Raw genomic sequence first — 56,832 nt, 5'->3', positions numbered from 1 at the left:
AAAGAATGTGAATATCGAGAATTTTAGTTTCTTTGGAAATTTAATTAAACATTTGTAAAAGAAGATAACAATAATAATGTTTGACATGACAACATGATTGGAAAATAAAATTAATTAACATTATATGCTTTGTTGGATTTGCTCATCATAAAATTAATAATATGTTGGCAATTGAACCAACTTTAACTCTAATTTCTATAGTTTATAAATCCAATACGGAACTTGCTAAAGGCTTGATTATCAAGAAAATTTAAATTGTTGTATTATTCTTTTACTGTCCGCCAATAATGAAATAATAAACATTAAATTTGTTCACTCATATTTGTCACTCACTAATCAAAGATCTTGTTCTCCCATATTCCGGGGATATCATAATTCATTACCTGAAGACTCGCTGTCCCTTCAGAAGCGCCACTATGCACTGCCCTTCACCTACTAGCTGAACTGTGCAGCGGGCGCACAGGACGCGGGACTAGATAGAACTTCGAGAGGCAACATTACATGCTCCGCGCCAGTGGAAATGTGCCTGTACGGAACGTGCTGTGTGGTGTGTGCCTGTATGTAGTTATGGCCATGGTCCAGCATAAAGCTGCAGGGAACGTGAACGAACAGTCGGAAAACTGAAATTCGCACCCAATAATCACGTTTAAAGGCTGCTTTTAGGTTAAGATTTTTCCGGTCAATATAAAATACACATAACACGGTTACAATGCCAGTGCAGGTGTTTAAAAGTAACTAATTCAAGAATATTTTCACCATTTGAATGTACTGGCCTGTATTGTGAGTAATTAGTGCCAGGATAAAACCTCACGGCACGTGAGAAAGCAAATGGAAATTCTAAGTTCCCATGGAGGGAATTAGATATTTTTCCACCAATAGAGCATATCAAACTAACTTTTGATCTGAGTGAGAAAGCAGTCGGAACTCTGAATGAAATACTCACCCAAAAAATCATGTCTAAATTTTCTTTTTAGGATAAGAATGTTTTCATTCATTCTGTAATACACCTGTCACGGTTACACTGGCAGTACAGGTGTTCACAAACGTCACAATGTTATTTTCACCAATTAAAAGTATACTCGGACAGTTGAAGAAACATTCGTCAGTGCTCTATTCACATACACAATATGCAAGCGGAACACGAAAATAAAAACTGTGGGATGTTTAAGTTTGAAATGTCTTGTCATTGTGCCGGTTGAAGGTCCCTTTGCAGACAAAATAGAACATAAATTACATTTCACTCTGTCCGGTTTTCTTCTAGTAAAAGTCCTGAACAGGACTCTGATGCGACGTTATGCAAAGTTTACCAGCTTTCGTACGGTTTAATTACTTTCATGCTGTTTTGCTCTTTGCACTTCGAATTCCTTCCCTCTCAACTTCCACTTACCTTCTTTAATATTTTGAAAATTTCCCTCAACACTTTCTCGGGGATTGACATTAAAAATTAATTTGGACTTTAAGGAAACTTTTAAACCCAAGAAAAATATAGGTCATCACTTTGGAATTAGAAATATAACTGGATGAAAACATTGTTGTACTTTCGTGCTGTTATGCTCTCTGCACTTCGAATTCCTTCCCTCTCAACTTCCATTTACTTTCTTTAATATCTCAAAAATTTCCCTCAACACTTTCCCGGGGATTGATGTTAAAAATTAATTTGGACTTTAAGGAAATTTTTAAGCCCAAGAAAAATATAGGTCATCGCTTTGGAATTAAACATATAACTGGATGAAAAAATTTTGACACTCCAGCACAGGGCGGCACACAGCCAGTATCGACAGTCGGACACAGCCAAGGCCAACTAATCTATCTAGTGCGGCCTTGACACAGCACATTCGGTTCAGGCACATTCCAGTTGAAGCGGAGCATGTCATGTTGCCTTTCGAATTTCTCTCTAGGACACAGTTACAGTCCTGTGTCCCGGCACTTTGTACAAAAACACTCTGCCTCAAGCTCCTAATGTTGCGGAACAAGTGAATGTTCCGGTCTGCCCAACCCTACTTCACATTAGTGTCGTTTTGTATCGAAGATCTTCTAACAATGATCATCCACATAAACGGGTAAAATCCGCCTCCTTATCGTGCCATGGATTAACATTCTGACGACTGTTCACACGTTTCAATACTCATAGTCTTCGGAATATCATTTAAAATACTATCATCCAATCTTAGCGCTTGTCTACTTTGAGTACCATTCAAAACTTTGCATGATGAACATTGTATTTAACCATTCTCAACCTTAAATTCATTGAAATTCTCGAAGATTACACTACATTCCCGTAATACTTATTTTCAGCGAACCACACTATTACAACAGCTGCATTTATCACCATAACATTCTATCGATGATCCTATCATTCACGATTCTTTATCACCTTACATGCGCACCATGCCTTTCATAATTATCCGTCCAAAAATATACAAGCACATATCCAAAGAAACTATCTTATAACTAAATACATCAGAACCATCTTATGATTATGTTTGCCAGGTTAATACTATCTCATTAGATCATACATGTCACATGAAAATTATCCTATAAGAAGACCTCAACACCGACATATATTAAGCATTTCTCATCATTTCACAAGAATTATCCACGCAGAAACTAGTATGTCACCTCAATTATGCAGACAGTATCTCTTGAACACATGGACAACCTTAGAAAATCCAAAGTAATTACCATGATTGCGTTCCTATTACCAGTTGAATATTGCACAGGGATCTATAGCTTCAACATCCCAATATCAAGGAGTTAACTACTAATCACGGACATTATGAAATATTTGCGACGATCACATTTTGTTACTCAAGTTGTACCTCAACCATGTCACTTTATGACAACATTAAGAAGATCTACACTACTACAATGCATTCTACATGATAGAATAGAGGAAAGACAATATCTTGGAATACTTATCGTTGACGGATTCTCGTAGATCATCTCCATCTTCTCAGTTGCTCGAATTTCAGTTATTTTCATCCCACATGATTCCAGGCCTGTCAGGACACTAATCCTAATTAAGCCTGCATGATTGTTTTAATTGAAGTGTTACAATGACAATCTTTCACCTTCGTAGACATTCTGACTGAAACTTGTACAATTGGAATTAATACAATATTATATAACACACACAATATTCCAGTGTTAACCCATAACACTCGCCTTGTTCCCTTATGTTAAACGCTAGATTTTATATGAATACAATTCTTTCCTTATTCTCATACAATAATTCCCCAATTCTTATAATTCAGATCAGCTTCCTTCTTAACGTGTAGCAGTTTCTCTTTTATACGACCTACAATCTCTATATTTACCATCTCATTGTTCATATAAAACAAAATCCTAGTTTAATATTTCAATAATAACATTGGTTCGCGTTTTCATTATTCTTAAATTGCTGGTCTGCAATTTCTTTTCCATTTGTCTTTGACATTTGAAGAATGACTTCTGTGAGAAGATTTACTCCCTTAACCAAGAATTCACGCAAAGGAACACACTTAACCATTCACTTTATCTTCTTAACATGTACAATCGATTATTTCATAAACGCCTTCTTGATCACTGAATTTGCATCATTCAAACCATTCCATGGCCTCCGCCGTATATGCCATTGCTGGACCTGAATGTCGCACATGAAGAGTTGCTTTATTCTCCCGCTGATATGTGATCTTTTCATTTACTCGTTTCCGCTTGAATACTAGATAATACGCTTCTAGACATAATTATCCGAAAACCACGGGGTTCTGAGCTTATGAATTTACGGATTCATTTCCATCAACATTTCTGTTCAAATGAGCGAATTATCTCGGCCTACAGACATGACTGGACGTAAACTTCCGTATAATTTCCATTGATTTCCTCATTCTCATAACCTTCGACGGTTCCTCTATCTCTGATCCAGAGTCCACTGGAAGGTTATAATACGTATAGTATAATCTTGCTCTAATATTGCAAATGTCTTGTATATAATCAATACGGAATTGAAAGGTGACTAGAAATTATTCTTCTTAACTGTAGGTGTCTGGGAATAGGTCCATGTAATTTTCTATAAATAGGCCTAAGAATGAAGATAATATAAATTAATATGTTGAAAACAAATGAATCATAATACTGTATATCACAGCAGTGGGAATGTGTATTGAATGGCTATTCACCTCATGGGCCAGTGGAGTGTCGTGTAATAAAATGTGCGTGTGTGCTACTCGGCACAGACTGATTTGAAGCAGTACACACAAGGCTGGCAGAGTGTCTCAGGAGGGGAGAGAGAAGGGGCACAGTGGAGGAATCAAGGGTAGTGGAGGGAAGGGGTTACTGGAGAATGGGAGATATGTGGACAGGTTGAAGGTGTCAGAAATCACATTATATTTGGTTTGAAATTGTAATTGAAGGTTTCTTCTACAAGAATACAGTGAAACCTCGGACTGCGAGTAACTTGGTCTACGAGTGTTTTGCAAGATGAGAAAACATTTTAAATAAATTGTAACTTGATAAGCGAGTGAGATTCCGCAATACAAGCGTCACATGTGCCTACGTTTCCCCTCCCCTGTTCGTTTGTTGAATGGATGAACGAGGTCTTTCGTCCAGTAGTGAAGAAATACCTTTCAGAACATAATATGCCACTCAGTCTTGCTGGTTATGGACAATGCTCCTGCTCATCCTCCAGGCCTTGAGGAAGACTTACTGGAGGAATTCAAGTTTGATAAGGTTAAGTTCCTTCCTCCCAACACTACTCCATCCTATGGATGGGCAATTCATTTCTAACTTCAAGAAGCTATACACCAAAGCACTATTTAAGCGATGCATCGAAGTGACCGAAGAAACAAACCTTACCCTCGGAGAGTTTAGGAGAAATCATTTCCCCATCGTGAACTGCCTGAAGATCATCGATAAAGCCTGGCATGGAGTCACCAAGAGAACTCACTTTGGCTTGTGGAAAGCTATAGCCTGACTGTGTTCTTGGACATGACTTTGAGAGGAGTGTTGGTGACAATGAGCCGCCGGTTGTCGATGAAATTGTGTCCTTAGGGAAGACTATGGGGCTGGAGGTGAATGACGTGGACATTCAAGAGCTGGTGGAAGAACATAGCCAGTAACTGACCACCAAAGAACTGATGGACCTAAATCGTGAACAACAGGAGGAAGTTATGGAGATTTCGCCTAGGGAAAAGGAGGAAAAGTTAATGTAATCTCTCACTTCAACTGAGATTCGGGATAAGTGCAAAATTTTGTAGAAAAACACCACCCGAATAAGGCTGTAACAGTGCGAGCGATGAATCAGTTCAATGACAATGCAATGTCACATTTTCGTGAAATCCTCAAAAAGAGGCATTGGACAGCTTCCTCGTTAAAGTTGCATGAAAAGTAAACAATTCCAGTGAGCCATCAGATAGCAGTGATTCCGTTAATGAAATTCGTGCTACACAGTAACTCTTCTCATGTCATCTCTCGTCTCCCTCACACCAACAAGGATTCTATTGTAAGAAAAAGTATACTTTAATTTGTTTTACGTTATATTTTGTTTTAGAAATGGTATGCGAATAAATTTTTTTGTGTTGTGGATGAATCATCCACAGTTCAATTGTTTCGTATGGGAAAACTTTTTTTGATATACGAGCACTTTAGATTACAAGCATGTTGCCGGAACGAATTATGCTTGCAATCCAAGGTTCCACTGTATTAGTTATTTCACATATTTCATTAAGGTTATGATTTTCTTTTTTTTTTTTTTTTTTAAATCTATTTCAATATAGATATTTCCATAGTCCATACCTTGGTCTATTGATGTGAATGAATGTTCACAGTCATACGTTGACTCATTGCTGAAAATCTGTTATATTTTTGGGCATGGTAATGTAACTGTAAAACTTCTGCCGGTCTAGTCTACATAGCTTGCATCTGCATTTTAATTTAAATACTCCTGAATTTGAGAAAAATATGTTGGAGTTAGTTTGGTTAGTTTTAAATGCAATGTTAATGTTCTGTGTCTTGAACAGATTGGTGATTTGATACAGTTTATGATTATTGAATGTGAATGTGGCATAATTCTCCATTCTTTTTTTAATAAGTCTAGTAACTTACATGGTTTATTTTTAATGTTGTTAATAATTTTGTTAATGACATCTCTGAAAACCATAAAAAGTAGTTAGTGGGACATAATGCCAATAACACTGTTATAAATTTTGTTAACGAAGGTCTTATTGAATCCATTATCTTGGGCTGTGGTGTATTTAATTCTTTTTTTAATATAATTCCAGTTTGATAGTGGGATGTTGAGTGTTCTGTAGGCCAGGCTGTAGAAAGCCACTTTATTTCTGGGCTCCTTGATGTATGAGTATTGTTTGATGAAATTGCCAGTTTGTGTGAGTTTGTGATATATCATAAATAAGGTTGCCATCGCATCGTTTGATAAACAGAGGATTTTGTTTTTCTTTACGTCACACCGACACAGATAGGTCGTATGGCGACAATGGGACAGGAATGGGTAGGAAGTGGCCATGGCCTTAATTAAGGTACAGCCCCAGCATTTGCCTGGTGTGAAAATGAGAAACCACGGAAAACCATCTTCAGGGCTGCCAACAGTGGGGTTCGAACCCACTATCCCCAGATGCGAGCTCACAGCTGCACGCTCCTAACCGCACGGCCAACTCGCCTGGTAATTTTAAAAGTGAGATTGGATTCTGTTTCTATTGTGAATTTTACATAACGGTCTAATATGTTGAGGTAATCAAGTATAGTGGAAGTATCTGAGGTCTGTTGATCTATAACTGCAAATATGTCATATAACACACACACACACACATACAAAAAAGATTCCATTGATTTTAGTATATTCAAGGTTGTCTATGTATACCTCTGCTAATATCCCTGATGCAGATGCATCCATCGGAGACCATTCTATTGGCAAATCTTAGGCCTGTTAGGCTATTAAACATCAAGTAATTATTACTCAACATACACCGGGCGAGTTGGCCGTGCGCGTAGAGGCGCACGGCTGTGAGCTTGCATCCGGAAGATAGTAGGTTCGAATCCCACTATCGGCAGCCCTGAAGATGGTTTTCCGTGGTTTCCCATTTTCACACCAGGCAAATGCTGGGGCTGTACCTTAATTAAGGCCACGGCCGCTTCCTTCCAACTCCTAGGCCTTTCCTATCCCATCGTCGCCATAAGACCTGTCTGTGTCGGTGCGACGTAAAGCCCCTAGCAAAAAAAAAAAAACTAATGTATGATTAAGAATTTGTTAATTTCATGAATGCTAAGATGACTATATTTAAAGAAACCGTTAACTTAGTACAAAATATTCTTTCATCGATATACTTGCATACATGTTCATCATATCGAATAAGTGTAAGGTGTGGGAAGGTTGTAGTAATAAATATTTAGTAGTTTTACAGAAATCAACAAAATTCTTAATGAAGACAAAATTAAAATCCGGGAAATCGATGCTGAAACTCACACCTTCGAGTTATGATTCAACTGAAGTGTTGTCACAATTAAAAAGGGTGTCAAAATCATTCTCTTACACATGGCTGAGTTTAACCTCCACATAATTCATGGGTGAAGAATGTGACCAGAAAACAATCTTAAATAACCCACTAGTCCAAAATATAAAGCTTCATCTAACATCTGCTTTAGAAAGAGTGTGAATCTTTAATAATACATTGATACTTTAACAGGCCCCAGTGCAAATGTTTTCATATTTGTGTCTGGTGTTTTACACGCCTTTTAAAATGTTGAGTGCCAAGCGACCCCATTTGGGTACGTGAGCGTAGTCAAGTTTTTTTACTTCACATCCCCATATGGGGTCGTACGTTTGTTCGAAATCGAGAACTGTGCGAACCCATTTGGGTGCGCAGTAAGTGCATGTTTCGAAGCTGTATCAAATTTCTTCCTGCCATCTGTTGGCTGTCTATTAAAGTACGTGCATAGTCACCCTTTCATTAGTCAATTCCTGTTCTGGTGCGACCCCATATGGGTGCGTCAAGAATGCTTTGTAGGATGACAAAGTCATTGTCTATCTCGCGCACGGATTGTTTGTAATTGTGCAGTGCTGTGAGTTTCCTTTTCCTTTAAGTCACTATGAGTAAATCGAGCAGTAAAAGACTTAGTGCAGATAGTCTGGACGATATATTGAACAAGTTGGACAATGATGATGTAGGCTGGTTTCCCGTGTTGCACAATAATCACTGCTGGGTTCTCTTACCCAAATTGAAAATTACACAAACATAATTATATAAATATTCAATATTCCTTAACTACAAATTCTTCTTATAATATTATTCTATTACATCCTAATTTACCAAATTCACATAAATTTCCCAATCTAAAATTGGAAGACCGTCATTTACAAACATTTCCTACCGTAAAATCGGGGATAGTACTTTTGTATGGCTCCAGTATGAACAAGGTAACACATCTCTCATAATAATCAACGGCATATAACGCGTCTCTGCAAAGGAAAAGGTAAGTATGGCCGAGCATCGGGACAGTAACTACTGTATAAGTGCGACCCCATATGGGGGCACGTGCACAATTCGTAATGACCAATACGACCCCATACCGGGTCGCAATATTTTACTTAATACACATAATAAGTTATCCTAATATATCAACAATATATACTAATTTCAGCGATCACTTGCTTGGTTACGCCTGTGAACTTTCTGGCACCAGGGAGGAACTCTATGTTGCTAGCTCAAGGCACTAGATGGCAATCCTATTAATTTTGGTCTAGCATTCAATGTGTTAATACACTGTTGTTATTTAATAAGCCCCAGTTAAAGAGGTCTTCATTTTCTTTTTTATGCCTTTTAATACTCTCATCTTTAGAAACTGTAGATAGCCTATTTCTTTCACTGCTCCCATATATACACGTAAAATGCAAGCATGTTGCAAAAATAACGTATCAAGTGTTTACATATCCCTGTTGTATAGTTTTTATTTGTGTAATGTTTTCTCGCTTTACTCTATTCCTCTTATTCAAAATTCTCTTTTAATTTCCTATGGAATAAAAGGACAGTTTTCTCAACATTGTGGAAGAAAATCATATCAATATTTTAATTATGATTTGTCATATATGAATGGAGAATTTCAAAATAAGCCTTGGTCTTTCTGTTTTTACCAGTCCATCTGTTAAACATCTGGTGTTTTTAGGTGCATACTTCTTAAACATGCCTGGTCCTAATAGGCTTAATTAAATATCTTTATTCAGGTATTTCCTAATTTTATTTAAACTACATTAGGTTTGACAAATCCCTACCTCATTCTGGTTTAAGATGAAGCTTCATTCTACTTACATGGTTATTTTAATATGCAGAACTGCCAAGACTGGAGTTGTTATGCAGTTACTGGTTAAACAATGACAGGCCAAATTATTTTTGATTTAACAATTACTAGTGACCGATGTGTGCATATAATTTTGCAAACCTTCTTTGCAGAATTAACTGAGAGAGAAATTAGCTTCGCATTTTCCAGCAAGACTGTTTCAATACGAGCAATTGAGGAACTCTTTGACAATAGAATTATCACTACCATTTGGCTCTACCAACCTAATCCCCCCCCCGGGACATAACTCTGGGGTTCATTTTAAAGATGAAGTGTTTGTCAAGAAATGTACTCAATTTTCCCAAAAGAATAAAGTTGCAACAGATACTTTTCTATTAGTCGATACCTGAAATATTTGGAAAATGAAGAAAAGCGGGTTCAACATCATTTTGTACACATTTGTACGTCTTTGTAAACGGCTGTTGTAATATTACCAGTGACTCTAGTATTAAATTATGGGCTCGTATCACTGCCTCGTCACGAGTGTAGGCTGTGTGGCATGTGCAGCCCCACAATATGCACAGGAATTCATAATGTGCTCACCTGGTAGTTCTTAATATTAAATATTCATCATCCTTTAACCATCTCCAGTCGCCCGGGTGAAGTATAGAGCACTCTCCATCTTTGTCTATCCAGGAACATTTCTTCCTTCTCAACTTGGTGCCATTCCACTCCTCCTCCTTCCAGATCCTGCTTCACTTGACTGATCCACTGTTCCCTTGGTCTGCATCTAGGTCTTCTGCCTTCCAGTTCCTTTTCTAGCCATTTCCTTGCTGTTCTCATTTGATCCATCCTTTTTACATGCCCATACCATTTAAGTCTTGATGTTTTTACCTTTTCGCTTAGCGACTGCTTTAATTGTATTACGATGGATCTCTTCATTCTGGACCTTATCTCTTGTTTTCTGTTGCACTGACCCCAGGAACTTCATTTCTGCAGCTTGAAGTCTACTACCTATACTGTTGACTGTACAGGTTTCAAGGGCCTATGTAGTTATTGGCACAAAATATACTTGATAAAGGGTTCTCTTTGTACTTAAAGGTATTTGGTTATCCCATAGAAGAGACCTAAGCAGACCCGGCCAACAGCTGGAAACTGCAGATGATGATGATAGAAGAGACCTAACTTAGTGGTAATTGTGCTCCTTTTTGGACTCTTAATACTGATTTCAGCAGAGGACTTTGTGCCACTAGTTACAATACTACCAAGATATTGACGTTTTCTAGTTTTCTCACTGTCCAGTTGGATGTTAACCTGTAGGGCTTGCCTGCTGACTGGCATCGCTACTGTTTTTGTATGGCTAAATTTTAGGCTGAACTGCTGGTTCCAAGTGTTTCATTTCTGTTGAACAACTGTTCCTCCCCAAATCACCACATTGCCTGCAAAGATTAATGCATTGAAGTTCTCATTAGATTCATTCTTCACTCTCTTTATTAATTCATTCAACACCATAATGAACAGGAGAGGTGACAAAGTTCTGCCCTGTTGCACTCCTTTATTTGTAGTGAACTAGTCAGAATAACCATCTCCTACCTGGATACAGCTCCGACAGTGGTTGTACAACATTTTTACCTTGCTGGTAAGATATACTGGCACGTTCCTTCTTCCAAGACATTCTCATATTTTGTGTCTTGGCAAGCTGCCATACGCCTTTTCTATATCCAGGAAGACAAAAGATATCTATTTCTTCCTCCCAGTGTTTTATCATCATCATCTTAACCTAACCAAAAATTATCAACACCATACCATCACGCCAACAAGAAGAGCTCGATCATCGAATTCTAATGGAACTATTACGTGTGTGTTAAACAATTTTATCTTCATTTTAACAGAACTAAAAAGCAATTATGCTCCAGCATTTTAAGAACATTCTTCAAAATTTATCAAGCATTTTAACTTGATGTATTCAGTAACCCAAATCGTATTTTAATGTGTATTTGTCTATTTTACTTATCTTATAAGTATTTCGGCTGATGATGTCCACCAAAGATGAAGCAAGTCCCGACATTTGCTAATTGCTGATTAAAATTTTTTTAGTGTCGTAAAGGTGGAACCTTTTACTGTACCTTTAAAGAGGTATACTAACGACAATACGGGCTTTGCAATGAAATTCATTCGTATACTGCATACATTACCATTAGGCCTGCTAGAATTTAAGGGTAACGTTATACTCAAGAATATGGTTTCAAATGCAAGTAACCGTTCTCAAAAATTCTTTAATGATTTAATTTGCCCGTCGCTATTCACAAGCCACAAAATTTACTGAAAAAAAATTAAAAACTCCAAAAATGTTTGTTTATTCGCAACCTAGAGCTCAGCTGTTAAACAAATTGAGATGCTTGTTGCACAAGCCAGTAGGTGGGAAATGACTAGAGGGCTGATTCACACGCACTAAAAACGGGATTTTGGTTCCTGAATATTAACAGTTGGTAGGACTGGCCCTGCGCTTCTGCTATGCTTAGGCGGGACCATTAGGAGTGGGGAGAGCGTGCTGTTAGATATTTCCTGCCGTTTCGTCAGTAACGCTCATGATGTCGGAGCAACAGGTGCATCCCTCCACTGCGCAATGCATAATTATAAAATGTATTGCCCGTAAAGGAGTTACAGCGATGGAAATTTGCCAGAGGTTGACTGCACAGTTCGGTGATCAAACATCGTCAAGGACATGTGTTTGTTTTGCCTGGCATAAAAAATTCAAGGAAGGACGAGAATGTGTGGAAAATCAGCAAAATGATCGCCGTCCTCGCACCAGTATTGCAGACAAAAACATTTGTGCCGTTAAAGACATTATTGATGATGTTTGTTGTTTAAAGGGGCCTACGAAATGTGATGACAAATTAAAAAGTCCAAAATCCTCCACTGACTAGAATTTAAGACACGAGGACTAAGAATGAATGGATATGAATTTAAAACAATCAGTGGATCAGACCCGCAAGGCCTCACAGTCGCAGAAACAAAAGTAAAACAATTGTATTACCGACCAAGGGACTGCTTCTATAGCATAATACTGAATTGATAATGCTTGCAGTCTAATAATAATAATAATAATAATAATAATAATAATGTTATTTGCTTTCCGTCCCACTAACTACTTTTACAGGTTTGGGGGATGCCGAGGTACTGGAATTTAGTCCCGCAGGAGTTCTTTTAGGTGCCAGTAAATCTAGAGACACGATGCTGGTGTATTTGAACACCTTCAAATACCACCGGACTGAGCCAGGATCGAACCTGCCAAGTTAGGGTCAGAAGGCCAGCGCCTTAACCGTCTGAGCCACACAGCCCGGCACTTGTAGTTAAAGGGGTCCAAAATCCAAGTCATCCGCCCCTCGTAATGGTACTTATTGCTAGGAAAGTAGAACCATGGTATTTGTCATGTTGCGGTACTAATCAAAGTAGTGTAGACTCGCGGTATTTCACACATTAAGATACTACTCACAGGTAATAAAATTCGCACATGTAATAGAGACCTATGGTGCTTCGCACCTTGCGGCGCCGTTTACAGGCAACGCAAACCTATGGCGTTCATCACATAACGTACTAACTACAGGGACCCCGTACTATCCTGTGATGTTGCTCATATAGTGGGTACTAATCACAAGTACTGTAAAAGCCAGCAACACACACTGTATTTTTAACATTAAGAATTTCATATTTAGGTTCCGTATTGAAACAAGATTTACATCAAAGAAAGGACAATAAGTTCCACCTTTTCAATACTATATATTGTGTGAAAGTTTTACATTACAGTTAAAACATCACAACTTTTGTATATTCGGTACTGGTTTCGACAGATTCCCTGTCATCATCAGCCGAGAATAATTAAACAAAGACAAGTATAGATCATGATTCTTATGGTGTAATTACAATGGTGGATTAAAATATACATTATATGGTTAAAATAGTATATATGTATATATACACAAATAAAAGGTAAGTAAAATGGGAATGGTCATTATTCTATGAGGTGTACACCTTGATATTTCTAATTAAAAGGTTAATTTGTTAAAAGAAATTTTGTTCTTGTAATATATAATTAGGGCCTATAGTGAAATTTGATTGTAGGCTTAAATCTGTAATATTTTAACTTTTTGACCAGTCAATTCATTGAAGTTATGTAGCCATGTTTGACACATTAAAAAGGTAAACAAACATTTAGTCGAATGGTGTTCCACATGTGTCAAACATGGCTACATAACTTCAATGAACTGACTGGTCAAAAAGTTAAAATATTACAGATTTAAGCCTACAATCAAATTTCACTATAGGCCCTAATTATATATTACAAGAACAAAATTTCTTTTAACAAATTAACCTTTTAATTAGAAATATCAAGGTGTACACCTCATAGAATAATGACCATTCCCATTTTACTTACCTTTTATTTGTGTACATATACATATATACTATTTTAACCATATAATGTATATTTTAATCCACCATTGTAATTACACCATAAGAATCATGATCTATACTTGTCTTTGTTTAATTATTCTCAGCTGATGATGACAGGGAATCTGTCGAAACCGGTACCGAATATACAAAAGTTGTGATGTTTTTAATGTAAAACTTTCACACAATATATAGTATTGAAAAGGTGGAACTTATTGTCCTTTCTTTGATGTACACACTGTACTACTAATCACAAACCTATTTTATACATAACACAGTAGTACTACGCGCAAATAAAAACGACCCATGGTGTTCCCCGCATGGTGGTACTACTTACAAGTAGTCTCATAATTCTAATTCAATCATCCCTTGATCGCCCCGTTTAGTGTCGCCTCTTACGTCAGGCAGGGGATACCGTGGGGGTACTCTTCGTCTGTGGCCCCCACCCACAGAGGGTAAAGACATTATTGACAATGATCGAGAGTATCAGAAATTGCAGAACAAGTCTGAATAAGTTATGGGAGCTGTCAAGCAATCATCACGAACGACTTACACTTCCATAAAGTGTGTTTCAGATAGGTCCCTCACCTTTTGACCGAAAATCTTAAGTTGAGACATTTGGAGGTCTGTCAAAGGCTTACAGCAAGGTTTGCAGAAGACGGTGATGCATTTTTGAGCCTGATCGTCACCTGCAACGAAACATGGGTCCACCGCTACACTCCAGAATCCAAACAAGCCAGTAAGGAGTGGTGGAGGAAAGGGGAGACAGCACCAGTAAAAGTCAAGACTGACCATCAGCTGGCACGGTTCTTGGAACGGTTTTTTTCGATCTGCGAGACATTTTGCTAATTGATTTTTTGCATGAGCAATGTACAATCAATGCTGCTTACTACTGCGAGCTGTTGAACAAGGCGAGGGTTGCATATCGCCGCAAAAGATGAGACCATCTGATTCAACAGGTCATCGTCCTCCACGACAATGCGCGGCCCTATACTGCAGCTCTGTCTCCAAGCTACAGGAAATGCACTGGTCTACACTGGATCATCCTCCTTGCAGCCCTGCGATTTCCATTTGTTCGGACCGCTTAAAGAAGCTCTAGGAGGGCAACGATTTGAAGATGAGTGTGGAAGACTTCATGCGCAACTGGCTGGTGACACGACCCTGTTCTTTTTATGATGAGGGCATCAAAAAGCTGCCCATACGCTGGGACAAATGCATTTCCAAAGCACGAAACTATGTGGAAAGATAAATTGTAATTGCCTTGTTTTTCCATAATTTTGTTTTAAATCCCGTTTATACACTGACTGACAGAGCAAATGCAACACCAAGAAGGAGTGGTCAGAACTTTATGCCAATTGCAGGGTAGACTGACATCACTGAGGTATGCTCATGATGTGAAATGCGCCGCTGTGCTGCGCACGTAGCGAACGATAAATGGGACACGGCGTTGGCGAATGGCCCACTTCGTACCGTGATTTCTCAGCCGACAGTCATTGTAGAACGTGTTGTCGTGTGCCACAGGACACGTGTATAGCTAAGAATGCCAGGCCACCGTCAACGGAGGCATTTCCAGCAGACAGACAACTTTACGAGGGGTATGGTAATCGGGCTGAGAAGGGCAGGTTGGTCGCTTCGTCAAATCGCAGCCGATACCCATAGGGATGTGTCCACGGTGCAGCGCCTGTGGCGAAGATGGTTTGCGCAGGGACATGTGGCACGTGCGAGAGGTCCAGGCGCAGCCCGAGTGACGTCAGCACGCGAGGATCGGCGCATCCGCCGCCAAGCGGTGGCAGCCCCGCACGCCACGTCAACCGCCATTCTTCAGCATGTGCAAGACACCCTGGCTGTTCCAATATCGACCAGAACAATTTCCCGTCGATTGGTTGAAGGAGACCTGCACTCCCGGCGTTCGTTCAGAAGACTACCATTGACTCCACAGCATAGACGTGCACGCCTGGCATGGTGCCGGGCTAGAGCGACTTGGATGAGGGAATGGCGAAACGTCGTGTTCTCCGATGAGTCACGCTTCTGTTCTGTCAGTGATAGTCACCGCAGACGAGTGTGGCGTCGGCGTGGAGAAAGGTCAAATCCGGCAGTAACTGTGGAGCGCCCTACCGCTAGACAACGCGGCATCATGGTTTGGGGCGCTATTGCGTATGATTCCACGTCACCTCTAGTGCGTATTCAAGGCACGTTAAATGCCCACCGCTACATGCAGCATGTGCTGCGGCCGGTGGCACTCCCGTACCTTCAGGGGCTGCCCAATGCTCTGTTTCAGCAGGATAATGCCCGCCCACACACTGCTCGCATCTCCCAACAGGCTCTATGAGGTGTACAGATGCTTCCGTGGCCAGCGTACTCTCCGGATCTCTCACCAATCGAACACGTGTGGGATCTCATTGGACGCCGTTTGCAAACTCTGCCCCAGCCTCGTACGGACGACCAACTGTGGCAAATGGTTGACAGAGAATGGAGAACCATCCCTCAGGACACCATCCGCACTCTTATTGACTCTGTACCTCGACGTGTTTCTGCGTGCATCGCCGCTCGCGGTGGTCCTACATCCTACTGAGTCGATGCCGTGCGCATTGTGTAACCTGCATATCGGTTTGAAATAAACATCAATTATTCGTCCGTGCCGTCTCTGTTTTTTCCCCAACTTTCATCCCTTTCGAACCACTCCTCCTTGGTGTTGCATTGTCACTGTCAGTCAGTGTATTTGATCCCCCCTCATATGCACTATTGCATACACTGCAAAGCACTTTTTTCTCCCTTTATGTATAAGGTTGGTTCTCCAAATGTCAACTGCTGAAGCAGAGTACTTTTATTATTGAAACAGTTGTTCCAGACAGAAGTCAAGAACAAACTCTTCTATTTCTTGAAGATTTAAATTACCAAATTGAATGTATCCAAGTGTTCCTATAAAGGTAACTATCAATATTATTACAGTTAATTTGGTTTAAGTCTTATAAACGAAAATAAAAATGCACAGATTCAGTCAAACTGCAGTGATAATATATCAAGAAATGCAGCCAACTTTGAGTGAAGTAGAATCAGCCCTTTAAAGTATGTGCAATGAACAAGCTACTGGCTTTGATGAACTAATGCTGCTGGCCCGCAAGGAATTCAATGGTTATAGAGGGTGATAAGGGCAATATGGAAAGATAAAATAATACTAGATGACTGGAAAAAAGGAGTTATAGTTTCCCTGTTCAAGAAAAGAAGTCTAAAATAGTGCAGCAACTATAGACCTTACTGTCCCATGCTTTAAAAATATTTGAGAAGATTCTTGAGAAAAGATTAAGGAAAATTATTGCACCCCCAACTCAAAGAAGAACAATATGGATTTAGGAAAGATAAATCAATTAGAGTCCTCATATTCACACTGAAAATGATATTAGAAAAGCACTGGGAGAAAGATCGTAACTTGACATTTATGTTTCTAGACATCGAAAAAGCATTTAACAGCATCCCTAGAACAACTATATGGAAGTGTCTTAAAAAGAAGAATGTATCTATGGAACTCATTCAGAGAATAAAAATAATTTATGATGGATGCTGCAGCTGTGTTCAAGTAGGAAATGGATATTCAGATTGGTTCCATACATCTAGAAGAGTGCATGCAACAAGGCAGTGCCCTTTCACCATTACTATTCATCACCATCATGGATGAAATTATGAAAGTGAAGCAGAACACAAACATGGATCTTAAAGCATTTGCTTTTGCAGATGATATAGTTATCTGGGGAAATAGCAAGATGGATGTCCAGAAAAGGCTAAACGTCTTTAATCTGAAAAAATATGGACTGAAAGTGCTACAAAAACTGCTGCAATGTCTGTTACTAGACAGAGAAGATAATATAACACTGGAGGGTGTACAATTGAAAACAGTAAACCAGTATCAGTACCTCAGATGCATAATATCAAGTGACAACAGAATACAGCTTGAATTAAATAACCGTATTCAGAAATCAGGTCAATTCTATCAGCAAGTTCGATATCTGCTCTGGAATAAACAAGCGCCATTAAGATCAAAACATACTTTGTTCCTATATTGACTTATAGGCTAGAAACATGCACAACTACCAAAAAAGACGACAGCAGGCTTCAGAAATGAAGTTTCTAAGAAGCATGCTTCAAAAGACTAGGAAAGAGTAAGTAAAAAATTAGAAGATTAGAGAACAAGCTGGAATAAACCAATCCCTGAAGGAAATCATAACTAGGGCATGATTGCGATGGTTTGGTCACGTCAAACCCATCACAGAAAGAAGAATTGTAAAACAATGACTGCATACTGAGATTACTGGAAAAAGATCTGTTGGAAAACCTAGAAGAAGATGGCTGGACCAAGTGAAGGAAGATATACCACATCCAAAGGAATCAATTGGGATGGAGTCTTGGAGAGCGCTCATAAACTACACCCAGGAAACTGAATGGAAACTTGATGACTGAAAAAAAAAAAAAAAAAAAAGGGTAAATACAGTATTCTGACCAGTTTTAAGATTCCTTCAGTTTTTTTTGTTTGTTTTGATTATGCTCACATTTCTGCAATATTTGTGTAGTAGTGTTCTGATGATTTGTTTTAAGAAGCACAACATCAAGGTCATCGGCCTAAAGATATTCTTTACATTAAACTATGTATGAGAAAATAGTCACTAAAAAACACAAACAAAATAAAAAAAGCATGTGATATTTTATTAAAGATACCGTTATAAAACATTTTGCCAATAGTACTTTGCTGTTGCAAATGAAATGACATGTCCTGCAAACTTTTTTCATGTGCAACATTCAAGAATACTGTACAACGCATTACATTATAAGAGTAAAACTCCTCAGACATCATTTACAGGTAACATTAAGAGTACAGGAAACTTCATTAATTCTCATCATCTTCAATCTTGGGTGCCAAATAATATCGAATGTGGCCCATATCTCCAATTTTGTACTCTACAACAAGAGGGACATCTGCCGACATTGAAAGCTGAACCTAGAAAAAAGAAACATAACCAATGAATAAATACCATATATATTTTAAACTACCCATCAATGACAAGTTCAAAAGGGTCAAGATATAGCTACTTTACATTATATTACTGGATAATACAAGCATAACTTCCTCAAATGACCCCAACACTCCCTGGTAGACATTTTTATGGTACCCTATGGTGAGCAAATAAAAAACTGCAGATCTGCTGCCGACAACTCGAGAACAGAAGCAGCTCTAGCGCATGTCAAGTCCACAACCTGAAGGGTCTGGCCTTGAGATTTGTTGATAGCCATCGCGAAGCAGATGCTTACTGGAAACTGCAGTCTTGAAATGAAAAGGGTGAATACAGCTGCGCTGATCAATGGCGGACAGAGAGGGGAATAGTCGGGCGAGATTAGTTGAGCACTTTCTCTCCACTAGTCTCATGCGTCTTTGGCTACGTTCAGAACAGAACGAAATCTGTTGGCATGGCCAATGCATACCATGGAGGCCACTGCGTAGGCTAACTGGAGCCACCGGCAGTGCCAATGCAGCCTGACTTAGCACACTGCGGCGAAACGCTGGCAGCCAGGAATGAGTTAGCTGGAAATTTTATAATGTCCAATAATGGACCATTTATATTGGTATTACAGTGGTACTACTCACAAGTAAAGGCAACCCATGGTATTCCCCGCGTAATGGTTCCAATTACAAGTAGTTTCATGGTCTTAATTCGATCATCCCTTGGTCGCCCCTTTCCCCTTTCAGTCGCCTCTTATGACAGGCAGGCGTTACCGTGGGCGTATTCTTCGTCTGTGTCCCCCACCCACGGGGAGGGGCGGAGTGTGCTCCGCATTCTTTTAATAACTGCGACTGTTGAAACCCAGACCCTTATTTTTAAGTATATTTCATGCTTATTATCTACATTTATCACATCAGGATTTACCTAAACAGCTGTAAATGAGATAAAGAGAGAACACATTGTTTAGGTTAGATATGCTATCACTCAGTGCCAAAAGTTCCACGACGGAAAGAATAAAAATAAATAACAGGGAAGTTTGCCACATTTGTGGATATCTACAGGTGTTGAAAGAGATATAAACTTCATGTTGATTGGTCCATACTGAACTGTGATTACATAGAAAATTAAAAGTTTTAGTTTTAACAGTTCCACCTTTTCAATACAAAATGTTTGCAATGCCGTTTACATTAAAAATAAACACTTATTTGGTACTAGTTTTGACTTACGGTCAAGGTCATCACCAGCCAACACAAAAATTGCACAACATATCAAATGGTCCACAAACAACGTACATATGCTGTAAAAATATTGTGGTTTGATGCAATATGTACATTGTTTATGGACCATTTGATATGTTGTGCAATTTGCGTTATTGGCTGATGATGACCTTGACCTTAGGTCGAAACTAGTACCAAACGAATGTTTCATTGCAAAAATTTTGTATTGAAAAGGTGTAACTGTTAAAAACTTTTAATTTCCTATGTATCTACAGGTGTGGCGGTAATGCGTTTTTTATCATAATGTTTAATTTCGTACATTCGTTGTCTCCATTTTTTAATCAATGCATGCTGCAGAAATGAAGTTCCTGGGGTCAGTGCAACAGAAAACAAGAGATAAGGTCCAGAATGAAGAGATCCATCGTAATACAATTAAAGCAGTCGCTAAGCGAAAAGGTAAAAACATCAAGACTTAAATGGTATGGGCATATTCTAGCATGTTTTGTATGGCATCTCCAAAAATCGTTAAAAGTAAGCAGGGAGATAAAATCAATATTATTATTATTATTCTTTGTTAGGTACGTTGGCAAGTAAAACAATTTTTATAATTGGATATTTTTAATCACATTTTAAACTTATTTCTCTCCAAAAAATACCTACAGCATACTGACCTGAGTTACGAGATATTAAACGATCGCTTTGTTAAGGATCTCGCCTGCTATATTAATAGCAACAACTGTGAATATTTTGCAACTAAAGTAAACTCGTTTCTTCATCTCGAGATGGTGCAGCTCTTTTTAGACACACCCACAGTGGAGGGGAGTTATATGTACCTTTTTACCACGTACCGGGAATCGAACTCAGTTTCTCTAACTGTGCTAACCATTACACTGGTGGACATTTGTAACTACAAAACGCTGATGTACCGACACGATTTCGACACGTTTTTAATGCGTGGGTAGTATGGACAAAACTATTCACAAATTTGTGCGATTGTCAAGAGAGCTGAAATAAGACTTGTACCTCTTTCGAAGCGGAATCGTTCTTCTCTGACAAATTACGTTAGGGGATCTTGCACGAGATTTTTTTTAATGGCTCTGACTTCCTGGAGCGCGACCTTGGTTTCAAGAGGACGACAAATACACATTCTGCCGCATACCTATTTGTCTCTCAAACAGGTCATCACTTTGTCGCAAAAAAAAAAAAAAAAACCCACACACCAGCAGAAAAGCATCTAAAACAGAATCGAAATGCTTTCTGTTGATATTTTGTGTACTGGTGATGAAATCTAATTCTTGCCACAATCTTGCCACAGCGGAAGCAGTTATTACTGCTGAAGCTGTTTTTCCCTTCATCTGCGCCGTCTGCCACTTCTACAGTAACCTCCTACTGAACATAGTCACCATCTTATCACTACCGAAAACACTACTTCCCGATATATCACTTCCACTGCCGTCATCTATCAAAGGAATAATCTCTGTGCCCATAAGAGAATGCGAAAGCCCGACCTCTAACCTGCAAAGCAAAAAATATCCGTGAAGTATTTGCTTTCGGTACTTCTCCTTTATATGTGGCATTAATTTTCAAGTTAAATATAGTTCACAAAGCATTCTCAAGATGGCAGAAAAAGACATGATATCTTCTAAAGAAACTTCCTTGAAACTCAACAGAGTGTGTTTCATGTTCTATTCCTGATCGATATGAGTCAGAGGCAACATATATCAATCAATTTCGTATTAGTTCTATTATGAAACAGAGATGATAGGAAAGTACACAACTTCTCGATTCATAAGGTGAATGAATAATGATCCCAGAAAACAGCAGCGATGCATGTGTAATAGACATTCGAACTTCCGTCCGCACCCGCCATTTGTGGTACATCAAACCGGCTGAACGAGTATAATCCCACAGACGTACAATGAACGTCGAACCAGCCTGAGTGGTTAAAGGTGATATTTCAGTTTGTATTTTACAATTTTTTATAAGATAGTGTTCAAATTTGAATTCTGAAACAAATGATACCCTAAAATGTAATCCAGGTGCACCTTAGTCTGAATACCAAATTTCAATAAATTACCTCAGCAGTTCTTGCATGATGTTGGAACAGACATACTTAAAACATGAAACTTTTTTTTCGCTACTCAATTTCAGGCATGAAATGTGTAAAAATCTGAAATTGCCACAAAAATCAAAAGGACTGACAGACATTGTTTTATTTATATATATTACTAGTCAAAGAAAACCTTTAGACAGACGTAAGTTAACCTTAAAACTCCGTATGTCAACATTAGAGCTTACCAAAGCAGCTCTGATGTCGACATATTGTCGACTTCATTTTTATTGTTTCTGGAGACAACGATGTGCTGAAATTTTGTCCAGCAGCAGTTATTTTACGTGCCAGTAAATCTAACGAAACAAAGCTGACATATTTTAGTGCCTTATACAGTAATACCACTCATTGGACTGAGCCAGGACCGAACCTGCCTTGTTGGGCTCTACTGCCTGAATTACTTAGCCCAGAACTTTTCAAAATAGATGTCTTTTTGTATGCCTACAGATATGAATCACCACCACCGAGAGTGATGAATGCTGTTGGCCATAAATTCTACTTCTGATCAAGTATTAAAATAAACTTTGTTTTTTAGAATAAAAATGTATCTGCAAGCCATTCAGCAAAAAGATCCAGCTTATTCCTTGTTTTCATGTTATTAAAACAATTATTTGCATTCCAGATCATAATCCAACTTTGAGAATCACTGCATCTGCAGTAGTGAATGTCCAAATGTAGACAAATCTCTTTATAAGCAAGTCATACTTTGTAAGTACTTGGTTACAAAACTGTTTCAATGGGTCTAAGGTAATTATCTTACCACAACTGACTAAAAATTCGGAAGAACAGAACTCTTTACAGATTACGACCTGACATTTAGCTTAAATGCAGCAAATTATTTCAGTGGGTGAAGAAAGAAAAGGAGTGGAATGGGGGTATCACAAGACTACACAAATAAAACAAAAATGCATATGTCATTACTGGACAAAAGGAGTCAGAAGTCTCAGTTTACATTTAGAAATAAAATGACATGTTTTTGTAATATTATATTTTGTTATACTATTTCTTTCTTGCAGATATGTGAGCGGATTACAAATGGCTATTTATCGCACGGAAACTATGCAGGCATAGTGTGTATTCACAACAACAGATGGCTCTGCGATTGCTGGTAGTAGCACAGGGAGCGCAGTGAAATCAGCTGTGTGGCGAGCATCGTGCGAGATGGAAGTAACCCATGTTGAGCAGTGCACATACATCAAAATAGCCATTCTCAGGGGGAGGAATGCGAAGGAATGTCACAGTGAATTGGTGGAAATCCTTGGGAATAACGCCCTCCCATACCGTACAGTAGTTGCATGGTGGGTAGGAAAGTTTCAGCAAGGGCATGTGGCAACCGGTGATCAGCAATGCTAGGAACGACCTGTCAGTGTGTGGACTGACGTGGCACGTGCCGTCATCGAGCAACTCCTGAAGGAAGACAGACGATGGATGCTACTGGAGTTAGAGAGGGCAAGTGGCATCAAGAAACACACCATCCACAGGTTATTGCGGACAGAGCTGCAACTGCGCAAAATCGCATCGCAGTGGATATTGCATGCACTGTAAGAAACTGACAATACAATATATAAAATATTACATCGGTCTTGGGACTAGTTTCAGCCAACTTGGTTGCCATCTTCAGCCAAATAAACATTAAACAGATTATTTGATAATTAAAACATACAGTATGTATACCAGACAAAGACAATGTTGCAGGAATAGTTATAACATTAAAATACATATAACAAAAATTATGGTTATGATCTGCTTGTCATAATGTGATGTCTACGTTAGGACCTCAGGCAAAGAAGTAAATCTGAAAATGACAGCCAGAATTAAGAATGAATAAACATACAGAAAAGAATTTTTTTTTGCTAGTTGCTTTACATCGCACCGACACAGATAGGTCTTATGGCAACGATGGGACAGGGAAGGGCTAGGAGTGGGAAGGAGGCAGCCGTGGCCTTAAGTAAGGAACAGCCCCAGCATTTGCCTGGTGTGAAAATAGGAAACCAGTTTCAGGGCTGCCGACAGTGGGGTTTGAACCTACTATCTCCCGAATACTGGATAATGGCCGCACTTAAGTTACTGCAGCTATCGAGCTCGATGCAGAAAACAAATTAAAAAGGAGGAAAATTATTTATGAGACTCGCCTCCATAGTGAAATATACAGTATATCTAATGTCTGATGTGGAACAAGCAATGACTTGCTGGAGAAAGCAGACAGGCCATGGAAACAAAGGAGTGGATAGGGAACAAGCACTGATTTCTTGTAGGAAGCACGCAATGTAAACAAAGAAGTAGATAGGGAAAGGAGAGGAAGGGGGAAAGTAGGGGAGAGAAGGGAAGGGAAGAGAGAAGGTGTATCTAAGGTGGGACTGAATGATGTGAAGACTGCTGCTTAGAGGGAAATTTAAAGAATTCTTTTTATCTGAGGCACAATTACTTAGGTAGGAATTAAAAGGTAAAATAAAATGTTTGATTTTTCTAAAATTTCATTTAGATTGAAGTTAGGATTGATAAAAACTGTTCCAGATGGATAAAAAATTTCCATAATACTGAGCAGGGGCCTTTTTGTATAACTTATGAGAATTGTCATGTCTTGGTTGATATTAACAAACTTATGGTTAGTGTCACCCATGTGCTGTCCCATGGCCAAAAATCTGTTGTATTTCAGGGCGTTAACATGCTGTTAGTGTTTTCTATGTAAGCTCCTACCTGTTTGACAGACGTAAGATGCGTTAATATTAATACAAATTAGTCTACAAACATCTGACTTGGTGAACTTATTGCTATGAACAATAAGTAGGAGGTAGGTAGGAGCTTCCATACACGATACTTAAGAGCATGTTAACGCCCCGAGAGATTTTCGGCCATGGGACAGCACACGGGTGATACTAACCATGAGTTCACTAATATCAACCAAGACATTAAAATTCTCAGTTATAGAAAGAGCCCCCCTCCTCAATGTTATGGAAAATTGTTTAATCCATCTGGAATAGTTTTTCAATCCTAACATTAATCTAAATGAAATTTCAGAGAAATCAAACATTTTATTTGACCTCTTAATTCCTATCTTTACTAATCATGTCTCTTAGATAAAAATAATTTTTCTTTAATAATCTCTTTAAATTCCCCTCTCAGTGGCACACTCTCCTCCCATCCCTTCCTTACCTCCTCTATCTACTCCTTTGTTTACATTGCCTGCTTCTTACAACAAGTCAGTGCTTGTACCCTATCCACTCCTTTATAAACATAGCCTTCCCGCTTTCTCCAGCAAGTCAGTGCTTGTTCTACATCAGACATTAGATATATTGTACATTTCACTATAAAAGTGTCTCATAAATAATTTTTCTCCTTTTTAATTTCTTTTCTGTATGTTTATTCATTCCTAATTCTGGCTATCATTTCCCGATTTACTTCTCCTGAGGTCCTAAGTCAACTTAAAGACATCATATTATGACAAGAAGATCATAACCATAATTTTTGTTATGTATTTTGATGTTATAAATAATTAATCCTGCAACATTGTCTTTGTCTGGAATACATATGTTTTAGTTATCACATAACCTGTTAAATTTTTATTTCGCTTAAGATGGCCACTAAGTGGCTGAAACTAGTCCCAAGACTGAAGTAATATTTACTTGATGTATTGAAATTTCTTATACCGTATTTACTCGCGTATTAGACCCCCTTCCCTCCCCCCACCCCCACTTTTACAGTCAAAGGGGTGTCCAATATGCGATAGCGTCAAATATTGTGAAGTGAACACGACTTCTATAAATTGTACATGTAAACAATCTACACGATTCTTTAACAAACTTATGAATGTATTCTGAGTTTTACTGGCTATTTTCGTTTGAAGCCAGTATTTATAAATTTAAAGAGACAATAAATGGTGAACACATTACTTTTAGCCTACATATATTGTAAATATAATCAATCACTTTGCCGGTGTTACCATCCCACGTGATGTCATTTTCACTCCCATCGAGAGCATTTGAGATCCCCTTTTTTTTTTTTTTTTTCACAATAGTTTCGTTCTTGATAAATAGTCCATGCAGTGAGAATCCATTCACATATGGTTTCTAGAGATGGTCTCTGTATTCTCTCAGTTGGTGTGAATGTATGTGTAGCAGAAGCCATTCATTCCGAATAAAGCCTTTTCATGTGAAATGGCTTGTTAATGGACACATCTAGAGGCTGGAGGATTGATGTTAGTCTTCCAGGGATGATTGCAAGATCCATCTTTAGGGATTTCAGTTCGTCCTTAATGGCATCTAACAAATGGCCCCTAAAGCTATCTAGCACAATTAAGGATTTCTGCTGCAGTAGAGCTCTAGAACGATGACCCCACACGGTTTTCAGCCAGTCCTGAACCAGGTCTGCTGTCATCCAACCTTTCTCATGTATTCGAACATGAACACCGCTCAGAAATTTTCCTTTTGGTAGATTCTTCTGTTTAAATATTATGTATGAAGGAAGCTTCCTACCATTGGCAGTTACGCCCAGCATGACTGTACATCTCATTCTCACAGCACCACTTATAAGCATTACAAAATTAGAAGCACCTTTTTTCATGAATAGTAGTGTTTCGGGGCATGTTGAAATAGATCGGAGTTTGGCCTGTGTTGGCAATCTGAGTAAGCAAGTAGTTGCTGAATGATACAACGATGAAAAGTGATGACTTTATCCATATAATCCCGAGGTAGTCTCTGGCATATAGTTGTTCGTTTTCTCAAACTCAGACCATTTCTCTTCATGAAACGTGTAGCCCAACTCCTGCTGGCTTTGAACTGTTGTCGACTGAGATTCCATGTTCTTGCCACTTCCAGTGCTTTAAACTGTATCATATCATGAGTTACAACAAAACCATCATTTCTCAACTCTGTTATATATTCTAGCACTTTGGTACCAATCTCAGGATATTTGCCCGTTTTGGTCCCACGAAAAGTTTGCAAACTTTTATTTGCTACTTCCAGTTTCTCTTTTTGGTTGCGTCAATATCTGATCGTGTTTGGTTGCACATTAAATGTCCTGCCCGCTGACTTCACCCCTTGTTTCTCCGCTAAATTCACAGCGTTTAATTTGAAAGCTGTGGTGAAACTATGTTTCGTACTATTTACCTCCATAATTTGGAGCAAAACTCACTTAACAGCAGGCAATTGAACTAGACAAACGTCACTATCAAAGGAAGTTGTTAATGCATTGTTACAGGTAATCGATACATTATAATATGAAGTACGATTTTGCGCCGTTATTGTACCGATACCACTGCCTTCGTGATGTAAGCAAGCTGTACTGTAGGCGTGCGTGCTCTCCCAACAGCTGATCGCAATAGGGGCAGTCTAAGCGAATGTCAGGAGTACCGTACGTGTGAATGTAATACCGATGACTGGAAGCATTATTATTTAAATAATTGTGGCAGAACTTTAAATTATATTTCATGCTTATTCTCTACATTTATTCCACTAGTTTGATACATTCTCTTTGATTTGAGATAGATCGCAATATTTAGGTTAGGTATGGTATTTCTCAGTGCATGAAGGATAGTTCCAGAAGATCCATAAAAGAATAGAACATTAGGAAAGTTCACTATATTTATGGATATCTAAAGGTGTGGTGGAGGAAATGCGTTTTATTATCATAAAAAGTTAGCTTCGTTCGTTGTCTCCATATTTTCATTATTATTATTATTTGTCTGGTACGTTGCCAAGTAAAATCATAACTATTAGATTAAATTGCTTTCATCACATTTTAAACCTTGCTGTTAATGCATCATCCATGAATATATCTCAACTAAAGTAAACTCATCACAAGGTGGTGCAGCTCTTTTCAGGCACATTCCTTAGAGAGATGACTTGCATGTGCCATTTTACTGCATAACAACCTTCCTGCTATTCTTGAATCTCTGGCAATACCGGGAATCGAACTCGGGGCCCCGAGGACGGCAGCTAATAGTGCTAAAGCTACAGAGACAGACATCTCTTAACTATAAGACAGACGTATCACACAACTTTGGTGTGGGCTTGAATCGGGCGGGTTGGACAGACGAACCTTGAGATCTCTCAGTTTAGAAAGCTGCGGTGAGTGCAGGTTTGCACTTCTGCCTCTCTTCCTGCTTGTGAGGCCAACCAGCCGGCAATGGAACCAACAGTAACAATGTTCGTCATACTGACATATATAAGGTTAAGAATTCAAAGCAAATTTTCATAAACCCCCATTTGCGTCATAATTATTGATTATATCAGCTTTTACGGGACATGTTAAGTCACAATTCATTCACTGATGGCCGATTGCAAGTCTACGGAGGAATACTCGTATTTTCTGACATAATTTTCCAAGACGCAGTCATGCCTCCAAAAATCGTCTTCCCCCAGTTCTCACCCTAAATACATAAGAAAAATAATGTTAAATCTATGCCTCTAAAAATAGTAATCAAAATAATGAAATATGTTTAACAACACTTTTATAGACTCCTGTGATGGACCTGGAATAGCCTCAGTTCGTCCGAGATGTACCGGGACAGGTTGTAAAAGAAAAGGTGCATCCTCTGAACAGCAGGGATATTTGGTCAGACTAAAGTACAGTATAACTGAATATTAATTTAATGTAAGTCCTTTAAATCAGTTATTTTACTCGTCATTAAACCAATTCCTTAACATGTACCGTGATAGGCTGTAGTTGGAAAGTCGAGAATAAAAAAGTAGTAGGCCTATTTCTCCGTTTACGGTAATCCACCTACAAACTCGGACAATATTCTGAGATGCTCCTACTGCTGTAATGGCTGTCGCAGATAAAAGCTGTCAGCTCTGATTGCAAAGAGTACCAAGCTCTGCCGATCTGGCACAAGGCAGCTGAGGGATCAAGAAAATGTGCACGAACTTGTACACGTATTTGTACGACGTCATCAGAGCTGCATTACGGCTTGTAGTACCTGCTACGAAGTGGAATTGTAGTCGTTGGTCTCAGCCGAATTTCGTTACAGAGTCTAATATGTGAGATTTACTTTTTCCATTCTCTTAGTCTCAAAAAGCCAGGGGGCAAGGGGTCTAATACACGAGTAAATACGGTAATTGCACTTCAATAAACAATTAAAATGAAATTTATAGCGTATAATAAATACTGCATGCACTGACAAAAGTTTAATGGTGGATGCGATATGCAACATGCTCCGACCACCTAGCACTCTGGCAACAGGACGGTAACCAATTCCTGACAGGCTGTCTCAAGCATTGCTGATCACAGGTTGCCACACATCCTTGCTGAAACGTTCCTACACACCATGCTGCTGTACGGTATGGGAGGGCATCACGTACTCCCCAGGGCTGCCACCAATTCACTGCGACATTCTCGCACAGTTCTACCCCGGAAAATGGCTATTTTGATGTGTGTGCTGCTCAATGCGGATCACTTCCATCACACAACTGATTTCACAGTGCTCTCTGTGCTACCAGCAATCGCAGAGCCATCTGTTGTGATTACACACTATGCCTGCGTAGCTTCCATGCAACAAATAGCAGTCTGTGATCCGCTCACTAATCTGCAAGAAAAAAATTGTTGGAATTTCTTTTGCCTCAACCCTCGTAAAAACATTCCTATTGCATCCTGAGAGACCTATTTGTTACCAAGCAAAGGACTTACAACTTACCCATAAAATGGTGAAAAATATAAAACAAAAATAAATAATTGTATGAAGCAAAGATGTGAAATTACAGAAAACATACCTTCAATGAAAACAAAAATATTCTAAGGTAGTGCTTACCACTGGAGATAATGAGGTAGCCTTAGTGAAAGAGTTCAAGTATCTGCACGCAAAGGTGAGCGAAACTGGTTCCTGCATCTCAATAGTCACAGCCTCTTCCTCCTTGTCAACATTGGCTGTCTGTGCTAACTTGATGTTCGCTGGAAAAAACAAAGGAGCCATAGAATCAAATTACAGTACACTTCAGAGTTACAAGTAAAATGTATTTTAGTCAGGATAGGAAGATCAGATGAATAAATAAGGGGGATAAACGACCTTCTGGAAAATAAAAGCTACCAATGAGGACTGAATAAATGGGAGTAGACTTTGCAACCAAGAACAAGCAAAAAGGCAGACAGAACATACAAAAATAGGCACTTAAATTTAAAAAAAAAAGGCCATTTAAAATATATAATTTAATGCCTATTCAGTGATGTCTAGGCCATCCATGGCAGCTGATGGCAGAGCTGTGAGAATGAAACCAACCTTCAGGTTGAATACTCAAGATGCATGCAATTTATCATATTTGCTGATTAACAAAGTACATTTTCATACATTATACATTACTGAAAGATGATACTACAAAATCTGGTGTTCAATCATCACATCCTTTCATATGAAATACATTGCTGGAAAAAAAAAAAACATGCAACGTCCTTAAGAACATCATTTTATTCACAAGCATTGTGACAGGTAGTTCAATGAAGGAGAATATGGTTACAAATTCAGACCAAAAAAACCCGTCACAGAAAAGGGTGCCCAAACAGTGGCATCAATACACAGTGTACCCCCAACTGGCAGCAATGCAGACATGCAAACTATCATAAAGGTGCCGAATGTATGCTGACAGCTACGTGACCCAAACCACACAGCCACACCTTTAGGCATGGATGTGAGGCTGTACTATTTGGGCCCAGGTTTATTTTCTTATATTGTTTGCTTCTGTCTTCATACCACATGAACTCATCCTACTTTCCTGACTTAAGAGCATTATGCCACTCTTGGCTTTCCTATCTGAGTACAAATGTTATCAACGCAAATCTAATGAAATTCCAACTCTGACCAGAAATGAAATGAAACAAAATACAGGACACGCTAAATACCTGATCCAATGTCGCCAGCTGAGGAGAATTTAACACCTTCTTTGCTGCAGGATATCACAACACTCTCGCCAAACTGACTCAAGTCCCTGCAAATACGCGCAAACTCCGTGGATGGCATTTTCACAATGCAGGAATAATCTGTTTCCTATATAAAACAAAAATTATTCAATAAAACACTTCACATAAAAATTTACTAGAAAATAAAAGCTAGAAACTTTCACCAAATTAAACAATGAAAACAAAACTATATTTGTATTCTCTCTACTGCTTTGTTAAGGCCAATTTCCACTCCTTAACATTTTAACACCAACATGTTAAATTGAACATATTAGAATTGACATGTATGTTGTCATTGCGCCTTCCAATTGACTTTGCATGTTAACTCAGAATGTCGAGGTTAACACTTTTAACATGTTGGCGTGTTTTCCGTTCCCAAGTGGATTATTGCTCGTGAGATGCCCGCACAGCTTCGGCAACTTCCGTGCTGTTTCCATGCCAACAGATAGCTTAAATGACATGCTTCTCGTGAAAAATAGGAATTATAGCTACAAGCTACAAATACAGTCCGCACACGTGTGTCATTCTCTCTGCACTATACTGAAATTAATAGTCAGAAATGGAGTGGAGCAAAGAGATCACTCCGGATCTAATTAATGATATAATAGAAAGGCCTTCTTTGTGGAGTGTCTCATCAAAGGAATACCGACATAAAGCGAGGAAAGCCAACAGTTTCCAGGAACTCAAAATTATCTATAATTGCTCCTGCGAGTGCACTGAAGAAAAAAAAAAAGCCTCCCTCCATTCCCAGTACAGTTGAGAACTGCAAGAAGTTCAGAAACGCCTGATGTCGCGGATGGGAGTGGACAAAGTTTATACTGTGTGGAAACGCAGAGTTATCCCAAGATGCAGGTGAGGTGGAATAGCGGTTCGTAACTGTGCGTCCTTTTTTTCTTATGGTAGGAAGTATTTTTTCCAAAACTACATTCAAATCATGCTCAGATATTCTCAGGAAGTTTTTAAATCCAAACTTGTCTTCTAGTTTTAGTTCATTAAGAATGTCATCCACATTGTGCCTTTTACCGAGATATTTTTGTATCCACGATCTCCTTTCCCTCCTTCTCAAGATCTTGTAAGAAGCAACAGTGGCAATAACGAAGGCCAAATTCTCTTCGCCTGAGTCCATTGGCCTTGTTTGAAAATACAAGACACCACCTGAATGTATTCCCACGAACTGATATGATGAACTACCTGTATATAAACAAAGGACGCCAAGTTTAATAATAATGTTATTTGTTTTACGTCCCACTAACTACGATTACGGTGTTGGGGGACGCCGATGTGCTGGAATTTTGTCTCGCAGGAGTTCTTTTACGTGCCAGTAAATTACCTGCACGAGATGACGTATATGAGCACCTTCAAATACCACCGGACTGAGCCAGGATTGAACCTGCCAAGTTGGGGTCAGAAGGCCAGCGCTTCAACCATCTGAGCCACTCAGCCCAGCAGAGTCAAGTTTAACATGTTCATAAGTGTGGACAAAATGTTAAATGAAACAGTATTTAACATTTAACAGTTAACATGTTGATGGTGTCAGCAGTTAACATTTAACAGTTTTAACATTAAACATATTGTTAAATGTTAATCAGTGGGACCAGCCTTCAGGCACTGTAGTCAAAGAGGGCCTTAGCTCTGTATACCTACTCAATACTTCAAACTGTTGGTTTTACTTCTTTAAAAGAATATGAGACAGTACAGACAGTAATAATGCAATATGAGAAAAGATTTAATGAAGTGAGCCTTAGGCCACCTAGAGGGTTTCCAGAACATGACCAATGCCTCATGTTCATACCAGATGATGAAACAACAAAAATGAGCCATCGATTTGCAATAACAAATGGCTTTGTCCAAATAAGTAAAACAAAAATCTGCACAATAAAGTAAAAATTTAACAAAGTATAACTTACTGGTATACCAAGGTGCTCTTGATCCAAATTCATCAGTTTCATTTCATAGTCGGAAATCTTTTCTTGATTGGGTGATTCAAACATGAATGTAATTGTGTCTGCATTATCTTGTGCTTTCATTGTGACTATATCATCATTCCCAGCGCATTTTAAAATTTTTGTCATGCTGAAATGAGAAAATCCTAGAATTAGCTCTTCACTGGGAAAGATTGAATAGAAAATGATCACGAAATACATGTATGTAAAATAGAATATCATAAGCAATAATATTTGAGAAGGGTCATACCCTAATAGCTGTAGTGTTTCAATGAAATAATTTATTTATAATAAAAAGAAGGTAATGAATTCATACAATTCCATGGAAATATAGTAATGCTCCCACATTACTGGTATGTTGAAGGAACTTGGAATTCATTCCTTACTATCAAACACAGTAGCGTAGCCAGGATTTCAGTTTAGGGGGGCCCATTCATCCAGAATTTTATTTTGATAGGTGTCCAAACTTCCAGAGTTTAGGTAGTGTAGAATACCTAAAAAGGAAATTTAGTGGATTCGTGTGGATTCCGGAAGCTAATAGTAATCTTCTTCTTCTCTTCCCCGCTTGTCCCACATAGGTGGGTTCGCACTGTACCACACATGTGGATTTCGGCCTGTTTTACGGCCGGACGTCCTTCCCGACGCCAACCCTCTATGGAGGGATGTAATCACTAGGGAGCGGATTTTTATGTAATTACATATTTTTTTTGCGTAAGTTTTAACGCAAATTACGAAGTTCATTATTCCTATTGTGCATCCCCAAGTGTAAAAACTGAATCTTATTTCACATAAAAACACATTTTCACATTTTTTAAATGTAAATACATATTTTAAGAAAATCTATAATAAGCACATAAATCGGCAATATTTGTTGATCAATAAAATTTAAAATGCTTCTGTGTTATAAAACAATGCTCATATTTTCATTTTACGATTACGGTACTGTTTTTAACAGCGTGTTTAACATAATGTATCTGAATGTTTCGGCTATTTATGGACTTCCCTCCATAAGTTCTAAAACTTGCTGATCACTGGCTACGTCGTTACATTTAGACAGCGATTTGATTTGCTGCACAAGATGTTTCTTTGCATTATGTCATTCCAACTCTTTATGAGTCAGCCCTCTCTGGTTTTGTTTATAGAATATCAGCGAAAGGCAATCACGGAGAGATAAGGTGACGTAATTCCGTTACGACATGGGAAACTCGGAAAAATATTGCCCCACCATTAGGTAGTGGAATTTCATCACTTCTAAGAGTAAGGTTAGCTGTTCGGGTCCATATATCATTCCCGTGGTCGTGTGATTTTGTATGGATTTATAAGAAATATTTCCTTCAGTGTCTGCTGCTATTCTTTTTATTGAAACAGTGATTCTGCGTAAATGCATGTGTCGTAACCTGAAAAATAATGCCAAAAGAGAAGTCGAGTACAAGGTCGCGTCTTCAACAACATGTAGTGGAATTTAAAAGCATTTTCACTACCGATGGAAAAGTATTTATTTTGCCAACCATGTGGTAAAACAGTACGTGAAGATCAACGTTCTCAAGTAATCCAGCATTTGTCTGGAAATAAGCATACTGCGGCTGCTTCGCGTGTGCGTTCGCAACAATTACTAATAGCTGAACCAGCTACTTCAAATGCAGGCCCATCTAAATATTCCCAGTATTATTTAGATGTGTGCAGAGCATTTGTTTACGCCGACATAGCTCTTGGTAAAATAAATAATCCGGAACTGAGAAATTTCCTAACAAAGTACATTAATTCTGATCCTCCAGAATGTTACGAAGAAACTTCACAGAGAATTCGGGCAGTATGTGATAGCAAAAAACTGTGGGTGAGCATTGACGAAACCACTGATTCAAGTAGCAGAAACGTAGGAAATGTTGTAGTTGGTGTGTTGAAGAATGACAAAACTGCTTGCGAACATTCTTATTTGCTAGCGTGTAAAGAAATGCTTGCTGCAAACCATGTCACTGTAGCTAGGTTATTCAATGAAGCCATGCACTTACTTTGGCCAAAAGGTATAAAATACCACCATGTATTGCTTTTCCTTACTGACAGTGCAGCTTACATGAAAAAGGCAGCCGAAGGCCTTTCTGTGAGCTTTCCAAAAATGATGCACGTAACTTGCGTTGTTCATGCTCTACACAGGTTATGTGAAACTGTGCGGGCTCAGTATCCTCAAGTGGATAAATTAGTGTCTAATGGCAAAAAGTCTTCGTAAAAGCACCCTCAAGAATCGATCTCTTTAAAGAGAAAAACCCAGATCTTGCGCTTCCTCCTCTGCCTATTGTTACGCGGTGGGGTACCTGGCTTAGCGTTGTGGTATACTATGCAGACAATTTCGAAAGTTTTGCATCCGTTGTGAACGTGCTAGATAAAAACGACGCGTCGTCAATTGAGATTCTTCAACAGATACTAAAAGACAGCTCTTTGAAAAACGATTTGGCGTTTATATCTGCCAATCTAAGCTTCTTGTGTAAAACTATAGACATACTTGAAAAATCCACTAACCTGTTGTCCAAAACAGTGAAGGAAGTGCGCGCTGTTGAAAATACATTAGATTCACTCCCGGCTTCGCAGGTACAGGGACTGTTAAAGGTCAAATATCAAAATTTGTTCAGGATGAACAGAGGATTTCAAACAATGTGCCAAATTTCTAATGTATTAGAGGGTGCTCATGTTGGCAAAATTGATGGCGTTATTGTTGGTGACATTCCTCTCTTTAACTATGCTCGTCTGACTTCCTGTGGTGTCGAGCGATCGTTTTCGCAGTATAAGGCACTCTTTAGAGATAATCAGCATGCATTTGTGATGGACAATTTGGAGATGACCTTTGTTGTTCACTGCAATTCTGAGACTACTTCTAGCAACTAATATTCTGGCGTGTGATGGGTGAGAACGAACTGGTACTATTTTTTCAAAGATGATAGGTTGCTTTTGCCACATTTAAACAAAATATTACCTTTAAAAAAATAATATCAAAAATATCAAAAATTAATATACCATACAGCACGTTTCCATACACAGACATCATTTTGCCTTAAGGAGCATGCTTGGTAGCACCATATTCTAATAAAAAACATTATACTTATTTACTTCTTGAGCGCGACTAGTTATGTGATATTTAAAGGAAAATAATTTCATTTTTTATCACATATTTTAAAGTTTTTCAGCACATATAAAAATAAATATTTTTCACATCTTTAGCACATAAAAATCCACTCCCTAGTAATCACTGTTGTGTGTTTCTTTGGTAGTCGGTAGTGTAGTGTGCTGTCTGAATATGAAGCAGAAAGTGTTGTGACGAATGCCTAGTCCCCAAGCCAGAAGAATTAATCAGACGCGATTAAAATCCCCAACCCAGCCAGGAATCGAACCCGGACCCTCTGAACCCAAGGCCTCAACATTGATCATTCAGCCAATGAGTCGGACTCCGGAAACTAATATTAATACGTTATATATAAAATGCTTAATAAAAGTAGATTCGTAAAAACTCCTGGGGTGTCTAGACTCCTTGGACGACAACACCACCCCCCCCCCCTCCCGGGCTATCCCTGTTACTCCCATCCCAACGTAACTGCAGCATTTCATATATTCTGAATACAAGTGAAATGAATGTAAGAATAAACAGTGTGAGTAAAGATGCAATATTCTGGTTTAGAATAAATATGGTAATATTATATTAATGGTCATGTGATAAGCAATGAAGAAGTGACATCTTATACAAATAATGCGGCAAAGAAACACAGACACACACACGTCGAATACAGGTTTCTCGCCCTTCTTGTCCATGGCTAGATGATGAAGCCAAGAGAATGATGACCCACCGTGACTTGTCATTTCGACATTATAAACAAACCCTAGATGATACAGATTTCGAATCTTACCGCATCTTAAAACATCAATAAAAGATGTATATATTTCCGGAATTTAGCTAACAACTTAAATTCTAATCACGCATGGGACCAACTTAGAGCTCTGAGAATAGGAAAACATCAACAGAGACAGACGACTTCTGACATTCCACATGACAAACTGAACGATTACTTTAGTAGAATAAATATGCAACCTACCCCAATTAACTGCACCGACTCACCGCCCTCCCTTCCAGCCAATCCACCATTCATATTTCACAGTGTCACAGAAAATCAGGTTGAAAAGGCTTTTGCATTCCATTAAATCAAAGGCTACAGGTGTAGATAATATTCCTATTACTTTTTTATACATAACATTATGGGTGCTGTCCTACCTATACTACCATTTACTGAACTACCGTTTACTAAACGGAACTTTCCCTGCTGTCTGGAAAACAGCCAATATTATACCGGTACCGGGTGAGTTGGCCGTGCGGTTAGGAGCGCGCAGCTGTAAGCTCGCATCCGGGAGATAGTGGGTTCGAACCCCACTGTCTGCAGCCCTGAAGATGGTTTTCTGTGGTTTCCCATTTCCACACCAGGCAATTGCTGGGGCCGTACCTTAATTAAGGCCACGGCCGCTTCCTTCCAACTCATAGGCCTTTCCTATCCCATCGTCGCCATAAGACCTATCTGTGTCGGCGAGACGTAAAGCCCACAGCAAAAAAAAAACCTATCTGTGTCGGTGCGACATAAAGCAACTAGCAAAAAAAGATAGTTTAGACCCACAATCACTCTCTGACTATCGTCTTATGACTATACAACCTGCGCTTTCTAAAGCCTTTGAATGTTTAGTATACGAGCAAGTTCTGGAATACCTCAATCAAAATGCTCCACTGGACCCTTTGCAATCTGGATTTAAGAAGGGTCACAGTATCGCGACAGCATTTTTGCAGGTTACTGAAGACATCAGAAACGCTATGGACAAACGACTGTTCACTATACTTATCCTTCTTGACTTCAGTAGCGCCTTTGGCACTATAGTAATTCTGACTATGATAAAGAAAATGAAACTGCTATATTTTGACCTGGCTGCACTTAAGGTTTTTAGTTCTTGTTTCAGGAACCATCAACAGCGTGTAACGGTAAACGACAAGGCCTCTAAATGGAAAATGAAACTTAGTGTTGCCCCACAGGGCAATATTCCAGGACCTCTAATTTTCTGTATTTATATCAATGACATACCATCTGTGACAGGAAATAACACACACCACCTCTGTGCTGATGATCTTCAAATATATCGATACTGCAAGACAAGATATTAACAACGACCTCCGATGACTCAATATATATGCACAACGAAACTCTGTTATACTAAACCGCACAAAATCGCAGGCAATCATAATTGGATAACGAAAATTACTGAGCTGCTCAAACAATGTCGCAATCGCGCCTATCCTACTGAATGGTAACATTATTCCCTACAGTAAAATGGTTAAAAATCTCAGCGTAATGATAATGAAACAGTTGATTGGTCTGATTAGACGAAGGAAAAACGTAAAAAGATTTTTGGAGTGCTTCACCTTCTAAAGGGCAGAGGGATGTATTTCCATTTGAGCTACAGGCCAAACTCATACACACACTCATTCTCCCTATTCTTGATTATTGTGACGTTTTAGTTGACATGACAAGAGAAGAAACACAAACTTCAACGAGCACTGAATTCCTGTTTGCTATTTATTCACAATATCGGGTACGATGTTCATACCATCCCATACTATCCGGCTGTCTCATGGCTGATGTCTGATAAACGTCGGAAGCTACACACTTTAACGATGGTGTTTAGAATGGTAGCTGAAAGTCAGCCACTGTACATTTCTTCTAAATTAATCTTTTTATCATCATTTCACAACTTAAGTACACGTTCTTGATTCATTCTTTTTATTCCACTGCACCCCACAAATAAAATTAATAGATCATTTGTGGCGACTGTCACCAGATTATGGAATTCCCTGCCAGCTCAGGTCAGAGAAACTAGCTTTCTTTAAATCACGATTTAAGGTCACCTGCCGAGACTACCTACTGAGGACAGCTGACTTAACGGTTGAAGTATGAATGAGTGCGTGCCTGAGGATTAGTCATTTTTAAGAGTTTTTAATATTAATTAGTTTTAATATTAATTTAGCAATATATTTAAATTTATGTTCAATTCTATTAATTTATGTAGTTTTAACTATTTTAAGTATCTCAGTATTTTAATATTCTGATTAGTATGCGGTTAAGTATACGAGAAGGCCTGGGGCCCTAACTTCACCACTGTAGAGTAGGCACTAATAAATAAATAAATATAGAATGTAAAGCATATGGGTATAGTTATTTAGTTAGTTGGTAAAGAAAAATACACGTCACAACATATGCTAGGTAGGGTTTACCTTGTCCTATTAGTTTCCCTCGCGGTTAGGGCCGCGCAGTTGTGAGCTTGCATACGGGAGATAGTGGATTTTAACCCCACTGTCGGCAACCCTGAAAATGGCTCCCCATGGTTACCCATTTTCACACCTAGCAAATGCTGGGGTTGTACCTTAATTTAGGCCACGGCTGCTTCCTTCCTACTCCTAGGCCTTTCCTATCCCACCGTCACCATAAGACCTATCTGTGTCAGTGCGACGTAAAGCAAATTGTTATTAGTTTCCCTCAGAAGCCTGGGATACAGAATATAGTAGTATAAAGTTCCAGTTTTGCGATGCTAATATTCGTATGTATAATTTTTACAAACGCGCCAGAAACCAACCACATGGAGCTGTTGCCATTTAAACACCGTTTGAAGGGCCTCCGACCCAAGCCGGGATTTGAACCTGCGAACTCGGACTCAGAAGGACAGCGACTAAACCAACTGAGCCACATGAAAAGGAGGCATTTGTGATTGTCATAAATAGATGCAGTTAGCATTTTTACAAACGTTTTATGAGGAGCATTTATTATGCCATATGTTTGCAAACTGTCCTAAATGCATGAGGCCGGACAGAAGAACTAGCTGGAAGCTAAAGAGCCTTTCAGGGGTGTCGCTTCCTTCTCTGTTCACTTTTCCAAACCAAACTCCATGGCATAACAGCCCCGAAGGGCCATCGCCTACCAAGCGACCGCTGTTCAGCCCCGAGGCCTGCAGATTACGAGTTGTCATATGGTCAGCATGACAAAACCTCTCCTCCGTTATTCTTGGCTTTCTAGACCAGGGCCGCTATCTCACCGTCAGATAGCTCCTCAATTATAAACACATGGGCTGAGTGTACCTCGAACCAGCCCTCAGATCCAGGTAAAAATCCATGGCCTGGCTGGGAATTGAACCCGCACGTCCGGTAAGAGGCAGGCACGCTACCCCTACACCGCAGAGCCGGCTGGATACTCTTAGGTCTCCATATTTTAGAATTTGAATTAAGGCATCCTGCATTCGATTCCCGGCACTGACAGAAAGGCATGGAATGGGGGAGACTTGGCCTTGAGTCTCCCTTAATCGAAATATCTACAACCTGGAAGATAGTCATCTTCATGGGGTGTAGTACCAAAGTGGTTCCTTTTTTTTAAGAAAACAAATTATATGAAAATTCTACTTCCTCACAAACGAAGAACGGTATTATCAATTTTCCGAAGTTTCAATAACGCAGCCGGTTTATGTTAAGAGTACAGGAGCTATGATTGTACATGGTAACAATCAAAACCATTAATATATACTGAAGATCAGTCACCGCACTCGGTAGGACCGGCTTTTTTTTTTCCATATCAACTGGGCGAGTTGGCTGTGCGGTTAGGAGCGCACAGCTGTGCTTGCATCCGGGAGATAGTGGGTTCAAATCCCACTGTCGGCAGCCCTAAAGATGGTTTTCCGTGGTTTAACATTTTCACACCAGCCAAATGTTGGGGCTGTACCTTAATTAGGACCACAGCCTCTTCCTTCCTACTCCTAGCCCTTTCCTTTCCCATCGTCGCCGTAAGACCTACGGTGCGACGTAAAGCAAATTCGAAATAAAAAATCTTTTCACAACCCCTTCCGAGGAAAGTTGTATCCACGCTACTGGCCTCGACTTACTGAAATTATATTGTGGGTGCGCCACTGCATCCACTTACCATTATGGTACAAGATAAGCCCGAAGAATGGTTGGATATTCAAAATACACCACCATAAATGACGCTGTTATGGCTCAAAACTATAAAGAAAGGTAAGGTACAGGATCTTGTGTTTTAAGTAGAATCCGTATCAAAAGAATGTGACTTCCCATTTTAAAAATGTTTCATGCATCGACTGTGATTCGCGCCTGGGCCGTCCTGATGAGAATATAGCACAACTGGAACTGAGTTTTTTTTACACCCACCAATTACAAAATATTTACCGGCACTTTTGATGGTGCAATTTAAGGTTCCAATCAGTCGCCGGGCATTTAGGCCTATATATCGAACTTAGGCACACATCTGCAATTGTCTTAGAATTTTAAAAAAAACTTTTTTCATAACTTCCCGAGGATGTACATAGTTTTGGGTTCTCAGTGACGAAATGGCCCTCTTCAAAGAAAAGTAACGTATATGGCACAAAATGCGGAACTAACGTGCAACTCAAAATCCTGTCACAGTCTTCCCAACGCTCCTACTTAGACACAGCACATATCTCAACCATGGTACAACCCGAGGATCCCTAGGACATTGTTGTTTCCTAGAACAACTGTTTCTGGCCATGGCCCCAGTTATCTCGGTGATCACTTTCCTGCCTCCAACTGAGTAATCCCTTGGCAATTGCCCTTTTCCTGTTCGGCTCCATGGCTAAATGGTTGGCTATTGGCCACAGGGGTCCCAGATTCGATTCCCGACAGGGTCGGGAATTTTAACCGTAATTGGTTAATTTCTCTGGCACGGGGGCACCATCATTTCGTCCTCATTACGACGCGCAGGTTGCCTACGGGAGTCAAATCAAAAGACCTGCATCTGGCGAGCCAAACTTGTCCTCGGACCCTCTGCCACTAAAAGCCATACGCCATTTCATTTCTTTTTTTTTTTTTTTTTCCCCTCATGTCTTCATGTGTATCAACACACGGTTACATTCCCAATACTGAGGCCTCTACAGGGAAATATCCCAGCACATGACAATCCTAAGTATTTTCCTTTCATTTAAGCAGTACAAATATGGAGAACTGTGATTAGCCCTGTTGAGCCTTGCTAGTAGATTCTTTGTCGCTACGTTAATTTAACATTTTGGCATAAGTTTTTAAGTTGTTCATACCGTATGTAAAACAACGACTGATCGTTTCATGACTGTCAGCTCGCATCCGGGAGATAATGGGTTCGAATCCCACTGGTGGCAGCGCTGAAGATGGTTTTCCATGGTTTCCCATTTTCACACCAGTTAAATGCTGGGGCTGTACCTTACTTAAGGCTACGGCCGCTTCCTTCCTATTCCTAGGCCTATCCTGCCCCATCGTCGCCATAAGACCTATCTGTGTCGGTGCGAAGTAAAGAAAAAAAAAGGTGTGTATATTTCTCGGTGTCACTTGGTGCCATCTCCCAGCAAATTCTGTTTTGTACTTATTTTGTGTTATATTATTTTATCATTGTGTGTGTGTACAGTATTTGTATTGTTAGAGAGTTTTTATTTCGTTTCACGTGTGCAGTCATTATTTTTACTATGTATAATTAGCTTCCTATTAATTTGTTCATCACTTAATTTAACTGCAGTTGGTAGTGAACACCATTTGAGTTACGAACTGGTTATTTTGGTTGTTTCATAATTATGATTTGTGATACCCAGTATATAATTATTTTCTTACGTGTCAAATATTCCTGTCATGATATTGTGATTTACATCCACTTAACTTATTGAACATAAGTAGCTTTTGAAGAAAGGCAAAGCAAAATATTTGATCTTATAACTCATTTTTATTCTCGCTTTACGTTTAAAGCTTTTTTTGTACACGTTATCGTGTGCAGTCTAGGACTTTAGAAAATGAATCATTACTTTCAAAACGAGTGTCTGTGAAGAGGGTGGGGCACTGCCTATTCTTGGCAACATTGTTTTCTGTAGTTCAGCACTTTGCCACTCTGCTACCAGAATCCAACTCTGAAAACAACCACACACAAAAAGTGCATTAGGGAAGAATGAAAAGAGGTCAATTTTTTCTTCTTGAGTTATCAAGTTCCTAATAGAGTCAGAAAGTTTTGTATTCAGTTGAATATTATGCTTGCAAAATTTTATCACCTTACTTGGAATTCGGTGTAAAACATCTCAACACTTTTACCATCAACATCATTGTGTTAGGCCCTAACACTTGTTTCAGCTGAGCTGAGTTCTAGAAGATTCCTCTAAGTGCTGACATATTAGTGTTTCACCTGGTTTTCTGTGAGGTGCAGTCTTCCAATTGGAGGAAAGCTGAGAGCTTGCACAGGACATGTGATTGTGATGAGTGTTCAAAATCTTAACTTGTCTTGAATTTCATGCTTGCTTTATATATATATATATATTCTTTTTATTGTCTTGCCTTTTCTTTGATTTTGACTGATGATGGTCTCTGGTAAAACCCAAACTAGTTTCAACAAATTTACTATGTAACTTTTTTAAGGTTACAACAAATAGTATTGAATAGGTGGAAACCTTTAGCTTTTGTTTTACACTACATTGTTCTTCAATAAGGATTAATATGAAATTTATTACCTCTGATTGCTTGGAATTCCTTTTAGAGGAGAGATGTGTTCATTCTGATGTCCGGGAACCAAACAACCCACCCCCACAAGTACATTTGTTTTTATAACCTAATAAAGAGCAGCACTTGCCATTGTCCATTGCTGAAGTAGCTACTTAAATTGCTATTGACCAACATAAAGTGGGATGTGATGTCATTCCTGTCCATCATGAAAATTATATTCTGTCTTAACAGCCCGGGCAGAATAAAAGCACAAATAAATAGAACAAGTTAAGGAAAGAATGCAGAATACAGGACAGGAATAATTTTATATGAAACTTACCTCAATGTAGTGGAGGGAACAGTGCTGCAGTAGCGTTCATGAATTTGTGCACCCTCACGTCTAAGGGGACCAAAAAAAAGTACAAATATACACCATGTACCCAAAGTTGTAATTCAGCTTTCCATAACTAGCCCACATAGAATGCCTAACCAGTGCAGACCAAAGGTGTTTGCACAGGGAATCAGAGGTGTAAGGCCGCTTTGCAGCTCGAACCTGGGTGCTTACACCCCCCAGACCCCCTTTCCTTGTCCCCATATCACTGGTCTTGTCCAGGCCCTACCCTAAACAATTCAGACCAATGGGGTTTTCACAAGATACTCTCTTATATTAATATCATAAAAGTGAACTCAAATATCCGATTACTTTCATTCTTTCCTCTATTCTTGGGGGCTTACTACGACCCCCAGACTCTTTTCCTTCTTCGCAGATCACTGGTCTTCTCAACACCATACCATAACCTATCCACATATATTGTCTTATAATCAATAACATAAACATAACTTCTATGCTTTTCTCCTCATCTTAGTTCCTAAGTAAAAGGCTGCCTTGTGGAACACCCGACCATATCCTCCACGAGAAGTAAACAAAAAAAAAAAAACAGTCATTCTGCACGCAGATGTTAGTGATACAAGTGGTGACCCAAGGCACTAATGTTAGGATACAGGGGATAAAGTATTAATCTTAACACTTCCGTACCCAGCAGCCGAAGGTTAGGTTAGAGATCCAACATGGCGTGGCCAGGACATCACATAACACTCAGCAAGCTTACCAATGTTTGCATTGTTAGTGACAAGACAACTGGGCTCGATTGGTTTTAGGTCTGGGGAGTGACAAAACCATTGGTCTGAATTGACCAGGTTCAGCTACTGACAAAACCATTGGACTGGAGACAAGCAAAGGGGGTCTGAGGAGGGAGGGGGGCAAGCCGCCAGGTTAGGTCCAGCCAGTGACAAAAACCACTAGTGTCGATAGGTTAGGTCTGGCTGATGACTAAACGATTGGGCAACTTTCAAGCTGGTGGTTCTCTTACTTCTACCGAGTATGGCAGCCCTGAACTTGTACACAATGCGAGTTCTATTAGAAACAATACGAAACTTGGCCAGCCAATAGAAACACAGCACGAACCTTGGCCGACCAATCGGAACACAGCAAATGGTCACATTCTCTTGATTTACATAGTCTTGGTGGGTCCGGTACAGAAGCCGACTATCTCCAATTCAGGTTTCAGAAAGGGCGAATTCTACCATGTCCAAAAAAGGAACTTAGATGCAAAAATTATGATTTTTTTGTAATATGAAAGTAATTATAAAATGCAAATATTTGCCAAGCGCTACAACTCTCTTTCCAGGGTAGCCATGTTTATGATGTCATAGTTCATCCCTTCAACCTGTGGAAGGTCATCCATGATGAAACTATGTCGTCACAAGCTAACATCTGACATTTAAATGTACCATAAAAACACAAACTAAGCACCCCATGGGTTACAGCAGAAAATGAGCACTTCACATCACACAATGCATACTGATGATATAAATTCACCATATAAATCACAATGAACCATTAAAATTCTGGAATTTAGTAACAAAGGAAGAAAACATCAGAGATCGCTTCTATACCGCTTATGCGCCCGATCAGTACGGAGCAATTTACAGTTCCCAATTTACGAGCGCAGATGCATGTTTAGGAATCAGAAACGCATGTATTATTACCCGCACAGAAAACGGAGGCTTCATTACATTGCAAGTTCACACAGTAGCACAGAAGGTTATTTAGGTATCCATTGCACATACTGCCGGCATCATCTACGAAGCCAGCTAGCATTAATTTGAAAGCACTCGAGGTTAGTTTAATCTCACTTTTGATATGCAATTAAACACCAAAAACGCACATAAATCCACCTTGAATGTACGAATTATTCTGTAATTAGTTAACTACATACGAGCCATTAATTAAATAAATATGATAACTTGAATTGACAGTAATGGCACAACTATCACGACCACTTGGAAATTGCTGCAGGTAACCGCTCCGCCATCGTCGATCTACACATGAGCATGAGAAGTACCAACCTAACGAACGTAACCACCTGGTGATTGCCTTCAACCCCTAACACCAATACTTACCTGTTTATTAATGAAGAAAGTAAATCATATGATTACATTTGTATTTAAAAATTTCACAATGTTTATTCGCCATGGTTATGCATTTCTTTTCAATAATCCAGTACGAGCCACGCACCTGTGTACATTTAGATGAACCTAAGATCATAAGGGTTATGGTACACAAGCCGACTGTCTCCAGTTCACTTGCAGACGCCGTCAAATGTTATTAGATATGTTCATTAGGGTACAAGGAAGGAGTAGAGGTGCAAAAATACTAGGTTTTTGTACTATTACATGACATATAGAACACTGAAGAGGACACTATGTGACCAGGAGAGCATATGGTGACCATGTTTACTTGGTGCCTGTGGGTGATGACGTCATACCTGACGTAATAGGGTGTTCTGCCCAAGTGCACCAACCTCGGTAAAGAGAATACCGCAGTAAACTTCACAATTTTACCAGGGTAAAGTCGTATTTCTGTTGCACCAAGCTCGGTTTCGAGTTTACCGACATTTTACTGCGGTATAATGTTTACCACCTGTGAGCGAGCGGTTATCTAGAAAACCGCGGTAAAGTTGTATTTGTGATCTGTGGTTAAAGATTCCAAGATGGAGCTTAACAAGTATAGGTTATATCTCCAGTTCCTTAATCAGTTTGAAAGAAATGAAGGGAGAATTATAGAAGAGAGACGCGATTTATTTGAAGAATTAAGCGATGTTTTGTTCCAGAGAAGATTGATCGCGTAAGGAAAGAGTGAATTACATTTTAGATTTAAATGGTGAACAATTGGAATGCCCGACTGGGAGAAACTGTCTTATATCGCCTAGAAATCGTCTTTTAATAGCGCTGCGGTTCTATGCAACTGGAACATTTCAAGGAGTGATCGGTGACGTCTGTGATGTTGACAGAACAACTGTATGCCGCATAATACACAAGGTTTCTGATCTACTTGCGTCGTTATCGCCACAGTTCATTCAATTCCACTTACGCAGCGGGAACAAAGAGAGGTTATGGAAGGGTTTCATACAATAGCTGGGTTCCTTGGTGTATTGGGTGCGCTAGACTGCACTCATGTGCGAATACAGTCTCCTGGAGGTGAAAATGGGGAGGTATTTAGAAATAGGAAAGGTTATTTCTCGCTAAATGTGCAAACTGTGGGCGATTCGAACCTCACGATATGAGATATTGTAGCAAGATGGCCAGGGTCGACTCATGATAGCACAATATTTCACAATTCTCGGCTGAGAGCGCGTCTCGAGACTAGAGAAATAGCTAATGGCTATCTTTTGGGTGATGGAGGTTACCCATGTAAATCCTTCCTCCTTACACCTGTTCAGAATCCCACCTCCCCAGCAGAACAACGATATAACAGAGCCCATATTGCCACAAGGAATGTTGTCGAGAGACAATATTGTGTGTGGAAAAGGAGGTTCCCTTCCATGTCTTGAGGACTTCGATGTAACATTCAAAACATGTCGATAACTTGCTTGCGCTGCCACAAAATGTAAACACGAGGGACAAGTGACTGTCGAAACAATCACTGCCGGCTGGATAAACTAAAGACAAGTGACTATCGAAATGATCACTGCTTCCTGAATACTACTTCAAATTTCTTCCGAGGGGAATAATAGCGAGAAAATCAAGCGTCAAGAAACCGCGGTAACGAAACCGGGCGGTAGTAATGGTGCACTGCTTTTACGACAATACCACGGTAAAAGTTTTACCATGGTTTCGTAAAGGCTGATAATTACCGAGCTTGGAGCACTCGGGCATTAGAGAGAGACAGGGAATTAATATCCAAAAACTAAGTCCGAATTTTTGCTACTGTGCATGTGCGACTAATTTAATTATTTAACATTTCACCGTGGACAAGAAAAATGATAGTGACACGATGTCACACCTGCGAGAATGTGACGTAAGCAAGGGCTGCCAGGCCTTCCTCGTGGAAGGAAGGGGGCGTAACACCCGTGGTCTTATGATGGGTCCGGTACACAATCCAGCTACCTCCAATTTCAGGTCTCAGAAATTTTTTAACCTAAAGGGCGAATTCTACCATGTCAAAAAAAAACTTAGATGCAAAAATTAAGAGTTTTTGCAATTTGTACGTAATTATTAAATGCCAATATGTGCCAAGCGCTACGACTCTCTTGCCAGGGGAGCCATGTTGATGACGTCATAGTTTATCCCCTCAACCTCTGGAAGGTCAGCCATGATGAAACTATGACATCACGAGGCAACATGTGACATTTAAATGTACATACAAACACAAACTACGCATCCCATGGGTTATAGCAGAAAATGAGCACAGCAAATCACAGAATGCATACCTATGATATAAAGGTACCGGGTAAAACTGTACATTCCGCATCCGAACGTTTATAACAGTATAAGGAAGGGAACACAATGCAAATAGCCGCCATACCTATGATATACATTTACCAGAAGTACAAACTTTACCTACTGCAGCCCACCGGGTATAACATACGGACGTGAAACGAATATACATTGTATGTGGAATTCCTTTTTGAGGATAGATGTGAGCCTAGGGCCGCTCCGAGGCTTCGACCCCACTACAGTACATGGCACATGCACACAGTACCAATAGGAAATAGTGTGTTCTAACGGTACTCACCAATTAATGCCGATGGTCCTTTTGGTATCAATTGCACGTACGGCCGGCCATCGTCTACGAAGCCAGCTAGCATACGTTAATATAACAGCATTCACGAGGTTCGTTCCATCGCATGTTTCTACACAATAACACACCTACAACGCACATAAACTGCCGCGGAATGTACGAATCAGTCGTTCCGGAGTTAAGTACACGATATCACACAATGTTTATATACAAGCCATAAAGGAAATAAATATCCGAAACGTGCATTCACAGTAAGGACTGGCACAGGTTTCACAACCACGCGGAAATGGCGAGTGGAGCTCCAGAGAATCACCGCCCCTCCACCTTCGATCTACATATCGTCAGAGTGGCCTGTTTCAACAGCATTGAAGCAGAATATAGGACATTCACATAATATAATAAGCAGCGTACTCACCTTCTACCCCTAACAACACTACTTACCTGTTGATTGGTGAAGAACGGACATCACATGATTATTGTTTCCCGAATAGTTTTAGGCCCACATCTCACTTCTACAAGGACTTCCAAGTAAGATTTGCATTATTTCCACTTCCTTATGTTATACATGTTGGGCCAGGGATTGTATAGTTTTACTTAAAGTAAATGTATATAATAGGTATGCATTCCCGAATAGTTGTACCTAAAATATTCACATGTTGTATACGCCATGATTATGCATTTTCTTCCATATTCCTTTATGTGCCATGGATATGTACATATTTCGATGAACCCACACACATCGGGACAGCTGGTGTTATGTTCCCTTCATTACGCGCGGAAGGGTTGGAGGCCCAGTCTGACGTCACAGCTCCCGTCGCCATTACCAGGTGTACCACGAGTTATCTATAGAGGAACAGGGGGTGCGATGTCATAATTAAGATGTCGCGATCATCTTTCTTGCCCACAGTGAAATGTTAAATAATTAAATCAGGCGCGCATGCGCAGTAGCGAAAATTCTGACTTAGTTTTCGGATATTCATTCCCTGTCTCTCTCTCTCTCTCTCACACCCCGTGATGACGTCACCCCTCCGTCCCCAAGTAAACATGGTCACCATGTGCTCTTCCAGTCCTATATAGTGTCCTTTTCAGTGTTCTATATGGCAGGTAATAATACAAAAACCTAGTATTTTCGCACCTCTACTCCTTCCTTGTATCCTAATGAACATATTTAATAGCATATGACGGCGCCTACGAGTGAACTGGAGATAGCCGGCTTGTGTACCATAAACGAGTTTTACACCAATATATATGCCACAGTTTTCCCGTGATGCTGTTGAAGAGGCATTCAACATGGCAACCCTGTTGTCGTATGAGCAATACTGTTTTCGTAACATGGAATGACCAATAGGAACCGAGCAGAGAAGAAGACCAAAGAAAGGCAACTTCAAGATGGTCTACTGAATTCACCGTACAGAAAGAAGGGGTTCCAAAAATTCTGGCCGTAAAAAAAGGGTAAAACTTCACTAACTGGTTTGGAGAAGAGAGTTTAAGAATTCAACATGGAATGACTCGCACGTCACAGCACACTATAAACAGCTGCCAAAAAAGGAACCTAAGCTAGTGACAAAAACATAACAGAATGAGATATGTCCAGCTAGACACAAGACTATCGATGTCAATTGGTTAGGTCTGGCTAGCGATGAAACCAGTGATCTGGGCTGTTTAGGTCCGGACCACTGGGCTGGATTGCGTAGGTCCAGCTAGTGACAAGGCCATTGGGCTGCGGGTAAGCAAAAGGGGTCTGGGGGCGTTTAGAGCTCCAAAGCGCCTAGGCCTCTAGTCCCGGTGATGGTATTGCCTAGTGACAAGAACAGGAGAGAATATGAGTCACGGATTCTACAACTACATCGGGCACACGCCATGACAAGTCACAGTAGAAATACAACGCCATGACAAGTCACAGTAGAAATACAGAGTCCACCCCGTGAGGATTATTACATAATATGTTAGTTTCAATGCTGCTATTCTTACCTAGATGATTCTAAGTAGAGATGTGTTCAATACGCCTGCCAGGGCCCAACCCACCTGCCCCTAGAAATATATATACTTTTATACTCTAATAAAGTAGTGGTCCAGGCAGCATTGATTATCCATTGCGTCTGCCAAAGATCACAGGCATTGGCTGATGTTACAAACCACTGCAAAAGAAAAAAAAGACTCAAGAGGCCCGTGAAATTGAAAGTGTCATGAAGCCGGACAGTAACCATATACTTTCTCAATTCCTCCTTTAAATAAACGTCATTTATTAGCTTTAACGTATTTTTGCACTTCCAGGCCAATCTCTCATGAGAACAGTGGCCACACACCCTTCAAGAAGCTCATTTCTTGATTATTTTAACCATGTTGGTCCAATCTTGTCCGTATTGACTTATATTCAATTTCTATGAAACACTTTTCTGCCTTGTCAATAATTGACTTTATATTATAATAATGTGGCAATTATAATAATAATAAAATGTAAAGTATTGACAAGACAGAAAAATGTTTCATAGAAAATGAGGCTGTTTTCTATCGCTGTGGCGCATAATGTCCGCACAGCAAGAAAAAAAATAGCCATATCAAACCAACCACCACCACCACCAGTTTGCAGCAGTGCTATTCTACGTACCTCAGCGCTACTAGTGGAAACGTAAGTATTAAACGAAGGACACTCACTTCGCATGCGCAACATAGTGGTGCCTCCTGTTGTTAACATTGTGGGGCGGACTCTATAGTTTTGCCCCAGTCACTTTCAAATTCCCCAGTAGCATTATTTTCATGGAATGTGGTAGAAGTAGGCCACCCAGATGCAAGTTAGGTGAGAAACAATGGAAACTGCCCTGCATCACAGAAAATAGCTGCAATTCAGAGGCTGACAATATCAGACTATATTTTTCTATTAAAAAAATACTTGGTGGGTCCCTGGCGAGCTACTATAAGTACTGTCTCACATTATTGCAGGAATTTCATTATCCTAAAACGACGAAATTGCTAGTAAAGTGAAACTACAAAAAGAAAAATATGTACAATCTCAGAATTAGATATGCTGACCCGAAGTATATTTGAATTAATTGAAAGGCGCAGAAAATCTACAGGTAAACCCTCGCCTCCGTGTAACAAAGGAAAATACCTGTAATAACAAAAATATCATGCATGTAATATAATTACCTTCCGAGATTCATTCCCATAGAGAGATTTCTGTCGCACCTATATTTATCAAAACCATCACTTCGTAAGTTCATAGATACCAAACTGACGTGAGAATTGTCCATAGCTTGAAGCTGGATTCCAGAATCGGAGCAATCGAACGTAGCTTCATTAAGTAATTCTTTGACGGCTTCCAAGAGCTTCTTCAGGATGGAGCTCTGTACAAGACGTGCCTCGAACATTTTGATAATTAATTACTAACAGATATTACTAATAGATATAAAATTTCCTGCCAAACACCGAACACAGCAACAGCACAAGAAGCGAAGGCTCCGACGAAAGCGCGGGAGTTGCTCGATTTGGCGCGAAGACTGTCCACATAGCCAACGTAACTCAACTGAATGTCCTATTCAAAGCAAAAACATCCCTGCACATTTTCAAGTATAGTTTTTGGAAGGGTAAGCTATTTGTCCGATAGTTATTGCTTGTTACAAGAAAAATCTATATGGCCTGACACGGTGGTTACGCTGTTCGAGTTTTGTTGATTGAAAAAAAATTACCATTAGATTGTTGACGAAGCAATGTGGAGAGATCGGCTGCGATCGACGCGCACTCTTGCGGTGAACTTTTCAAATCTTCAGCTGTGTAATGGCGGAAAAGAACGTCTCTTTGAACAGCTGTTTTCAAGCCACGTAAAACTCACTGTGAGAAAGATATCTAAGTTAATCAGATATTTCCTTGATTTATACAATAAAATTGGTCTAAATTATGTACGGTAATAAAATTTTATAAAAATCGTGTTCGAAACACTTGATTGTACAAAATATATTGTGTATACATTATTTTAATTGCACATATTCCGTGTGAGGGGAGGAAATAACTAATGTTACTTTCTTTTTACCAATAGAGTATTTGATAACATTCGTTGATATCGGCGCACTGTACAGAAAAACGTCAATGTAGACTATATGTACCGTGAGGAAACCATTGAGATCATCAGTAGCAGTCAGTTGGATGAACGAGGAGAGGAGTTACTGGAGAAGTTGGATGTTGGAGCACCATCAGGACGAACTGAAGGAGGGCAAGCTAAACAACCAGAAATAAGAACGTCAAGTAGGACAAGGAAACGACCAGTATTACTAGAGCAGGATTTTTTATGGTAAAAGGTAGCAATAGTTATAATCTAAAGGGAGAGCTAAATTTGTTCCACCAGAATGTTCAATCTTTAAGAAATAAAATTCTAAGTATGGAGGTTCTGTTGGCAGATAACCTACAAGGGTATGATGTTTTATGCTTAACTGAACATTGGTTGATGGAGGATGAGATTTCAAATTTTGTATTAGAAGGTTATGCTCTTGCAAGTAAGTTTTGTAGAAAGAAAATGAAGTGTGGAGGTTCATGTATATATGTGAATAATAATATCAAATGTAAGCAGTTGGATAAATTTGAATATCTGAATGTAGAGAAGCATTTCGAGGCTAGCTTTGTTGAACTAGTGGATTATAAGTTAATACTTATATGCATTTATAGAAATCCTTCTAGTAATGTTGAAACTTTTTATAATAATATTGAAATTATTTTAGATGACCTACAGAATCATAACAAAAAAGTAATAATCATGGGTGACTTCAATGTAGATTTCTTAGGGAATAATGGTGGGCGAGATAAGCAAAGGCTAGAAATGTTGTTTTCCTTGTACGGTCTAAAGGCAGTTGTAAATCAACCAACTAGAATATCTGGGGATACAAAGTCAGCAGTAGATCAAGTCGTATTGAATGAGGAAATGTGGAACTATGAAATAGAAGTTTATGATACAGGTTTTTCAGATCATTCTGCTCAAATTGTGCATCTAAATTTTAGGGTAATAGGAAACCATAATTTAAAAAATAACAATGTAATTTACAGGGAAACTAGAATGTGCAACAAGGAAAATATTTCATACTTTAACCAGTTATTGGCCAAGGAAACTTGGGAGAGTGTATATAGAAATAACTCAACTAATGAGGCCTTCAGTGAGTTTTTGGGTTTGTTCAATTATTATTATCAAGTGGCAATACCAGTCAAAAGGATAATTGTAAAGAATTATAGGAATGGGTGGATTACAACTGGAATTAGAAATTCAAGTAGACGATTAAGGTTTTTAAGCAAATGTGTGAAAGGGAGTAACACCTCATCTGAATTGAAGGATTATTATAAGAAATATAAGAACATATATCAAGAAGTTTTGAAGGCTGCCAAAAGATTGCATAATGAGAATGAGCTAAAAAATTCTAAAAACAGGTCTAAATGTATGTGGAACATTATAAAAAGGGAGAAAGGTACTCTAGTTCCATTAAAAAATAATATTACTCTTACAAATGCAGGGAAAGAAATCAGTGATCCAGAAGAAGTTGCAGAAATATTTAGTAACTATTTTATAGAAGCAGTTTTGAGGTTAACGGAAAATTTTCAAACATCAGTGACAAGAACAAACTTGAATACAGTTCACAGGAATGTATCATCCATGTTTCTTACTCCTGTGACTGAGCAAGAGATAGATAAGATAATAAAACAGATGGGTAAAAAGAAGTCTTCTGGTTTAGATGGTTATTCAAACTATCTTATTCAATGCTGTTACCAATACATAATCAAGCCTCTCTGTTACTTGATAAATTTGTCACTAACCACTGGTAAATTTCCAGACAAATTCAAGGTAACCAAAGTTGTTCCGATACATAAAAAGGGTAGTGAAGAAGATGCTGGTAACTATAGGCCTGTCTGCCTCCCCTCTGTATTCTCCAAAATACTGGAAAGAATTATGTACGATAGACTGTTATCATTCTTAGGGAAGCATAATATATTAGCTGGTTGCCAGAATGGCTTTCGTAAAAATAGATCAACTACCACAGCATTCATTAACTTTATTGAACGGATATATGACACACTAGATGGGAAGGGTGCATGTTTAGGTATTTTCTTGGACTTAACAAAAGCTTTTGATATAATTGACCACAGCTTGCTTTTAGAAAAGTTATACATGTATGGAGTTCGGGGAATGGCCTATGACTGGTTCAAATCATTTTTAGGGGATAGAAGGCAGATTGTTGAAATATCATATACCGGTACTGATTTGAGCAAAAATGTAATTAAGAATGTGTATTCCTGTGCCAGAAACATAGATCATGGTGTTCCACAGGGGTCAGTTTTAGGACCATTATTATTTTTAGTATTTATTAATGATATCGTCCAAATTGTTGATGATATTCAAGGAGTGCAATTAACTTTGTTTGCAGATGATATTACTGTCTTTGTAGCTGATGAAAGTTCTGAAGGGTTAGAATTGAAGGCAGGCAATATAGTGAGTAATATCCTGAGCTGGCTTGAGGATAATAAATTAATTTTAAGTAAACAGAAAACTTCTGTGATTAGATTTCACCATAAGATTAATTTAAATATGGAAGTTAGTCCAATATCATTTGGAGAGACCATAATTGAGTACTCATCATCAACAAAGTTTCTTGGCTTGTGGATGGATGAATCATTAACCTGGGATAAACATACAGAGTTTATAGGGAAAAAGCTTAGTAGAATTTATTTCATGATAATGTCTTTGAAAAATAGTTTTAATTTAAAGGCTTGCCAAATTATGTATTTTGCATATGTCCATCCCATACTAGCCTATGGAATCATTTACTGGGGGAATTCACGATATAGCAAAGTCATCTTTAAGTTACAAAAGAAAATAATTAGAGGAATGGCCGGTGTCGGCAGGAGGACAAGCTGCAAGAAATACTTTAAACTTTATTTTATTTTACCATTGCCTAGCCTTTATATCTTCCATACACTTGTATATATGAAGGAGAATGTAAACAGCTACACCATAAATTCTGATGTACATAGGTATAATACTAGAAATAAACACAGTCTGCACATAGAACCACACAAAACTAAGCTATATGAATCAAGTTGGAGTTATGCAGGAGTACATTTATTTAATAAATTACCAGACTGCATTAAGCAGATAAAACCATGTTCAAAATTTAAGAAAGAATTATTCAAATTTGTTTCTAACCATTGTTTTTATTCTATTGAAGAATACTTAGCTCTTGAAAATTAACTTATGTATCACTTTTTTTTTAAATCTGTGCCTCTTTACCACATTGTATATTTCTCTTTATTTATCATGGCATGTATATTACTGTTTTATCCTTTGTTACTGTAAATATGATTATTGACGTGTCCCATATCACTGTATGATCAGTTGGACGAAATAAAATACAATACAATACAATACAATACAATAGTAATTTAACAACATTTATTAAAATAAGAGCAGTGTAGCTTACGCCCGTGTAAACTACATGTACAATACTTAACAATACAATTCATTTAAATAAATAAATAAATGGCGTGTGGCCTCCGCAGAGGTCAGGTGCAGGTCTTTCAATTTAATGCCTGATAGGCGACCTGCGCGTCTGTAAGAAAGGAGCCCTACCTATCATAAATTCTAATGCTCAAGACGGCACACACACCTAGACCTTGAACCATCGGAATTAAACAATGAAGGTTAAAGTCCCAAACCCGGCCGGGAAACCTAAGACCAAATGCTAACCATTTAACCATGGAGCCGAAATTTAATTGAAATCAGCACGCTAAGCAGAATCATGTCATTTTGAGCTAAGTGTACGGTGTTTAATAACAATACATTGAAATAATCACACTGCAGGAAAATACCCCTGTGGGTGTGGGGGTGGTAGAATGAACACGCATAGTATCTCCTGCCTGTCGTAAGGAGCCACTAAAAGTAGCACCAATGGTTTTTAACTCGGGAGTCTAGGTTGGTGACCACAGGCCCAGTAGCCTTTGGACCTAGGGCTCCCAGGTTCGATTCCCGGCCGGGTTGGGGACTTCAAACTTCATTGTTTAATTCCCATGGTTCAAGGTCTGGGTTTGTGTGCCGTCTTGAACATTAGAATTCATTCCCACACACGCGCAGGTCGCCTATCAGGCGTTAAATCGAAGGACCTGCACCAGACCTCTCCGAAGACCAAACGCCATTTATTTATTTATTTATTTATTTATTTATTTATTTATTTATTTATTTATTTATTTATTTATTTATTTATTTATTTATTTATTTATTTATTTAAGTAGTAATGGATTGACTGTTGGTAGAGATAAGTGAAAGTTTTTCTGTGACAGTCGAGAATATTTAGGCTATGTCTTAAGTAAAGATGGTTAGCTACAGCCAATGATAAGGTCAAAGCAGTT

At 39.0% G+C, this 56,832-nt stretch overlaps 1 protein-coding gene across 1 annotated transcript; it reads right to left on the bottom strand.

Annotated features, from left to right (window-relative positions):
• Positions 1-18,387: 18,387 nt before the first annotated feature.
• PCNA (Proliferating cell nuclear antigen) lies at positions 18,388-51,940 on the bottom strand. The gene is made up of 5 exons (XM_067145248.2): positions 51,604-51,940; positions 32,819-32,984; positions 30,855-30,999; positions 29,773-29,912; positions 18,388-18,700 (listed from the first exon to the last, which is right to left on the bottom strand). The coding sequence occupies exons 1-5, from the start codon at positions 51,822-51,824 to the stop codon at positions 18,590-18,592; spliced, it is 783 nt and encodes a 260-aa protein (XP_067001349.1). The 5' UTR covers positions 51,825-51,940; the 3' UTR covers positions 18,388-18,589.
• Between the last annotated feature and the right edge of the window lie 4,892 nt (positions 51,941-56,832).

Source organism: Anabrus simplex, chromosome 1 (assembly GCF_040414725.1).
Source record: "Anabrus simplex isolate iqAnaSimp1 chromosome 1, ASM4041472v1, whole genome shotgun sequence".
Classification (NCBI taxonomy): domain Eukaryota; kingdom Metazoa; phylum Arthropoda; class Insecta; order Orthoptera; family Tettigoniidae; genus Anabrus; species Anabrus simplex.
Note: the sequence above shows the minus strand (reverse complement) of the source record. Positions and strands in the feature narration are given on the sequence as shown.

Coding starts and splice junctions, on each gene's coding strand:
- PCNA (XM_067145248.2), bottom strand. CDS start 51,824: ATGTTCGAGGCACGTCTTGTACAGAGCTCCATCCTGAAGAAGCTCTTG. Junction 32,985..51,603: donor ATGGGAATGAATCTCGGAAG/GTAATTATATTA, acceptor TTCTCATTTCAG/CATGACAAAAATTTTAAAAT. Junction 31,000..32,818: donor AAGAGCACCTTGGTATACCA/GTAAGTTATACT, acceptor TGTTTTATATAG/GAAACAGATTATTCCTGCAT.